The sequence below is a fragment of the Gossypium hirsutum genome, chromosome A11 (genome assembly GCF_007990345.1).
Source record: "Gossypium hirsutum isolate 1008001.06 chromosome A11, Gossypium_hirsutum_v2.1, whole genome shotgun sequence".
Classification (NCBI taxonomy): domain Eukaryota; kingdom Viridiplantae; phylum Streptophyta; class Magnoliopsida; order Malvales; family Malvaceae; genus Gossypium; species Gossypium hirsutum.
In genome coordinates, this window is record NC_053434.1 from 26103880 (window position 1) to 26175968 (window position 72089).

General features: G+C 34.8%; 5 protein-coding genes across 6 annotated transcripts; 3 read left to right on the forward strand and 2 right to left on the reverse strand.

The window, feature by feature from the left end:
* Positions 1 to 28289: 28289 nt before the first annotated feature.
* Positions 28290 to 29970, forward strand: LOC107896808 (protein RTE1-HOMOLOG). 2 transcript variants are annotated; one of them, XM_016822088.2, is made up of 3 exons: positions 28290 to 28452; positions 28617 to 28930; positions 29452 to 29970. In XM_016822088.2, exons 2-3 carry the CDS (start codon positions 28670 to 28672, stop codon positions 29872 to 29874), a joined length of 684 nt encoding a protein of 227 aa, XP_016677577.1. In that variant the 5' UTR covers positions 28290 to 28452; positions 28617 to 28669; the 3' UTR covers positions 29875 to 29970. The 2 variants fall into 2 exon arrangements, with proteins under 2 accessions (XP_016677577.1, XP_016677585.1); XM_016822096.2 differs by having other exon boundaries at positions 28303 to 28452; positions 28647 to 28930.
* Positions 29971 to 30724: 754 nt separating this feature from the next.
* Positions 30725 to 32195, forward strand: LOC107896797 (thioredoxin H-type). The gene is made up of 3 exons (XM_016822079.2): positions 30725 to 31025; positions 31648 to 31770; positions 31857 to 32195. Exons 1-3 carry the CDS (start codon positions 30936 to 30938, stop codon positions 32004 to 32006), a joined length of 363 nt encoding a protein of 120 aa, XP_016677568.1. The 5' UTR covers positions 30725 to 30935; the 3' UTR covers positions 32007 to 32195.
* Positions 32196 to 32653: 458 nt separating this feature from the next.
* LOC107896789 (beta-galactosidase 3) lies at positions 32654 to 37958 on the reverse strand. The gene is made up of 19 exons (XM_041081484.1): positions 37413 to 37958; positions 37228 to 37323; positions 37001 to 37113; positions 36848 to 36914; positions 36661 to 36753; positions 36416 to 36559; positions 36158 to 36246; positions 35955 to 36060; positions 35784 to 35871; positions 35548 to 35666; positions 35291 to 35455; positions 35033 to 35211; positions 34737 to 34846; positions 34545 to 34654; positions 34339 to 34449; positions 34142 to 34255; positions 33852 to 34054; positions 33407 to 33743; positions 32654 to 33321 (listed from the first exon to the last, which is right to left on the reverse strand). Exons 1-19 carry the CDS (start codon positions 37581 to 37583, stop codon positions 33172 to 33174), a joined length of 2565 nt encoding a protein of 854 aa, XP_040937418.1. The 5' UTR covers positions 37584 to 37958; the 3' UTR covers positions 32654 to 33171.
* An 8790-nt stretch (positions 37959 to 46748) lies between these two features.
* On the forward strand, positions 46749 to 49807 carry LOC107896782 (uncharacterized). Its single transcript, XM_041081486.1, has 4 exons — positions 46749 to 47074; positions 47540 to 48334; positions 48575 to 48696; positions 49344 to 49807. Exons 2-4 carry the CDS (start codon positions 48067 to 48069, stop codon positions 49506 to 49508), a joined length of 555 nt encoding a protein of 184 aa, XP_040937420.1. The 5' UTR covers positions 46749 to 47074; positions 47540 to 48066; the 3' UTR covers positions 49509 to 49807.
* A 657-nt stretch (positions 49808 to 50464) lies between these two features.
* LOC121209822 (3-epi-6-deoxocathasterone 23-monooxygenase CYP90C1) lies at positions 50465 to 54758 on the reverse strand. Its single transcript, XM_041081485.1, has 9 exons — positions 54218 to 54758; positions 52916 to 53240; positions 52684 to 52833; positions 52290 to 52589; positions 51561 to 51650; positions 51391 to 51469; positions 51194 to 51300; positions 50967 to 51094; positions 50465 to 50759 (listed from the first exon to the last, which is right to left on the reverse strand). The coding sequence occupies exons 1-9, from the start codon at positions 54481 to 54483 to the stop codon at positions 50675 to 50677; spliced, it is 1530 nt and encodes a 509-aa protein (XP_040937419.1). The 5' UTR covers positions 54484 to 54758; the 3' UTR covers positions 50465 to 50674.
* Positions 54759 to 72089: the final 17331 nt, after the last annotated feature.

Sequence of the window (72089 nt, forward strand, 5' to 3'; positions counted from 1 at the left end):
ATAAATACCTTCATAATGTCTTCTACGAGTTCATCAAAAATGGCCAACATGCATCGTTGAAAAGTGGCAGGAGCATTACATAATCCAAAAGGCATTCGTCAATAAGCAAACGTACCATATGGACATGTAAATGTCATTTTCTCTTGGTCCTCAGAAGCTATTGGAATTTGGAAGTAACCAGAGAGTCCATCTAGGAAGCAATAATACATATGCTTAGATAATCTTTCTAACATCTGATCAATGAATGGTAAAGGAAAGTGATCTTTTCTCGTGGCATCGTTCAACTTCCTATAGTCAATGAAAACTCTCCATCCCGTGACTGTGCGTGTTGCGATCAATTCATTCTTCTCATTAGCCACAACAATCATGCCTCCTTTCTTAGGGACAACCTGCACAAGACTTACCCAAGAACTGTCAGAAATAGGATAAATAACTCCAGCATCTAGAATTTTAATTACCTCAGCTTTTACGACTTCTTTCATGTTAGGATTCAGTCGTCTTTGAGCTTGCACACAAGGTTTATCTTCATCTTCTATTAAAATTTTATGTGTGCAAAAAGGACTGATCCTTCTTATGTCAGAAATCTTCTAGGCTATAGCTCTTTTATGCTCTTGTAATACTTGAAGTAACTCGTCCTTTTCGGTTGGCTGTAAATCTAAAGCAATAATCACTGGTAATATGGAATTATTTCCACGAAGTGCATATTCTAGGTGATTTGGTAGTTGCTTTAATTCCAATTTAGGAGATTCTTCAACAAAGGGTTTTAATTTCAATTCACTGTTTACCTCAATACCCTCATAATTCTTCTATCGCAGTAAAGACTCATTAGAATTTAATTCAGATTTTTGTCTTACCTAACACAAAATCATCGTCATTTACCTCATCTCCTTGTGCAGGACACAGTTCCAATGTGTCCTTATGAACGATTTCCTATAATGAATCTTGAGTAGCATGATCAATAGAATCAATAAAATAGTAAGAGTCATCTTGTTCTCTAGAAAATCTCATGGTATCATAAATTTTAAAAATAATCTCTTCGTCACCTACCCTAAGTACAAGTTTATCATTACCTACATCAATAATAGCCCTAGAAGTGGCTAAAAATGGGTGACCTAAAATTAAAGGCACCTCAACATCCTCATCCATGTCAAGCACAACAAAATCTACAGGAAATATAAATTTATCTACTTTTACTAGTATATCTTCAATACTACCTCTAGGATATTTAATAGATCTATCAGCCAGTTGAATACTTATCCTAGTAGGTTTTGGTTCCCCAAGGCCAAGTTGCTTGAACATTTTGTAAGGCATCAAATTAATGTTAGCACCTAAATCAGCTAGTGCCTTCTCAACGTTTAAACTACCAACTAAGCAGGGAATAGTGAAACTTCCTGGATCTTTTAGTTTGGTTGGCAGTTTATTTTAGAGTATGGCCAAGCACTTCTCATTGAGTTCTACTGTAGACAACTCTTCAGACTTCCTTTTATTTGTTAGAAGCTCCTTCAAAAATTTTGCATATGTAGGCATCTGCGAGACAGCTTCAACAAAAGGTAAGTTAATATGCAACTGTTTAAAAAGTTCAAGAAATTTACCGAATTGTGCATCCATGCGGTCTTTCTTCAACTTTGCTGGATATGGGATTGGTGGTTTATATTCCCTCAGCATCGGTTTTTCACTGATTTCGGGTCTTACCTTATCATCCTCTTTCCTACCAGCTTCTTGTAGCAGCTTCTTTTCAGATTCAGTTAACACTTTCTTACTCCTTAAGATAACTGCTTTCAAATGTTCTTTTAGGTTGGGTTCAGTGTTACTAGGCAGGCTCCCTTGTGGTCTCTCTAAAATCATCTTAGTCAGCTGTCCTATTTGATTCTTGAGCCCTTGAATCGATGCTTGTTGATTTTTAAGTGTAGTTTCATTATTCTGAAAATGGGTTTTCGCCACTGAAATAAACTGCGTCATCATCTCTTTAAGGTTCGGCTTTTTCTCTTACTGGTAAGGTTGTTGTTGGAAGCCTGGAGGGGGTGGTGGTCTCTGATTTCCTTGGCCTCCCCATGAGAAGTTTGGGTGGTTTCGCCAACTTGCATTGTACTTGTTGCTGTAAGGATTATTTTAAGGGCGAGGATTATTACCCATATAATTTATTTACTCGTTTTCCAAGTTGGAGCCTAAAGGAAAATATTCTGATATTCTGAAATGTCCATTCCACCTCCACTCGTGTCATACTGCATCACTAGATATACCTGCGTAGAACCACATAGACCGTCAATCTTTTTATTCAAGAGTTCTACTTGGTTTGATAACATAGTGACTGCATCTAGGTTGAAAACACTGGCTGATTTTGTTGGCTTTGTTCTCATAACTTGCCACTGATAATTATTCAGTGACATCTCTTCAATGAACTTATAAGCCTCCTCAGGTGTTTTATTATTTATGGTTCCACCGGCCGCTGCATCGATCATCTGTCTAGTTGAGGGGTTCAAACCATTGTGGAAAGTTTGAACCTATATCCATAAAGGTAACCCATGGTAAGGGCACCTTCTCAATAAATCCTTGTATCTCTCCCATGCATAATATAGTATCTCTCCCAAGTAGTGATTGACCCTCGTGGAAACAAGTTCAACCACTATTTAGCCTTATTCCTTGATGAAAAGGGAAACAACCGAAGGTGAATGGCATCGTCAGAAACGCTATTTATTTTAAACGTATTGCAGAATTCCAAAAAGTTTGCTAAATGCATATTGGGGTCCTCGTCCTACAAACCATCAAACTGAACAAACTGTTGTATCATTTGAATAGTGTTAGGTTTCAGTTCAAAATCATTTGTAGCAACAACAGGTCAAACAATACTCGATCCAGTTTCTGTTAAAGTAGGCTTAGCATAATCATACATAGTACGAGGAGCAGGATTCTGATTAACAAGATTTACGGCAACTACAGAAGGTAGTAGATTATTCTGATTATTGGTCATCTCTTCAATAAAATCTGTAACGTCCTCTTGCTCTTCCTCTATGTATTGTAGACTTCACCTTATTTCTCTTCGGTTTCTGTGAGCTGTACTCTTTATTTCACTATCGAAAAGCAAAGGTCCTGATGGGTTCCTTCTAGTCATAAACTAGAAACACCTGCCAGAAGCAATTAGAAAAGAAAAATTAAGCTAAAAACAAAAAGTAAATTGCAATAAAAGTAAAATTGGCTAAAGTAATAAAAATCAAGCGTTCCTAATATCTTAGTCCTCGGAAATAGCACCAAAAACTTGATGGTCACTAAACTGACTAAAATTTTGACTAAGGAAAGCGCACCTATCGAACCGTAGTATAGTTATGGTGAGACCGAAACTATAGTATCCACAAGGACTAAAACTACTAGTAATTACTATCTTTTTATTATCTAGCCTAAGAATTAAAGGTATGTTTTTAAACTAAAATTAACTATTTAATTAACTAAGAACACGACAGAAATAAAAGTTGGAAAATACTTTTGGAAAACCGATGGAGAAGAAAATACCCATGGAAGAATCCACCTAGACTTCACTTACTACTTCTGAACTAGACGATTTATTCACTTAACTTAATCCGTAGAAATCCTTAGTTTATGTTAATATCTCTCTCGAGACTAAAAACAACTGACTCTAGGTTAATTAATTGAAATCTCTTTCTAATTAAAACCCCTATTGTCGCATTAACTCGATCTATGGATTCCCTTATTAGATTTGACTCTAATTTGGCAGATTTACGTCATCCTACGTCTAGGATTGCATTCAAATCTGCCTAATTATGCTAGATCTACTTTTAAACATGGACTTTTTCTTCACTGAATAAGCACATCAGACTTGAATTAATATCCTGAAATATTAAAGTAAGAATTAAGAACACATAATTAAGAATAAAAGCAAGTATTTATCATATAATTCAAATAGTAATAAGATCTATCTTAGGTTTCATCTCCCTTAGGTATTTAGGGAGTTTAGTTCATAGTGATGGGGGAAAACATCTCAAAATTGGGAAAACAACGAAACATAAAGAAACCCAAAAAACTTCTAAGGAAATTGAATGGAGATCTTCAGTCTTGAAGTAGATCTTGCTTCTGAGCTGATTCCGATGGCTGTCTTCGAGTATTCTCTGTCTTCTACTTTGTGTCTCCCTTTGATCCTCTTCTAAGTTGTTTATATAGACTTTGGAATGCCCAAAATAGCCCAAAATTATCCTTTGTTTGAGTAGAATTAAAATAGTTCTCGATAGGGACACGACCGTGTGCCACGCCCGTGTGAAGGTGCTTAGTCCGTGTGCAATTCTGATGTGGTTTAATGTCGACACGGCCATGACATACGGGAGTGTGGCGTAGTCCCAGGCACAAGCTCAATACCAAACTCTACCTCCCGAACAGGTGGTAAACCCGGTAATTCTTCGGGAAAAACATCCGGGTATTCACAAACCACCGGCACAGATTCAAGTTTCTTTTCTGGCTCTTTATTATCAAGTACGTATGCAAGATACGCTTCACACCCCTTTCTCACATATTTATGAGCTAACATCGAGGATATTATAGCTGGCGACCCATTCAAGTCAGTAGACTCAACTCGAATCATCTCATTATTTGCACACCTCAAATCGATAGTTTTTCTTTTGCAATTCACAACTGCATCGTGAACGGTTAGCCAATCCATACCGAGGATAACATCAAATTCATCAAATGGTAAAAGCATCAAATTGGCCGGAAAGCAGGAACCTCTGATTTCTAAGGGACATTTCTTACACACTTTGTCGACAAGCACATAACGACCCAAGGGATTTGACACCCGAATTACAAACTCAGTAGACTCAACAGGTAGAGTCTTACTGGATGCTAAGGTTTCACATATATAGTAATGAGTAGAACCAGGGTCAATCAAAGCAATCACATTAGTATCAAAGAGAGTAAAAGTACCGGTAATAACATCTGGCGAGGAAGCATCCTCGCGTGCGCGTATAGCATAAGCTCTAGCAGGAGCACGAGCCTCAGATCTGGTTGTAGCATCTCTAGATCCTCTCTGACCGCCACTAGCATTGCCCGTATTCCTAGATGGTCTACCCCGAGCAGTAGTAGCACCAGGTTTCCCACTCTGATTTACGTTCTGTTCAGACAATCTCGGGCAATCTTTAATAAAGTGGTCGGCTGACCCGCACTTGTAACAGGAGCGGTCATGGAATCTACAACTCCCCGAATGCCATTTGCCACAATACTGACACTCCGTTCTGTCTCGACGATCATTTCCAACACTGGCGACCAAAGTGACTCGTGCACTCACAGAGGGTCGATCATGGTCTCGTCTAGAAAAACCCGAAGTGTTTCTAGATCGGCCCAAATCATCTCTAAATTTCTTCGATGACTGTTGAAAGGGCCTCCTCGAAGACCTCTTACGAAACTCCTTTGCTCCCATATTAGCTTTTCTTTTCTCCATACTGAGCTCCTCGGCTTTGCAAGCTCGCTCGACAAGTACCACAAATTCTCGGATTTCCAAAATGCCAACATACAGCTTTATATCATCATTCAGTCCATCCTCGAAACGTTTACACATTACGGCTTCTGAGGAAATGCATTCTCGAGCGTACCGGCTAAGCCTTACAAACTTTCGTTCATAGTCGGTAACCGATATGGAACCTTGTTTAAGTTCAAGAAATTCCTTCCGTTTTTTATCCATGAATCTCTGACTGATATACTTTTTTCGAAACTCAGTTTGGAAAAACTCCCAAGTTACTTGATCTTTGGGCACAACAGAAGTCAATGTATTCCACCAATAGTAGGCAGAATCACGTAGCAAGGAGATAGTACACTTTAGGCACTCATCGGGTGTGCAAGATAGCTCATCGAGTACCCGAATAGTGTTGTCCAACCAAAATTCAGCTTGCTCGGCATCATCGCTGTCAGTAGCTTTAAACTCAGTTGCCCCGTGTTTTTGAATTCTGTCAACTGGGGCCTTATTTGACCTTATTTGGTCAGTTACCGGAGGTATTGTAGGTGCGGGGGTGGTATTAGTTGGGAATGGAGGTTGTGGAATAGCCGTATTAGTTCGAATGTGTTGGTTAAACCAATCATTCATCACGCTATAAAAAGCTTGCCTAGCCTCATCGTTCAGATTGCTAGCAATAGGTTGAGAGTTCGCCGGCGTTGTCCCTTGTGCGGGAGCAGGCGCTACACTCTCAAGATCATCAGCTACCGCTCGGTCGGGATCGGGATCCATTACTATAAATAAACACATTTGCAAATGTCAGAAATCACCACACTATCAAATAATCACAAAATGGCATGTATAGCTAGACCCAGACGTATTACGGTAGTCCTAGAATAGACTAAACCGTAGCTCTGATACCAATAAAATTGTAACACCCCGTACCCGAGACCGTTTCTAGAGTCGGACACGAGGGGTTAACAGACTTAATTCACTTATTTTCACAGTCCATTTTAAAAAAAATTTCCAGACAAGCTGGCTAACTGCGTCACTGTCACCTTAAAAATCATATCTTGAGTTCCAAAACTCGAAAATAAGTTTTGTAAATTTTTCCTGAAACTAGACTCATATATCCATCTAAAAATGTTTTTCTAGAATTTTTGGTCAGGCCAATTAGTACAGTTTATTAGTTAAAGTCTCCCCTGTTACAGGGTTCGACTGCTCTGACCTTCATGTATTACAACTTATATATATCCCTGTACAGGGATTAAATACTTATGCCGTTTGTTTCTAATGAAACTAGACTCAAAAAGGAATCTATACATATATGGCATGACTTCTAATTATCTCTGGTTAATTTATAATTAATTTCCAAAGTCATATCAGGGGATCCAGAAATTGCTCTGGCCCTGTCTCACAAAAACTTAAATATCTCTTAAAATACGACTCATATGACTATTTCGTTTCTTACATATGAAAGTAGATTCATCAAGGTTCGATTACATAATTTATTCACTATTTAATTCCATTCCTACTATTTTTAGTGATTTTTCAAATTCACACCACTGCTGCTGTCAGCATCTGCCTTTAAGCTAGACTTTACCTATTACATAGTTTCCATGATTCACCCAACCCCTTTAGCATATATAGCACAAAGTATGATCGTGATTAACCATTCCAATGGCCAATCATTGCCAAGCATATCCACACCTCTTAATAACCATATACATACAAAATGATTATAACATTATGCTCAAAATATATATAAGCCATTTTCGCATGGCTATCCAAATTCGTACAATACCGAAAGGTACATGACCAACATAAAAAAGGGTAGTCCTATACATGCCATTTCAGAGTTCAACCAAAAGTGTACCAAAGGGGCTTTGATAGTGTGGGTGACTTCGACTTCGACAATCCCGAGTCTGATAGCTGACGAACCAAAATCTATAAAACAGAGATTTAAAGAACGAAGTAAGCTTTAAATGCTTAGTAAGTTTCGAACAATGAAATTAGGCGCAACTGAGGTATAGCATTCATATAACTAAACGGATAATTTCATATACACATATTCTTAAAAATCAGTCCTACTCCACATTTCCAACCCTTATATTCACACATAAGGGATCAACTTAACCAAAGGCCGGAAGCTCATTAATTGACTGAGCGAATAATATTCACAAGGAATTTACTACTCCAATGCATATACGAAACGTACCTCATCGTTGGGATTTACGAGCGTATCAATTTAAATTATTACAGCAAGATCGCTTATTCCCAAACCAAGTACCTTCGGAGTTTAGCCGGATATAGCTACTAGCTCAAATGCCTTCGGGACTTAGCCCGGTTATAATAACTCGCACAAATGCCTTCGGGACTTAGCCCGGATATAGTAACTCGCACAAATGCCTTCGGGACTTAGCCCGGATATAGTAACTCGCACAAATGCCTTCGGGCTTAGCCCGAAATTAGTCACTAGCACAAATGCCTTCGGGACTTAGCCCGGTTATCAATCCGAATATCCATGCACATATCAATAAATCATGACACATCAATATTTCATTTTCACAACTAGAATTTAAACACAAGTCACTTATCAAGCATTATCATTTTCGGCTCAATAGCTACATACAAAGGGCATGATTTTGATTTGCTTATAACATAATCTAATCGAATCATAATCTAAGTTTCATTACTCGAAAACTTACCTCGGATGTTGTCGAACGATTTCGACGGCTATTCGATCACTTTTTCCTTTCCCTTGTCCAACTTTGGTCCTCTAAGCTTTTGAGCTAATTCAAACAAATTTAACTTATTAAAGTCTCATTATGCTAGCTTATGGCCGAATATGACAAGGAGTTTGATAGGTCATATGGCCACCTTTAGCTCAAATACAAAATGGTCATACGCTTTTTTAATCACATTGAGCAATTTAATACAATTAATCTAACATTTCCTCATGTGCACGTTTATTACCGAATACACACATCATTAACCTAATATCAATTATCTGAGCACTTTAACAAAATTCTCCTTGAGCCGAGTATCTAAGTCAAGATAGATTCATCATTATGCTCGCCTCTAACCGAATACATGCAACACCAATCTACCTCATGTGGCCGAATATGCATGTCTATGTTGAGGCCGATTATATGCTTAATACTTCCTACAAGTATGGTTACTTGTATTAACTATATATCATTTTGTTTCAAGTTCAAAACTCGGCTAATACACATATATGCACTAGTAATCAAATACTAACATTTTGCACTTCACCTTACTACCATTTCTCATCTACTTCCTACCATGGCCGAATGCATCAAGACACCATACCATTTCAATTTTGGTCATGGGTTACACAAAGAACTTAATGTCTAACTCAAAAATGCCAAAAAGAAAATCCAAGAGTCATCAAACACCATCACATGTATCATTACAAAGCTTCACACTTAGCATACAAATGACATCAACACAAATCCACCTTAGCCGAAACTTAACTCATCTTCATGCCTCATCACCACAACATCAAACACTAACCAAGAAGACAACACCCATGGCCGAATATCATTTCCATCTCATAGCAAAGATTTAAACCATGGGCTAGGTAGAACTCAAACTAACAACTAAAAACATGCATGAATCTCATGAAACAACATCAAACATACCTTAGTCTAGCAAACCACCATAGCCGATTTCCTCAAAGCTCTTTTTCCTTCTTTTTCTTTCTTCTATTCGGCCAAGAACAACATGAGAGCTTTTTTTTCTTTCTTTCTTTTTTCCATCATCATTTACCTTCCCATTATTATTTTATTGCCCATACTCCTTATTTTATTTTTCCTAACATAAATCACTAACATAACATGTTTATGACATGTTTTACCCATAACATTTTGTCCACCCTCCATGTCATGGCCGGCCACTATTAATTTAGTGGGGAAATTGACATGCAAGTCCACCCTTTTGAGTACATGCACTAATAGATCCTTATAGATTAACCTATCACATTTCAAAAGTCTCACACATAAGTCCTATTAGCTAAATTCACATGCAATCGACTAAATCGAAGCTTAAAACTTTCACACATTCATATTCACATTTTTAGACAATAAATACCATATTCAAATAATTTGGTGGCTCGGTTTTGCGGTCCCGAAACCGCTTTCCGACTAGGGTCACTTTAGGGCTGTCACACACATGGCTGTGTAACATGACCATGTGTCACACGCGGCTGAGACACACGCTCGTGTCTCTGCCCGTGTGGACAAAAATAGGTCATTTACCAAGCTATTTTGCCACCCATTTTGCACATGCCTATAGAAGATAAATTGGTACCATTTTAAAACACAAACATGCAGCGAAAACTCATCAACCAATACACAATCATACTATATCCATTTCAACCAATTCAATACTCAATTCAATGCCATTTACCTATTCAAATACCTTTTAATTCAACTTACCTTAATATACATAATTCACATATATATTTCATTTAGTTAAACTATTCCAAACATGCATTATTAATTCAACATCATTTACTCAATATAAGTCAATTACCAAACTCAAAACAAAGCCATTTACACATCTTTATACATTAACATATTCATCATCACAAGCCAACTAAAATGGCCTAATTACATGTTCATCAACCATACCAAAATGAAACAAGCCTATACATGCCATATACCATATATACACACTTTAAAAGCACCAAAATAGATGTCCGATAGTGCGATGAAGTCTCTAACAATTCCCGGTTCTGAGCTAGCTTCGATATATTATAAAATATAGAAGAAAATAACAAAGTAAGCTATAAAGCTTAGTAAGTTCGTATAATTGAACTTAAATGTGTATCTATTTATTTGATGGATGAAATTGAGATAGCAGTTATTCTAATAGATAGATATGAAGATGTTAAATTTAATGTACGGTTTAACTAAACGAGATGCTGAATAAGACCATAGCTGGGCTATGGAAAATCAGATAATAAGACCATAACCGGGTTATGGTGTGAATATAAGACCACGGCGGGGCCTTGTCTAAGACCATAGTTGGATTATGGCATCAGAAAATCAAAGTATTTGTATCGTAAGCATTTATAAGTCGGAGGCACACGGCCTATTCACACGGGCGTGTGACCCCTGTATGACTGAAATTTTCTAAGTTTCTAAAAATTTTCATATGTTATCGGTTTAGCCCTAAACCACTTCTAAAGCATGTTTCAAGCCTCGTAGGCCCTTATAAGGGACAATGTGATTGTGTTGAATGATTTATGAGAGTGATTTTCAGTGATGCGTCATTGAACAGTTTGGGTTGTATTTTCATGCAAGAAGGCAAAGTGATAGCTTATGCTTCCAGATAATTGAAGCCGCATGAAAAGAATTATCCAACACATGATTTGAAGTTGGCCGCTATTGTTTTCGCATAGAAAATTTGGTGACATCATTTATTAGGTGAGAAATGTCATATTTTTACCGACCATAAGAGCTTAAAGTATCTAATGTTTCAGAAAGATTTGAATTTGCCACAATTAAGATGGCTCGAGTTGTTGAAAGACTATGAATTAGTGATTAATTATCATCTGGGGAAAGTTGATGTAGTCGCAGATGCTTTGAGTAGAAAATATTTATTCGCTTTACGGGCAATGAACACACAGTTAACCTTATATGATGATGGTTAGATTTTAGCTGAGTTAAAAGTAAAATCGATATTTCTTCAGCAAATTTGCGAGGTTTAGAAATGTGACAATAAATTGCAAGCTCAAAGAGTACAGTGTGAGACGACTACTAATTCAGAGTATCAGATCGGATCTAATGATTGTTTGTTGTTCCGAGGTAGAATTTGTATACTGAGAAATTCCGAGCTTATTCAGAAAATTCTACACAAAGCACATAGTGGTAGCTTGTTTATTCATCCCGGGAGTACTAAGATGTACAATGATTTGAAACAGTTGTATTGGTGGTTGGTATGAAACGAGACATTCCCGAATTTGTGTTGAGATGCTTGGTTTGTCAACAAGTCAAAGCCGAACATCAAGTACCTTCAGAACTACTACAGCGAATGATAATACCAGAGTGGAAATGGGATAGAGTTACGATAGATTTCGTATCGGGATTACACCTATCTCCGAAAAAGAAAGATGTTATTTGGGTTGTAATTGATCGATTGAAGAAATCTGCACATTTCATTCCGATATGTACAGACTTTTCACTCGATAGATTAGCTGAATTGTACATCTCTGAGATTGTCAGATTGCACGGGGTACCAGTTTCTATTATTTCGGATAGAGATCAGAGGTTTATGCCGTGATTTTGGAAGAAATTGCAAGAAGCTTTGGGTCCAAGAGAGTTATTCAGGTTCTCGAGGTTATGCTTCGTTGCTGTGTTTTAGAGTTTGAAGGCAACTGGGAAAAATATTTACCATTGGTTGAATTCGTGTATAACAATAGTTTTCAATTGAGTATAAAGATGGCACCGTATGAAGCTTTATATGGTCATACATGTCGAACTCCGTTGTACTGGATCGAGCTTAGTGAGAACAAGATTCACGGGGTTGATTTGGTTAGAGAGACCGAAGATAAAGTGAAAGTAATTCGCGATAGTTTGAAAGTAGCTTTAGATCGACAGAAATTGTATGTGGATTTGAAATGTAAAGACATTAAATTTCAAATCGGTGACAGAGTATTTTTAAAAGTATCACCATGGAAGAAGATTCTTCAATTTGATCGCAAAGGAAAATTAAGTCTGCGATTTATTGAGCCGTATGAGATTATCGAGAGAATAGGGCCACTGACATATCGGCTAGCTTTACCATCAGAATTAGAAAAGATTCATAATATATTTCATGTGTCGATGTTATGCCAATATAGATCAGATCTGTCACACGTTACTTCTCTAACAGAAGTTAAAATTTAACCTGATATGTCGTATAGCGAAGAATCAATTAGAATTCTGGCTTGAGAGATAAAAGAGTTGAGAAATAAAATCATAGCTTTAGTGATGGTTCTATGGCAACGTCATGGTGTTGAAGAGGCTATGTGGGAACCTGAAGAAGCTATGAGAAAACAGTACCTTAACTTATTTTCTGGTAAGATTTTCGGGGACGAAAATTCCTAAGAGGGGAGAGTTGTAAAAGCCCATTTTTAGTCAAATCAGAATAGTGGTTTTGGGACCACAAATATAAGGTCAAAATGTTTTATTTTATTATTTTAATTTCTACAGCATGATAGTATGATTGTGTAAAAATTTCATTAAGAAATTTTATCATTTGAATGCTTAATTCGATAAAAAGGACTAAATCGCGTAAAGTGTAAAAGTTGAGTTCTATTAGCTAAAGGTGTCTAATAGCTATAGAACTTTAAAGTGGAGGTCCTTAAGTGGTAATTAGACTATTACTATGTTAGTGGATGATAATGGTTTGGCATTTTATGTAATTATCAAAGATTATAAAGGTTATATTAGTAAAAAGATAATTAAAGGTAAATTAAATAAAAAAATGAATAAAAAAATTTATCATCATCTTCCATTATCAAATTTCAACTGAAATTAACAAGATAAGAATCTATTTTGGAGACCTAGGTTCGGCAAACCAATTTCCTTCAATTAGGTATGATTTTTGTCTCGTTTTTAATGATTTCTATGTTTTTGGAGTCGTTGTAACTTAGTCTAGCTATCTCAGGGACTAATTTGAAAAATGTTAAAGGTTTAGAGTTTTTCCATTGATGAATATGTGTGTATTTTGATGTTTAATGATAGAAAATGAATGGTTATTGTTAGACAAACAATATTTGTTAAGTGATATTTTATAAAATTGTCAATTAGGGATTAAATTGATAAATGTGATAAATTGTGTGGTAATTTGTGAAATAATGAAAAATATGAGCTGCTATTAGTATAGGTGAAATTCTTCTAGCATGGTGTTGACTCAATTGCATGAATTTGCATTTTTATAAGCTAGGGACTAAATTGTAAAGAATTCAAAATTTAAGGGTAAAAGTGTGATTTTTTCATAATATAATTTTTGGGTTAAATTAAATAGAATGATATTTAAATAAGTTAAATTTGATTATATATAGATCAAGAAAAGCGAAGTTTGGAATTAGATTGAGGGAAAAACAAAATAGTTGATTGATAGCTCAATTCTCTCTGTATAAATCCGAGGTAAGTTCGTATGTTAATAAGCCTTAATGTAATTGTATTTTAAATACTTTATAATTGTATTGTTGATAAATATGACCTTACGAAAATGTTCGACGAAGATTCGGCAATGTGAAATCCCGGTTGAACCTTAGGAATAGATAGGATACAAATGACATGTCATTAGGGGTTATTGTGTTTGGGTGCTAGTCTATACGTTCTACCTGTGGCTGAGTTTTCTGGCATGTGTTGCGAATTCTCGTCAACTTGTGTGAGTAGCACCGTGTAGTTACATCTTGACCATCAGCCTGTTTGAGCAGACCCTATGATAACTCGAGAGTGAGCATTATAGGAGATATGAGATTGAGATGGTTTTGACCATGTATTGGCACTTAAGGTGCGAGATTCTCGAGTATTCGATATTATTCCAAATGGTTCAACGGGTATATTGAAGATATGAAAAGGTAAGAGATTGATACATATCAGTGCAGGTATGTATGTAAACCGCATAAGCATTCAATTTATGAAGTTTGTGAGTTACATGATCTACTATGTTGATGAACATATATTAGCCTTGTGATTAAGTTAAATTATAGTGTTTTATGATAGATAACTCAATTTTTGAATGAATGGTAAGTTATATTTATTAATCATACAAGCTTACTAAGCTTTATAGCTTACTTTGTTTACTTTTCTGTGTTTTATAGTGATTTTCGAAGCTTGCTCGGATTGGGAGTTGTTGGAGACCTCATCACACTATCAAGCTGTCATTTTGGGTACTTTTGAACTTGAATATTTGGTTATATGGCATGTATAAGAGTTGTGGTTTTAATGGCCTATAAGTTGGTAATGTATATAGCCAATTGATTTGGTTTGTAAATGATGTATGTTTTGGTTATGTGTATAGCCATGTGATTTGGCTTATTTCGGTATACTTAATTATGTGTATAAATGTGTAAATGGCCTTTTGTTATGTGGTTTATAATAGCTATGTGAATGCTTGTTGTGAATTTGCATTTTGAGTATCAAATAGTTGAAATTTGAGTTATGGTATGCATGTGGTTTAGGCAAAATAATGCATAATTGAAGTTAACCATTTAGGTGATTTTTGAATTTGAAATTGGTATGTTTTGAAATGGCAAAACATGATGTTATGAGCATTATAGTTGTTGGTATTGAAATAGCATGATTTAGGCTTGGTTGAGATTGGTTTGAATGCCTATTGAAGATATGGTCATATGTAATTTGGTTTGTTTAGGTGAATGCAAGATTGAGTGAGAAAGATGGCTTGGAAAATAGTCTATTTTTGTCCACACGGGCAGAGACACGGGCGTGTGTCTCAGTTGTGTGTGACAATAGTTAGGTGGCACGGCCGTGTGTCCCTTGATGTTTATTTAGAAACCAAGTCAGTAGCTCCACATGGCTCAGCACACGGGTGTGTGACTTGACTTGAGGCATAAGTCAGTATACCCTCCAGTTTTTACACTGTCTAGCACACGGCCTGGCACACGAGTGTGTGAGGTCATTTCGAAAGGTACACGGGCTAGTCACACGGGCGTGTGGTTGACTGTGTGACCCAAGTCAGGGAGTTACACGGGGTAAGACACGGGCTGGGACACTGCCATGTGATCCTATTTCAAATGTCCACATGACCTGTGTCACGGGTGTGTCTTTGGCCATGTGAGATACACTGCCGGGCCACACGGGCGTGTGTCCCCTGTACTTTGAAAATTTTCTATGTTTTCCAAAATGTTTCCTAAGTTCTCGGTTTACTCCCGAACCACTTCTAATGTTTGATTTGAGCCTCAAGGGCTCGTGTTAGGGACAATATGATTGATTGTGAATGATTTTTATTTGGATATGAAAAATGTATGAGAAATGTATGTTTGTTTTAGTAATAAGTCCAGTAATGCTCTGTAACCCTATTCTGGCGATGAGTACGGGTTAGGGGTGTTACAGTTGGCGTTGCGATTCACAAACATTTTTTTTTCTTTTCTCAATTCCTGACTCAACCACAACTCTCAAATAGCTTGAAACTTTAAACCTTTCTCATAATTCTTTGTCCGAAAAATTGCCGAAATCAATTAACTTGCTTACGAGTTTAAAGAGACTCAACCTGAGTTACAACAAACTCATTAGATTTCTTCCAAAACTGCTGGTTAACTTATTGGAACTTGCTTTAAATGCAAATTCTTTATTTGGGTATGTCTCAAAATCAAATTTCGATGGGTTAACTTGATTAGAAGTCATTGAACACAGTGACAACTCATTTTCTGGTACCTTAGGAGCATGGTTCTTCCATAACCTCATCTTGTTGTTGAACCATTCTAGAATTTTTCTCTTCTCCTCTTCCTCTTCTTATTTTTTTTCTCTTTCTTCTTCTTCTTCTCTTGTTCTTCTTTTTCTTTTTCTTCTTTGCTTCTTCTTTTTCTTTTATTGCCCAGCCCAACTAGGGTTTTAAATTGGATCCATTTACACAGTAAGATTCCATTTCACTTTTCTGATACGTATGTAACGGAAAATGGTTAAAATGATTGTTTTGTTATTTTTTGAAAATTGAGTTACTAAATTGAAATTAGAGTAACTATTTTGTCAGTTGCATCAAAATTGAGTGATTGTTGGTGAAATTTACCCAAATAAAAAATTTATAATTTAAGCATCCATATTATATAGTTTGATCATTTTGATCACTCTCGCTAAAATCACAAATGACAAGTTGACATGACAATTAAAAAATTCTATATAGTAACAAATTTAACCCTTGACTTTTACATATTGTATTCATTTAGTTATAATTTTAAAAAATTAACTCTCAAAAATTACAAATGTCTCAATTTGATCCTAATTCTAAAAAAAATTAAAAAATATATAAAAATACAAATATTTTCAAATATATATAATAATAAATTTAAAAATATAAAAAAAATATTTTTTACAAAAAATAATAATTTTTAAAATTTTTAAAAAAATATTAGTACACTGCCAATAGAGCTTTTAGAGTTAATAAGTGTCTATAAGGATATAGTAAAATATTTAAAAAATAGAGACACATGGTAATTTTTGAAGGCCACTTGTAGAATAAAAAATAATATTGTCAGTGTACTAAATATTAACCCATATAAAAATACATAAATATTTTTTTAAAAATAAAATAACAATTTTAAATTTTAAATTTTATATTAATATTAAATAAAATAATTATATTAATATTAAAAAAACTCTCCCCTTTCCCTCATTCATTGGACCTCCACCCATCTTCGTCCCTCTCCCCCTCTCTTGTCTTACCTCCTCTCACCCCGCCCCCTCCCTCACACCCTATATACTCATTAGATTTTCATTGTGATGGTGAATGAAGTATGGTTGATGGTTTTGCAGGGGAAGTTCTGTTAATAGGTATTTACAATGGAAAAGTGGTAAGATTTGGAGCAGGTTATTTTCAGCCGGGGATGACTCTTGTAACTCTTATTCTGAGTTGGAGGTAATTTGCAAAAGCTAATTTTATGTTCCTTAATTTGCAGTTGGAATAGCAAAGAGGGAGAGAGAATGGTGGGGGTGAGATATTTTTATTTTATTTAATATTAATATTTTTTATGAATATCTTATTAAGTGGATGTCCATCATGATCAAGATAAAGTTTTAATATATTTTAAATTCTAATAGTTATTAGAATTAGATCTCTACTTCAATTATACTTCTTATGCCTATAAATAGAAACTCTGATGAAACATTGTAATCGCCTCTTTTGATCAATAAAATACATTCTCTATTGCTTTCATATTTTCTTTGTTCTTTATTTTCCCCATCTCTTTTTATTTTATAACAATATTAATATAAAATTTAAATTTATTATTATACTTTTTGAAAATATTTATTTATTTTTATATATTTTTTAAATTTTATATATTATTATTTGTTGTGAACAACATTTTTATTTTTATATGATTTTTAAATTTATTATTATATATTTTTTAGAAAATATTTATGTATTTTTTTGAATTTTTTAGAATTGGGATCAAATTGAGATCATTTGTAAATTTTGAGAGTTAATTTTTTTTAAAATTATGACTAAATTGATATAATAAGTAAAAGTAGATAACTAAATTTATTATATTGATTTTTAACTGTCACGTACTCACGTTAGCTTGTCGTTTTTAATTTTAACAAGAGTGAGCAAAATGATTTAACTATATAACATAAGTTATTAAATTGTAAACTTTTTATTTTGACTACCTAAAATAAAAAAAAAATTTGATAGTTGGATGACTATCTATATAATTTACCCAAATTTTTATTAAGTATAAACTAAACTTAATAAAACCTACATTTTTTATAAAAATGACCTAAAAGTTTGATTAGTTATGAAAATGATTTACTTTTCTAATTATACAAGTAAATGACCTGAAATCTATAGTAAAAAATGGTGGAGCCAAAGAGTTTGGCACCACCACTTTTTAACATGTAAATTTTTTTAAAATTTTAAAAACTACAAAAATGTTTCCTTGTTGGCTCTCTACCTTTTTTTAAATTCTTTTAAATATTTTTTAATTTAAATATAAAAAATAATATTTTATTTGGTGGAGTCATTCTTTTTGGCGTGACCAAATTGGTATATATAACTCCCAATGGCAGATTAATCTAAGTTGAAGAAAAAAACTTGTTTACTTATATTTTGTTAGAGGATAAATGAGAAAGAGATGATGAGTGTTTTTTTTATGTATCTGTCTTTTTGTTTATTTAGTATATTTTTTAATTTAAAGGCATGTTTTGTTTAACAATAATCTAGTGGAGCTTCGACACCAGTAAATTTAATGGTTATTTTCAGTTGCCAGTAATTTATTCAGTAATCAGTTCAAATTGGTTATGTAAGTCTTTTCGTTGACTGTGGTAGGACGATAACGAGTTCAAATTGGTTATGCAGCCAATGAGTGGATTATTTGGGATTCCCTGTGTCAACAAGATGTTTAAAGGTTTCAAGGAATCCTAAATCGAACCGCATGAGTGAGATCATCAATATGGGCAGCATCTGAGCTACAAGATAATAGCATTGAGAAAGTCGCTCCTATTACGGTCAAACGATTTATTTTTCAATTGGTAAGACACAATGTTTCCGGTATTGAACAAAAGTGTTTAATTATTTTTTGTTTGTAATACACAATGTTCTCGGTCTTGAACAAAATTGTTTAATTTTTTTTTTCAGTATTGAGAAATTTGCTCGTGTTGTAAAATTATATATTGTAAATTAAGTGAAACTATTTTAGAATGTTTTAAATGTAAAGTTATATTTTGTAAAATATAATTTTTGAATTATGTAAATTGATAGTTATTTTGTAAAATATAATTTTCATGTAAATAATTTATGTAATGTGAAATTAAGAAAATCAAAGGGACATTTTTAAAGAAAGATTGATAAGGGACATTTTTAACAGAAATCAAAAAACAAAGGATTAAAAAATAAAGAAAATTTGGGAAAAAAGAGAAAGAAAAAGAAAGTAAGGATTGAATTGACTAAAAAAATGAAAAAGAGTTTATTTGTAAAAAAATATTACTTTTTAAAAATTTTAAATTAAAAAACACACATTTAAAAAAAACTGTAATAAAGTTGTGATGCCATTTAGAATAGCTCCACTAATAATTTTTTTTATAGTTCTAAAATAAAAAAATTTACATTGACACATTGAAAAGTGGTTGGCCAAACTCTTCGGCTCCACCAAAAAAAATTTGTTTTTTAAAGCCCTTTTTTTTAGAATTAGTAGTATTTTTTTTATATTTATATAGATGATGCAATTTTACATAATGGCACCACCAAAACAATAATTTTTTTATTGGGTTTGTTGATGTGATATGTTGGCAGTGTCAAACTCTTTGACTCCATCAATTTTTATTGTAAGTTTCAGATCATTTACATGTATAATCAGAAAAATGGATCACTTTCGTAATTAATCAAACTTTAGGGTCATTTTTATAAAAAAAAAGTCAAGAAACCAAATATCAATAGCTCCAACATTGTTTTATGGTAGGTTAGTGGTTAGTCATTTTCGGAAATAAGCTAAAGTTGGGTAACTTCCCTAGAAATTAGCCAACTAAAGCATTAACCCATTGAGATCAACCTTCTTCAATCACATCAATAGTGGATTCCATAATTATCTTCTCATCTTTCTCCATGTGAGAGAAAAGAATCGAGCAATTGAAGTTAGGGGCGTAAATTTTGGATAAAATAGAATTAATTCGGTTAATTGATTGAATTTGATTAATTGATCGGTTAATCAAATTAATTTGATCGGGGTCAGTTAACAATTTTTTAGAAGTTTGATTAACAGTTAACTCGGTTTGAAATCGGTCGGTTAATCGAATTAATAGAACTTAATAAATAATATTATAATATATAAGTATTCAATCAGAGGTCGGCCGGTTTGGTTAATTTTTTGGAAGTATAAATTAACCGGTCGGTTAATTCAGTTAATTGTTTATATGTTTTATAATTATTTTAACTAAAAATAAAAATATATATATATTTCGATTAATTCAGTTAACCAAGTGAATTAACTGAAAAAGTTCGATTCGGTTAATTGTTTTTGAAAAATTTTAGTTCGATTAACGGTTAAAAATTTAAAAGGATCGATTAATTCAATTAATAGTAATTTGAGTCAATTAACGGTAATTCGAGTCAATTAACCGATCAATTAACCGATTATACACGTCTAATAGGAGCTTTCCTATTCACATAACTCCATCGTCAATCTCTTTAGGGCCAAATTTAATGGCAGGCAGGCGATTTCGAGCCCAAAATTAAAATATTGTTTGTTTAATCTTCTTTAAAATAATAAATTAATGTAATAAAAAAATAATCTTTTAAAATTTATAAAATAAATGAGAAAAATTATATTTTAATTTTTAAAAAATTATAATTAAATTTCGCAACAACCATCAGCACTCAGCAGCTGGCATTGGGGCTTCCCTCATTCCATGTACAGCACCATTTGATTTGAAAGTAGGAAAAGTAAATTCATTCATGATTTAACCCTCTCATATGCTCAAATTCACCGGCAATTTACTAAAAAAAGCCCTTTTATATCATTATTTACTGAAATGGGCCTATTTTTTATTATTTACCGGAAATGGCCATTTTCCCCGAAAACGCGTCCACGTCAGCGCGAAGTCAGGGGACGTGTTAGCAAAACGCTTCTCTGGGGAGCGTTTTGTCCACGTCAGCACAAAGCGCTTCCTTGAGAGTTTGCTTTGTGCTGACGTGGACAAATGTTTTCCTAGGGACGCATTTTGTCCTGATTTTTTAGGGTTAAGGTTTTTAGGGTTTAGGGTTTTAGTGTGTTTTAAGAGAAAAATTAATTAAATTAGGGTTAAGGGTTAATTAATTAAATTAACTATTAAATTAAAAAATTTAATTAAATTAGGGTTTAGGGCTTGTAGGGTTTATTAATTAAATTAACTAATAATTACGGAAAAAAGCTCCTATGTGGACGCTCTTTTGCTACAGTAGTATCTGAAAAAATAATTTTGAGAAGATGTTTCTAAACAAATAGTGTCAAAAACGCTTCAAGAAGGATGGACTGTCTACAAAATTACGGAAAAAAACTCTCACATGGACGCTTTTTTGCTACAGTAGTATTTGAAAAAATAATTTTGAGAAGATGTTTCTGAAAAAAATAGTGTCAAAACGCTTCAAGCAGGATGCACTATCAGCAAAATTACGGAAAAAAACTCCCACGTGGACGATTTATTGCTATAGTAGTATCTGAAAAAGCCTTAGACTATAAACAAGTCAAATTTCATTCTCAGGTTGCATAAGTTACAGCAAGAGAAATTGAGGCTAAAGTAAAATAGAAACTGAAGATGAGTGAATGTATTAGTGTTATTATTTACTATGATGGTGAGGCCTGTGGCACTGAGAACAACGTTTTTTTTATCAGAGAACACAGTGCGACTGGTTTTTTAACTAGAACATAGATTTGACAGAACTTTGTAAAAGAATTAGGCGTAAAATCTTCGGAATGACGCCAATGAAAGTTTTGTAAGTATCAATTTTGTACTTCGATTGATCCCGTGAGATATGACTCATTCGACATCAAAGGTCCTCGTAGCTTGGAGGCAATGGTGCAGACTCATCTTGCTAGTGGATCACCCTATCTTGAGTTATATGTATAATTTTCATCGCCAAATGATGCATTTGCGACTTCAACATCTAATGTTGTTTAAGAGGAATACACAACCCCTGCCCAATACTCCGTTAGTGGGTGGCAAAACATGAAAGCGCCTATGTTTGGTAGCAGTATAGAATACACAACCCTTGCACGACGCTTCATTGGTGGATGGGACATGTGCCTCGGTGGGTCGATGTTTGATATTGGAAATAGGTACTGGGGAATGACATCAACTTCTAGTGGTTGGCAATCCACATCAGATTGGGGACTTTATGAAATGTCCAGAAGAAGGGATAATGTACTCCCTACGACATCCACCTGTAAGGGGACCTCGATCGTTGCAGATGATGGTGGGTCAGATGATGAGTCCGATGTGGATCCACCTCGATATCCCAGCCCTAATGGTGCAGAAGTTGGATTATTTTTTGAATCGGAGCCTGTTCCAACCATACCTGAATATGTTGAAGGGAGTTCAGATGAAGAAGAAGAAGATCCGCGATTCAGGGCGTACTCACCTCCAACCCACATGCATAATGTCGATCTATCTCAAGATGATGCGTTGGAGTTTTCAGATCTACCACACAGAAGGCATGACCATACAAGTTCGTTATTAGATTCGGGTGAAATAGAAGTTGGTAGGGAGTTTTCCAATAAAGATAGTTTTTTTGGTGCATTAAAACAACATAGTATCATTAATGGGGTTAACTACAACGTAGTTAAATCCAAATCCGATAAGTTTGAGGCCAAGTGTACTGTGACAGATGGTACATGTTCATGGAAAATCATGGTCTCATTGAGGAAAATGATAGGCTTGTGGGAGATAAAAAAGTACAAAGGTCCATATACATGTGTTGGCGGTAAAGTATCACTAAGTGTTTAGGTTCTTGAATAATATTGTTATTATGTAATATTGTATTATTTAACATACTTCGTTGACAGGTGTTTCACAATATCATCCCAAGATGGATTCAGATATGTTAGCTAGCTTAATACTACCGACGGTGAAGGCGGATCCGAAGACTTCAATACCAGTCTTAATTGCTAATATTCGTAGCCAATTGAAGTACACGCCCTCTTTCTGCAAGGTTTGGATAGTTAAGCAGAAGGCATTGGAAAAAATGCATGGTAGGTGGGACGCTTCATATAATGAAGTGTGGCAGTGGTGTTAGGTGCTAGAGAGATATGTCTCAAGTTGCATAATAGACCTTGAAACGGCACCTGCATACTACAATGACTGATTGCTCCGTGGATGCCAAATGTTCAAGCGTCTATTCTGGAACTTTAAGCAATGTCGGGACGCATTTATATACTGCAAGCCATTGGTACAAATTAACTTGTACCTTTATGTATGGTAGATATACCCATCGACTATTACTAGTTGTGGCACTGGATAGCAGTGGGAGAATCATTCCAATTGCATTTGCAATAACACCGAGGGAGTTTGCTGATGATTGAGATTTCTTTTTTTCTAGGTTAAGGAGGCATGTCTGCCCCCAACCTGATATATGCATTATATCGGATCGGGGCACTGGAATAGTAGCCGCAATTGAGCGACAAGGAAGCTAATGACATCGATGACACCATCGGTATTGCCTAAGGCACATTGCATCCAACTACTATGGGAAATATCGATCAACAAGTGAAAAACAACAAGTGACCAACATGAATATTTAATCTCTATTAATATAATTTCGTTTGTAATATTCAATTTATTCTAAATGGAAGAGTGGTATGTAATTTTCGCTATCAACTTATATTAGCAGGGTATGAGATAAGTAAGGATCATTTTTATGAGATGTTAACGGTTTTGCGTTCAGTTAACGAAGAAGGCGCAAACTACCTTTATAACATACCTTTCGAACAGTGGACACAAGCATACGACGGCGGCCTACGATATGGTCATATGACCTCAAACCTGGCTAAATGCATAAATTCTATTCTAAAAGGAACGCGTCATTTGCCGATAATAGTCGTTGTGCGAGAGACATATTTTTGTTTAGTGGTACTATTTCCAAAGCGAGCAGTGAGTTATAAAGGCCAAATGCAGGGAGGTCATGTATGGTGCGCGAAGGTATTTCGAGAGATTAACAAGGCGAAGACACGAGGCAACACCATGCACATAGTGTGTCAAGATCGCAACAACTTATGGTTTCGTGTGACGGAGTTTGACAGACCGAATCAAGGTATTATTGGCGGGCAATATCGTGTACATTTGAGAAATAGGACTTGCGACTGTGGGAGGTTTGACGCACTATGTTATCCATGCGCTCATGTAATTGCAGCTTGTCAGAATCTCCATCTAGATCCCATGACGTATGTCGACCAAGTGTACAAAATAGAATACATGTATAATGTGTGGAGACACGTATTCCCACTGATCCCAGATGAACGTAAGTGGTCGTCTGTATAGCTTGCTCCGTTTAAGCTGTTACCGGATAAAGAATTGCGTCGCAAACCAAAGGGTCGACCTTGCTCAACTAGAATACCTAACAATATGGATATCCGAGAAACAACAAACCAACAGAGGTTGTGCAAATTGTGTAGGAACCCAGGCCATATAACTCGATCATGTCCAAATCGGAATAACTGATAGTTGTTGTAATAAAATTATGTTGCATTATTTATGTTTTATTAAAAATATCAAAAATATTAAAAATTTACCGTATTCAAAATAATATTTATTCTAATGAAAATTATTGACTAATTTAAAAGAATATTTATTGTATTAAAATTTTAAAAAAAGTAAAATACAATTAAAATATTAAAAACAACTTTTATTTTATTAATTAAAACTATATAAAAATAGATATAAAAATAATAAAAATATTGGCTAATTTAAAAGAATATTTATTTTAATAAAATTAAAAAAAAGTAAAGTACGATTAAAGTATTAAAAATAACTTTTATTTTATTAATTGAAACTATATAAAAAATATATATATAAAAATAATAAAAATATTGGCTAATTTAAAAGAACATTTATTTTAATAAAATTAAAAAAAGTGAAGTACAATTAAAATATTAAAAACAACTTTTATTTTATTAATTGAAACTATATAAAAATTAATATAAAAATAATAAAAAATATTGGCTAATTTAAAAGAACATTTATTTTAATAAAACTAAAAAAGTAAAGTACAATTAAAATATTGAAAACAACTTTTATTTTATTAATTGAAACTATATAAAAATTAAATATAAAAATAATAAAAAAAATATTGGTTAATTTAAAAGAACATTTATTTTTAATAAAATTAAAAAAAAGTAAAGTACAATTAAAATATTAAAAACAACTTTTATTTTATTAATTGAAACTATATAAAAATTAAATATAAAAATAATAAAAAATATTGTCTAATTTAAAAGAATATTTATTTTAATAAAATTTAAAAAAAGTAAAGTACAATTAAAATATTAAAAACAACTTTTATTTTATTAATTGAAACTATATAAAAAATTAAATATAAAAATAATAAAAAATATTGTCTAATTTAAAAGAACATTAATTTTAATAAAATTAAAAAAAGTCAATGTTGGTGCCGGTCGAAATCAGTGTGACATAGGGGTCGTCGACGGTTACGCGCTAAATTCCACCTTGGTTCAGCTTCCGGCGGGGATTGTTGTTGCTGTGGTGGGGATTGTGGTTCCTCCGGCAGGGGATCTGATTGTAGGGGATTGGAGGTGTTTGCATCACCCATAGTGGAGGTGTTTGAATCTCGTAAGTCAATGGGGAATGGTAAAAAGAAGAGCTCACTGATGGCACCTCGTGTGATCCCTCATGCGATGGCGGCCTATTGATCAGCGGTTGACTTGGAGTAATTGGGAACGGAGATGAACCGGGCCATGCATTCCAACCTGCCATAGGACTGGAAAAAGGAAACATAAAAGGGTTACGATACATATAAGGGCTAGGATACGTACCTGGCATAATTTGAAAAGATTGTGATATGGGTGTCGTCGGTTGAAGTGTTGGGCCAGGTGGCAGTGTGGGCGCTGCTGATGGGCCCGGTGATTATGTGGGCGCTGCTGATGGGCCCGGTGATTATGTGGGCGCTGCTGATGGGTCCGCGTCGTCATCCATTCTTCTTGAATTTAAAGGGCCCCGTTGTTCCCTTTGCACAAGAATTTGCCGTCGCCTCTCCTCTTCCGACAATAAATATGTCTTGTCATGGATCCTAAACCATGGCATGTATTCCGGCATGCATGCTAACTCAAGAACGATGATCGGTTCCCAAGTAGGTATATAGTCATACCAATTTTTCCATATTTTGATATATTCTAACCACTGTCTCAGTCAATCCGTATTCAATAGCCGTAAGTCAACTTTGTGCTCATCATCGAGCACCTCAAGTGCCACGGGAATCGATTGTCGGAATTCAAATTGTCGTAATACTTAATCTAACTGGTGCAATCTCCACGATAGCATAGTTGACCAATTGGACCTTCACATGCCAAATGTTCGGATTTTGAAAAAATTCATCCGGAATTACTGCCCGAATTGCTGGATCCTCGTATGGTATCCATTGAAACTATATGAACATGATAAAAATATTAGTTATATACGTAATACTAAATACTAAATAATAAATACTAAATACTAAGTACTAAATACGAAACGACTATTTTATTATGTATATATATTTTATTTAATACTTACTTGTGCTTCCGACCGTTGGTCTAATAGAAGACGTATATCTTCAAGAGATGTGGGTATTCTAACATAACTCGCCGAATGATACCACCTAATTAAATAATTTTTTAGCATACAATTATATTTTAAATTTACGTAATAATTGTAAAATCTAATATAAAATTTATCTCGTTATTAATGGGAATGTATATGGGTGGTTCACTCGAGGACGTAAAAATGGAAAGCGAAACCGTGCCATACAATGTTACTAACATGGTAGACCCCTAACTTAATTCACCTACTGCTATAAAATCAACGAGTTTCAGTAGCCATCTCAGATGTACGTGGTTTCGTGACAAGTCCGATATCAGATAACCTCTAATCATCTCAAGAATGTATGCCCGAGCATATCGTATTCTTTCTAATTTAGTCGAATCATTATCCGGCTCTGAAAATGTGTCCCGTAACCAGCCCATCTTGATCTGACCTCCGTTAATATTATCCAGAATAACACCCAAAAGCTCGTAGCATACGGCTCCCCAATTAGCAGATTAAGCGGACCTGGTGACTGCGTACCCATCGATCGGCAATCCCAATTGCAATTTCACGTCTTCCAGAGTGATAGTACACTCTCCGCATGGAAGATGGAAAGTGTGCGTCTCGGGTATCTACCTCTCTTTCAACGCACTAATTAGTTTCGGGTCCAACTTGCACCCCCGGCCTATCGTGACCATGTGCTAAAAACCCACGTCCCACAGGTAATTCTCTATCAACGGCGATGGAGGACCAGACATATTACGGATATAGTATTGCAACACCCGATCTACAGACTGTTATAAAAAAATTATAAAATAAATATTAATTAAAATTGCATAAATGAAAAAAAAATTAAATACTATTCAAAAATTAATTAAACTTATCACTTACCATTGTCATTTGATCGACGAAGATGTGTTTCCTATCGAGACGAATTAATTCTCGAGTCATTGTGAACACGATCAAATATTTTTGTAATTTAAAAAATAAAACTAATTCAAAAAATTAAAACAAAGCTTTTTTGCAAAAATTAAAGAGAGTTTTGACAAAAATTGAAAGAAATTTGAGAGAATTTGGAGAAATTTAGAGAGAATTGTGAAAGGACTATTGTGTGAAAAAATGAAAGGGGGGAGGGGCCTTTTATAGTTTTTTTTTTACCGTTGGAGTTCAAACGGTCAAGTGACTGTTGGGGGCGGGACAAAACGCGTCCCTGGGGGAGCATTTTGTCCACATCAGCACAAAGCGCGCCATCAAGGAAGCGTTTTGTGCTGACGTAGACAAAACGCTCCCCTAGAGACGCGTTTTGCTGACACATCGCGTTGATGTGGACGCGCTTTTGGGGGAAATGACTCATTTCGATAAATATTCAAAAAATAGGCCTATTTCGATAAATAATGATATAAAAGGACTTTTTTTTTTAGTAAATAACCCCAAATTCACCATCCTCAAAATCTAGGCACAACCCCGTCTATAAAAAAGAACTCACAAATTAATCAGAAAACAAAATTACATTGGATGAAAGATTTCAAATAAAAAAAAGATGAGAAAAATGGTGTCTGTAATACGTATGTTAAACTATCATGCGCATTGAGGAAATAATATTATTTTAGAGTGAAATAAAATATTAGTCCTAAAACCTAACTTTATTTAAAAGTTTAATATATTATTTCATCTTTTTTATGCTATGATGTATAATATGTTTTACGAATATCAAATCTCAATCACTGATTATTATTATTTTCTTTTTAATACATTAAATTAAATTATTCATATCAGAAATAAAAAAATATATTTACAATATAATCATTTTATTGATACAATATTAATAATTTTTAATTTTTAATTAAAATATTTTAAAATTTATTAAGATTTAGTTCAACATTTTAAAATATGGCAACCAATTTATATATATATATTTTAGGTATGTTTTGGCGGAATTAATCTTTACTTGATAACATATGAAATCGTACTGCAGGAATTCCCGAGAAACCAAATCCCTCTTTGACCCATTGCTGGGGCAGCCGATTCCTCGACTCTCCGGTGTATCTGCGTTTCTCTCTGCCGACTAAGGTTCGTTTTAATCTCTCTTTTACATCTGTTTCCGCTTATTTAATTCTCAATTTTCGAATCAATCATGATTTACCAGTTCCTCATTTTTCGCGCGTTTCCTTTCTTTCGTTCGATTCAGTAGATGATTTATGTAGATTTTTATCACTAAATTTAAATCCTTGTAGGAATAATTGATGTGGATTTTCTGAAAAAAGACTGCAGTTAGGAAAATTTGGCAATGGAAGAACAAGTAGATTATGATCACCGGTCGATTATGGTGGAAGGTGGTATGCAAATTGATCCAAGAAGGGAGCGTTTCCCATACTGCATTGTTTGGACGCCTCTTCCTATTACTTCATGGCTGATTCCTTTCATTGGCCACATTGGCATTTGCAGAGAAGATGGAGTTATTCTAGACTTTGCAGGTCCGAGTTGTGTCTCTATTGACGATTTCGCTTTCGGGGCAGTAGCTCGCTATATCCAAATTAACAAAGATAAGGTATTTATATACGTTCATCTTCCACCTTCTCTTTTTTTTTGGCTCCATCAATTTCCGCTTGTTCTCAAATTTCACTTCCAAGTAAGTTGTAACTGGGGAAAGGATGAGATGACATTTTTCAACTTGATTAAGAATTCAAAGGGAGGATTTATTAGTCCAATTGTTGCTAATTTGGATTTGATTGGGTTATTGTGCTTTACTTTTCACGGGTCTTTTATAGGAAAGAACTGTAAAGCCTGCAAAATGCAATATCCTGTGCTTTTTAATAATTTGTGAATGCACTTGGTAGATTTTTTGGCAAAACATTTTTGAGTATTGGTAGCTAAGCCTTGTGTAAATGACGGGAAATAGTTTGTGTCACCGAATCTAATTCATGGATGCACATTGGTTTGGTAGATTTTAGAGTACAAATTTTGAGTATTGATAAGTAAGAATAGCGCCCACGACGGGAATTAGTGCATATCTACTAAAGAAAAATAATTCTTCCTCATTTATGTGTAAACTTTGGAGCTTTTTGCTAGGAATGCAGCATTTCATATCATTCATCAGCACTGAAAGGAGATCAAGAATACCAACATGACGATCTGAGAGAGGCATTAACATGGGATGATGCACTAGAAAAGGGCATTCAAGAGTTCCAACATCGGCCATACAACCTTTTCACTTGCAACTGCCATTCATTTGTAGTAAACAACCTGAACAGGTTAGGCTTTCATTCGGGTGGGTGGAATGTAGTTAACCTTGCTGTTCTCATCTTCATCAATGGTCGGTGGGTGAACAAAACAGCAGTTTTGCGATCTTACTTGCCATTTGTTGTCGTATCCAGTATTGGACTAGTGTTTGGTGGCACAACATACCTGTCTCTGTTGGCCCTCCTTGTATTCCTTCTTGTTGGTTGGTTCCTTCTCGGTACTTACTGTTTCAAGAACTTGATCTATTTGTAGCTTTTACCAGAAACCAATGCAAAGAATGAAGGGATATGTCAATTTTTGTATGTGACATTGATGGAGTCGATAAAGATGGAATATTTCATTTACAAAGTATAGTTTTAATTTTCAATACTGACAATCTCTTTTAGCGGACCATTTGCAAATCCTAAGTCAAATTGGCTTGTAACATTGATATATTGTTGTAATATTTTTTATGTATTCAAAATATCTTAATATTTCTAAAATTTAAGATTTTGATCCATTTATATATGGATTTAATATTATTTGTGATGATGTTTTTTTGTTTTAATTAGTATCAAACATTTACCTCATCTTATGTTCATGCTTCTTTTCCATATATTTTAGTGTCATGGATTCATGTTATTTCTGGTGTTATGTTCATGTTTGTGTTATTTTCGTGCTTTAAGGGTATTGCAAACTTGTATATAATTTTTCACACCTTAAAAATTCGTTTTGTGTATATTTTAATAACGGGGCTGTGTTTATGTTACTCTTTGTGTTGTATTATATTTTTATGTAGTTTTTCATAGTGATTTAATCTAGAAATTCTATCGTAGGCAATTAGGCATATACGTATGTATCTAAAAATTATATATTTAAAACATAAGTAAGCATTTGAAAATAATATACAATAAATAGAAAATGCATTGTGCTGAAGTTAGAAGTTTTATACATATTGATCTCATCATTTAAATTTTAAATAATAATATAAATATAGATTTTTAATGGGCTTGCAAACTTTATATCAATATTATTGACTAGCTCAACAATTCTGTCTAATCTAATGGTTGAACTTGAAACACTAAAGCGTATAAAGACGTAACCGTAAAAATCTCGAAGATAAAACCAAACGTGTTGAATGGGAATATATATCCGTATGGGTACAACCCTCCTCGTACAATAATGGCAAGATCATAATTAGAACCAAATCTAGGTCTATTGCCCATTGCCAAAATCAAAACCTCAGTTTGCTTATTTATTTGTAAATAGAGCCGCAGAGAATACATTTTTTTTAAGCAAAAAGAAAAAGCAGAGCTTTGAATATCTAACCAAAAATGGCAGCAGAGGAAGGTCAAGTAATCAGTTGCCACACCCTTGATTCATGGAAGGAGCAACTTCAAAAGGGAGGCCAATCCAAAAAGCTGGTAATTTTATTTTAATGAATCCCTTCCCCCCCCCCCCAATATATTTAGTGTTAGATTTATGATTATTTTTAATGTTTCAGATAATGTGTCAGATCTGTTGTCGTTTGCTTCATATAATATTATATTTATGATTTGGTTGTTTTATATGTATAAATCTAGATTTTTCTATTCAAAAAATTCCACGATCCGTAAAGTTGAAGCCTCTTAAACACTAAAGCCATTTTCTGTTGATGCTGAAGCTTCTTCTTCTATTTTTATTTTATTTTAAAAATTCTCGGTTAATACAATATTAGTTAGTCAATTTCACATGTTAAAACTAGGAAATTTTGATGTGTTTGTTTCTAGGGAAATTTTGTTATAGATTTTGTAACACTTTTCCAATTAAAAGTTCTGAAGGACAGTATGCTGTAGTAACAGAGCAATATGATACATGTGAGTGACATTAATGAAATTTAAGGTTAGTAGCTGGTGATGGTGATGACAAATCAATGTCGTATTTTAATGGTGACGTTGATGTTTGTTCTTTGATTTTTACTCTTCTCCATTAACTTTTTCATCTTTTTTTATAACTTTAGCTTCTTCACAAACGTTATGTGAATTTGTACTTACATGGTAAATGCAGGTGGTGGTTGATTTCACTGCTTCATGGTGTGGACCCTGCCGTTTTATTTCACCCTTTCTGGCTGAACTGGCCAAGAAGTTTCCTAATGTTATGTTTCTTAAGGTGGATGTGGATGAACTGAAGGTAATGCAGATGCAGAGTTAGAATCCGCAACTAAGAAGCGAAAATGTCTGTCGAATTGATTGTTTTTTTTTTCATTTTGTTTTCAGGAGGTTGCTGCTGAATGGGATGTGGATGCTATGCCAACTTTCTTGTTCCTGAAGGAAGGAAAGGCTGTTGAAAAAGTGGTTGGTGCAAAGAAAGAAGAGCTTCAGCAGGCTGTGACAAAACATATGGCTACTAGTAGTACTTCTGCTTGATGGTGATAATTATTAGTGCTACCTTATCATGTTTTTGAGGAACTTTTTATCATGTACCTCATATTTGATTTCCTGGTACCTAGCTAAACATCTCTATGTTAAACCCTCAGTTTATTCCTTTATATTGAGGTACTTTTATTTCCTCAACTACTATATGATACATAATCATATAAAGCTTGCTTGTTTTCATGGTTGATGTGATTTTGAGCATTTTCATTGCCCTTGAATTGTATGTTACTTCAAGGGTACCTATTCAGAAACTCATTTGATCTGTTTTTGTTGCTGATAACTATTTTCAATCTTCATGGGGCTGACCATGGTTTATTTGATACTTGGGGGGATTTATCAGTAGATAATTTGTCTATATGTTGTCAATCTCCTCAAGCCATCTGATAAAAAAGTAAATGATCACACAGTTAGCTTTGATTAATTAGAAGCTTAGGTTTAGATGAAAGTTTGATCATATGTGAAACTTCATTTGGACTTTATTGGGTTGTACAGCTTTGCCAATTTATTTACCTCCTTGGCGACAAGAAGATTGAGATCGGGATACTGGGTTCTACAGCGGTCAAATGTCACCATTGCTGCCTGTTTGGTGGTGTGGGAACTGGGAAACATGGTTTAAGGATAACATTAGAAATTACAACTGAAAAAGAAGACTTTTGGATTCAGGAACTGCACATAAAACAATGGCCATACTAGGAACCGCTCCCAACATGAACCTGATAGGGGTTCGATTTCCCCCCACTGATACAAACTGAAATCACACCAAATACAAATCTCTGTTTCTCTGTTGCCCGTATATCCGGTTAAAAGTCCGGGGACACATGGAAGACATTTCACCCTTAGGGCCTAAATTGAAGGACCCTAAGAATTTAGAAACTCACTTATCTTTCGATCACTAATTTACAGTAGTCTATTAACCTCACTTAACCTTTTTTCTTTTTTATAAAATTAAAATAACTCATTGCCTATAGCATTGAACAGCGAACACCTTTTGCCAAAGCACTCCATTTTTTAAATGCTATGGCACTCAACCTAACCCTAACTAAACGCCTATTCTTTGCACTCTTCTTTTTTATTTTCTTCTTTGGTGCTTGCTTCTGCATGGTTAAATTACTAGATGCAAGCGCTATGGATTTCCTTTGTGAGTGTTTCAATCTTATTAGCCTCCCCAGTTTGGCTGTGCTGTTGTTGAAGATATCGGAGCACAAACAGCTTCGACAGACAACCGCTTCAACACGTTCGGGCATGGGTCTTGCCCGAAGTTACTGTTGGCTATGGTGACCACACATCTTTGCTTCCCTACACATTTCTGTGAAACATAGAACAGCGGAAGATGGTGAGAAATGCATTCATGCAAGTTTTAGTTTATGTGTCAGACATGAAAGTTAGAATACCTCCTCCACGATGGCATAAGAAGCAGGAGCATGGCAAGGGCCTTGCTGGTAACTTCCACAAGTTCCCAAAGGAGTTCCAAAACTGGCGAATTTAATGAAAGAGATGGATTGTCCAGGACTACAGCGCAAGTGAACTTTTGGTCTGCGGAACTGTTGTGCCTTTCCATAGCTTTCAATCTGCCAGTTCTTAATATTCGGGTGATACTCAGTGACATCGGCACAAACGCTGGACACAGATCTTTTTACAAGTGAGATTCTTGTGGGGTCTCCTCCCAGCTCCTCAAAAAGAACCAACAGATTCTGTGTAGGTTTCAACCAAGACCGAGGAACATGGTACCTGAGAAAGAAAAACAAATCATCTATTACATGATGAAAATATGCTTTCTTTTTAATAACACAGACTGGAAAGGTTTTTTTGTATATCTTCGGTCCTAAGAGTGGTTACCATCTTTGGGTTGGTTGGCCGCAACCAAGCTGACACTTCGGTGGTCGAAACGTCCCAGCATAATTACAACCATTGCAGTCACCATGAGCATATGCTGTCCAATATCTGCCTATGCTCTGCCCATTAATCCAGATTTGACCTTTTCCCATGCTCTCCATGTCCAAAGCTAACGGCTCATCACCCTCAGGTGCATTAAAATAAGCCTGCAGCATCGATAGAGAACAACTTTTAACTTTTAGGAATCCACATTTCATCCTGTAACTACTTGGTACTTTTCTTTTTTTGCTCACCTTATGCCATCTTAATGGCTCTGGTTTTTGTGCAACCAATGATGCCGTCATCCACTCAACTGAGGAAAATCCATTTGGTGAGACCAGATCCATGGCCTCTCCTTTAAGACCAACCTGTTCATAGAGGCATTCATGAGGGACACTTATTTTGGATCAACAATAAAGACATAAAAGATGAAAAAGGTTAACTTTACTACCTGGTAAGTCCATTTTTGCCTGGACAGGTCCCATTTGCCTTGGTCAAGTCCATGCAGTGCAACTGGACCTAGGATCCCTGTATTCCATGTCTCATAGTGTCCACCTACATTCTTCAATCGCCAAAAAGAATAAAAAAAAAGCCATTCCCATCAGAAAACACAACCATGCCATGGTTTTTAAACTTTCCATGCTTTGAAGAACTAACCGGTAATCCAACAGCAACACTCAGCAGTGCAATTTTGTTTGTTCCAGCACGCAGATTGACCTTCCCTGTGTACGTGAATCTCCGATTTTGCCTCGTTCCAAACGCGGAACCTGTTATCACCATTTCTTATTTCTGAAAATAAATAGGGAGCTAAAAAGTATTATCCAGTGAAAAGGCAATATAACTATGTACCTGAAAGTTGTCCATTGATAAAGACGTGTACAGCATGGCCCGTTGATTGGACAATGAGAGTGGGGAGTTCCCCTCCATGAAGGAAGGATTCAGATGAACCAATGTCAACACTGTATTATCAAACATATATTTGTGAGACATTCCCAAATTTTAAGAATCAGTAAGCCATAAAGTCTTAATTTGGATTCAGCAATGCTGAGCAGAAAAATCTGAAACGATGAATCTGACATGTAAATTATGAGCAAGGAAAAAGCAGAAGTATTCTTCAAATCTAACGATGGGCGCATCAGTCTCACCTGGTAATGTACCACAAGTAATCACTTGCATCCTTTGTGACATTTATTTGCTCTAATAGCCCGTCAGCAGTAATTGCTGAGCTGTAATCTAATGAAGAAGGATCTTCGTCATGACTTTCCCATGAGAATGTCTCAGAATTTGTCGGTAACATCTGCATTTGTGATGTCTGAACTCCAACCTGAAGAGGACGAGCAATGCTTCAGTTCCCATAGTCCTAAAACTGATCATTCAAATTTAGTTATTTGACAACATCATACCTTAGCAGTATTGAATACTGCATTCCTGCAATCAGGAAGGATGCTGATAGACCAAGGAGGCAAGTTATAATGCATGTTGTTAAATAGCACTCTTGCAGCGAATTTGGTATCATAATTCGATAGGAAAGCTGCACAATCTCCAGATTCCGATGTATACATATAAGCCTGGCAAATGCCAAACAATGACTAGAATTAGTGAAGAATTAATGATCACTTATCCACTGGGAGTAAGGGACTTTGAGAATAGAAGCAGAAACCTGTTGGAGGTCTCCAAGTGAAGTAACAATGGGATCTGCTGAAACTAAAGCTCGCTCACACATCTTAATAGCCCTATGGAGCTCCTTTAGATGACCATACTTTGGTTGTCTAATCAAACCTGTCATTTTTAGCTTGAATCAGAGGTAAGGCAATGGAGAGGACTGTGCAAATGTTCTTTCAATATTTTAGCAGAAAAAAGAAATGGAAATAAGCAAATAGCTTTTTTTTTTCTCACCATATTCATCTATTGGAGCATCATAATCATAACTGGTAGTGATGAAAGGACCTCCAGCTGTACGTCCGAAATTGGTCCCTCCATGGTACTGTTTGAATCAGGTTATCATTGTAAAAATTGCATACCCTTTGAAAAAGTCTAAGATAATGAGAAAGAAAGGGGGGAACTAACCATGTAATAGTTAACAAAGGACCCTCCTTTTTGAATGAATCGAGCAACAGCAAATGCCAAATCTTCGGCTGGCCGATGGTGAAGTGGACCGCCAAACTCTGAGAACCTTTTGCATAAATGAAAGCATAAAATATTTGGGAGTCCCATTCCATATAAGATCCTTCAAATTAAGGTCACCAAAAAAAAAAAAAAAGGAACCTTACCATCCACTCCAAGCTTCAGTCCACATTGTTGGTTTGTAGGGTTTGTTGGGTTGGAATGAATCACAGTAGAAACCATTGCATGTATTTATCTATCACAAGTAGCCATAAAAACTCCCTTAGCCATCCACATATTTACAAGTCCAAAACATGAAACTGGGTTTTGCATACATATGTTCACATTAACTAAGTCCTCCACAAAGTTTACTAACATCATATAGCAAGAGACATGACATGCTAAATGTCTATCGAATTACTTACCATCGGGTCTGGGGCATCTTGTTCCTTGCACATCACCCAGGGCACCCCAGTTTCCGTCTCTATCGCCATTTTTGCAGCCCAAGAGACGTAATTGTAGCCGACAGCCCCTAGTAATTTACTCTGTGCCCCGTACTCATTCTCAATCTGAGCTCATGCAAATAAGAAAAAGAGTAAAAAAGAAAGGTTCATATTACCATTGTAAGTTGACCTAAGATAAAAAATTATACAACCGCCAAAACATTTACCTGCGAGAGAATAATGGGACCACCTTGGGACTCATACAGGTTATGACTCTTCATCAGTCCCACAATTTTCTCAGTGAACCCTTGCATAGCTCTCTGCAATAAAGCATCAACAATCCTTAAATATTTTACTTTTAGGAAACAATGGTTTATCTTCCAGTAAAAAAAAAACAAAAGGAAGGAGGGATACCTTGAAAGGTTCATTGTCTGTTCTGAAGCTGATGCCTGGCACATATTTTAACCATACAGGAAACCCTCTGGACATTGTAAAAAAGTTTTAGACTATCGAGAAAATATAAGTTACAACAAAGAAAACATAGTTAAACAGAGATTTAGATCTAACCCAAAATTCCACTCTGCACAAACATAAGGCCCAATGCGAACATGAGCATAGAGACCTGCTCTCTGAATTGTTTTTACGAATCTCACAAGGTCATATCTTCCTTCAAAATTATACTGTAAAATGGTGAAAAGAATAAGTATTTAAAAAGTTCAGTTCCAAGTTTGAAAAAGGAAAGGTAAACAGGCTCAAAAATAATAATAAAAACAAACGGAGGGAAAATAGATTACATTTCCCGGAGATGGCTCATGAACGTTCCAAAAAACATAAGTTTCAATCACATCGACTCCTCCATCTTTAGCCTTCTGTATAAGATCTTCCCACATCTATAACAACAAGAAAGGACTTCAAAAAAGAATCCATATGCCTCAAAAGCTCTGAAATTTACAATAAAAAAGAGAAACTTCTAAAGTACCTCAGGAGTGCTTCTGGGATAATGAATTGAACCAGAAAAGAGGATCCTCCTCTGTCCATTAATCACAATGGCTTTCCTATCATAGGTAACACTGCACTGAACCAATTGACACTCCAAACACACAGCAAAGCAGAATACAATTAAAAATCTTGAAAATGAGCTTCTTTCCATGTTTTAACAGCACAAGATTCAGCCTTTTCAACTTCAAAACTCAGAAGAAGAAGAAAAACCCAAAGCTTGCTACTAGAAAAGGGTGAGAACGAGAAATGAAAAAAAAAAGTTGGTTTGAGCTGGCTGGCCTTGGAGCTATGGTTTAATGAGAGTGAAATGGAGAAGGAAGAGAATCCATTCACACAGGGTCTCTGAGAGAGAACTGAGGCCCTGAGCAGACCTTAAATTTATAAGTGACAGTGGAAAAAATGGGGTGTACAGATTTCAACTCACAGCTCACAAGTGTCCATTGCCATTATAACAATACAATAAAGGAAAAGGGCGAAAAAGAGGTAGAAGAAACAAAATAACTGACATAAAATAGGAAAAAGGGTATCCCAACAGTAAATGATAGACGGTTTATACTGTTCTTAGGTGAAGATTAAAAGCTTAATGTTAATAAGTGTTCCCCACGCGTTATCAGAATCTGCCATTTTTCAATTTAATCAACCATTTGCCTAAAATCTCATAGATTTGCATGAATAATAAAAGACATAAAAGTTAAATTTAATCCTTAATATTTATATTTCTTATCAATTCAGTCCTTATTCATTTTTAGTTTAATTTAGCTCCTGACTTTTTAAAAAATATCAACATTTCAAAACATGTATAATTGTTGTTTTTTTACTACGACTTATTTGGCTCTCTAACTTTATAAAAAAAAAGTCATTAGTCTTCCATTAATTTTTCACCTTTTTTTAGCCCTTAAACTTATATATTTTTGTCTAATTATCTCAAAATGGATGGAAAATTCAACTTTGCAAATGTGGCATATATGTGGATTTTTAAATTTAAAAATTTTAAAAATTATTTTAAAAATTAAAATTAATTAAATTTATTAAAAAGTATAAAATATAAAAAAATATTTTTAAAATTTTAAAATATTAATTAAATATTTACATATCATCTACATGACAATCCACGTGTATGCTACGTTAGCAAAGTTTCCATCTATTTTGAGGTGATTTGACAAAAAATTACAAGTTCAATAACTAAAAAAGACAAAAAAATAGATGAAGGGCTAAAATAATTGTTCTCGTAAAGTTAGAAGGTCAAATAAGTCATTATGCATTGTTTTTCTAATGAAAACACTAGCTAAAATGTTAAGTTTATAAACATGACCGCGTGTATTGCAATCTAGATGTCACATAAAATAAATAATATCATGTTAACATGAAATATATGTGGATTGCCACATAGGTTATGTCATCATTAAAAAATAATATTTTCATCAACATTTTCATTTTAAAAAAAGTAATTGGAATATTTTTAAAATATTAATCATCAAATTTACGTAAAAATAAGAAGTAAAATAATAAAAACATAGACATTAAAAGTTAAAATAAAATAAAAAGTTATATGCTTAAATGATGTTCATAAAATACAAACTTAAAATATTTCTGGAAATTGCGGTTAACTCAAAACTCTACTAATTAAATACACTTAAACAAATAGGTGTAGAGTGGATGGAACGTGTCAATTCATGGGATTAGATGAGCTCTATGTTCTACATCTCCATAATACTCCCAAAGGGACTTGTATCAACAACCTTGTCTCATACATCAATTTCCAAATTTAACCTAGAAAACTTACACACCCAACCGACACCACTCTTTTTATACCACTCCTGTTTATGGTTTGACCTGTTAATATATCCTTTGACCTAGGACATTATGGTCATAACCAAATGAATCAATGAAGGTTTTGCATTTGAGATCCTTTTACAAAATCTGTCCTTTCCATGTGAACCCAGCAGTTTCATGCAGTACCTATCACTCTCTCTGTAATATATATATGATTTATTGTGACAATTATTTGGCTTGTAATCGACAATATACCTCATATCTCACCTTTCTGGTCGTCCCAAAACAACCCTTTTAACTTTGCCCTTTTCCTGTCTCTCTTCCTTATTAATGTGTTATTTCTAAATTATATATTTTAATTCTTGACCAATACAATCTTTTAGTATCGGTTTTTTTCCATTAGAAAAAATATGCTCATGTGGTCTGCCACAATCACAAAGAAGGTTCCTTATGGAGGAAAAAACAAATAAATATATTGTAGTCAATAAATGCAGCTAAATCAACAGAGATTTAGTTTTATAAAAAAAAATGTTATTGCCAGCAATATTTTATAATAATTTGAAAAACAACCAAATCCCGAAAAATACTAGTCTTATACAACTCTGTGGGGCAAAAAAATGTGACAATAAATGTGGGTTAATAAAAACAGTGATTCCCCTTTGTTGTGCAAAATTATTTTAAATGCATCGTATCCAACATCCAAATTCCATACTACAAGGTCTATTCAATGCTTAGTTTCTGTCAAATTGGTCCCTCCTCTTCCTCCTCCTTCTTCCCTGGATTTAATATCAACTTTTAGTCGATTTAATGGAAAAAAAAATCAAATTGAAAATGGATGTAAAAAAGAAACGTATTTCCAAGTTTATAAAGTTTTGAGAACATATAAGCTAATTGAATCATGTGAATGAAATCATGAAGTCAAACTTCTTGAATGAATGAAGTTGACAGGAAGGAACATGATTGTTAAAAGAGTGTCCATAAACCAAAAAAAACTTAACGTAATTACATATTTATAAAGTAATTAGAATTGCTTAATTAAATCTTAAAACAGATAGATAAAAGTCAAAACCAAGGGTTGATTATATGGATAAGTCCCCACATGGCATGCACGTCATTTAGTAAGTAAACTAAGAAATAATTTTAATTAGCCACCAAAGCCCTCAATGCCTCTTCTGGTTTTTTTTCTTCTTCAAACTTACTTTACCTTTTCAACACCGAGATGAGCGGAAAATGAAAGTGCCATTAGTCCCCATTTCTCACTTCCAATCCCAAGCGCAGATTTAGGACCATTTGGTCACCAACTGCCACACTGTTGCTCATTTTATATTACTCATCAATGCATATGCCTTTTGAAAAAATGATTTATAATTTAATTGATACCTTATTTAGGGCAGCAATGAAATGGGTTTTCTTTTTTCCAACTCATTATGTCAAGTTTTCATGCTCCTTGTCCTGGTGAATGCTGTCTCACAGACTGTTAGCAAAATTATAATGGGTTTTTTTTTTAAATATGTTGTTAATTGATCACACCATTGATTGTTTAATTGTTGCATCATGGTTTATGCTTAGCCTGCTTAAATGCTGATGATGCATTGGTCCAAGCATTAAAATTGATTAAGTATAAGTGGATTAAACTGACTTGGATTTGCCTGATTTGCTGCCATGAACTTGATTAACCATTTTTTTTCCTTAAAACGTCATTTTCAATTTTAGTGACTGAAAAGTACTATCCCCAAACTCTTAAGCTGGACAGCATAAACGAGTCGCTAACCCCCTTCTAATGCAGTACCAGATTATGTAAGGAAAAAAAAGAAAAGAAAAACTTCTAAGATTGAGGGCTTGAGTCTTCATCCATTCTATTTTGTATTAATATATAGTATACTTTTGTGATTGTGAAATTTTTCCTTATTTGCAAGGATATCAATATCCTGACAGGTGCATGTTTCATAACATATGAAACTCCCACATATATGAAAATATGATTTGGCTCTTGAAAAAACAAGTTACATCAAATGTTACTTCATCAATCAAAATGCCTTCCCTGCCACGTCCTATATACAACCTATGTCAATTATTGGAGAATCTACTAGGGAAAACCTTATGGGTTGTGGCCTAATCTACTCTGTATATACACACCTCATTGATGGGCATAACTATCTCTGGTAACAAGATTGTGAATTTGAATCCAGTGTCCTTTTATTTCTTTCATCTAATAGGTGACACATATAACTAACTACCACTATCTCAGCAACTAAATTAAAGCCTTTAATTAAGTAGCAATAATGGAATGATCACCACCAATATTTTTTCCTTTCTTTTTACTAAACAAAGTGAAAGTTTGGTTGGGAGAGGTGGCCTACGCACAAACCTAATATTCAATTACGTCTCCTAACTCTGCATTGAGCTCATCACTGCTGCAACTCATATTGTACATAATTCGGCACTCACTTTTTATTAAAGACAAGAGACACCAGGACCAGCTTTGCATAATTTTGGTCGACTAAAGATTTTTGCTTACCCAACTCTCAGTTCATCCATGCAATGCTTCACTTATTATTAACCTTCTATATTAAAATTTATGAATTCTATAAATCTTCATTGTATGCTTCAACTGAGCCCACTTCCTGGAGTTTGTCTTTGGCCCCTTCTATCAAATATTTAATGTCATCAATTGCATAATTCAAGGTCTGGGTACTTATGGATATAATCTTAGCATACCCCCGGGCCCCCCTCCATATTTTTCTTTTCTTTTCCTTTGTAATTTGTAAAAGGAAAAAAGAATCCGACTCTTTATAAACAGACAAGTTTATGATTGAGGTAAATTTCAAAACTTTTATATTATTAACCTATATTAGATATATTCACTTACAAATATACATATAGTAGGGTTATACGAGGGGTGAAATAATTTTTTTAAAGGGTGGAAATTAAATTGTAATTTTTACGATAATAAAAATATAATTTTAGTATTTTAATAGCCTATTTCTTTATAATCTTTAAAGAATTAAATCAAATTTTTATTATTTTAGGGAGGCAAAGTGCAATTTTACATTTACTATTTTAAAATTTTAAAAGGCCTAAATAGTTAATTTTCCATTTTAAGGGGGGTTAGGCCCTACCAGCCCCCTAGCTACGCCCCTGGTTATACGATAGATATAATTAAAAATTTAGCCCTTAACATTTACGTCTTTTATAGATCTGATCATTATTCTTTGTTTGAGCTAAATTTGATTTTCATCTTTTCAAAATTAGTCAAATTACCCTTTTTTTTAATAAAAATGATGACTAAATTTTTTTGACGATATTGGCATGCAGCCAACATGGTAGTCCATATATATTTTATACTAACATGGTACTATATATTTTATATGTTACGTTAATAGATAATTTTAAAAAAATATATAAAAGTATTTTAAAAAATCTAAAGAAACTAAAATAAATCTATAAAAATTCAAAAAAAATAGTTTAACGTACATGTGAATCATCATGCTGGTTACGATGTTTAAAAATTTAACATTTTAATTAATATTTTTGTTAAAAATATAATTCTAACTCTATTTGAAATATTAATAATTTAATTTAATTTTTTTAGAAATTGAAGGTGAAATTTAATTAAAAAAGCCTAAAGTTAAATATTAAATTTAGCATTGACAATATTAAATAACATGTAGGATGGTATTTTTGAGGAAATATGTAATGTAAAAATAAAATGATAAAATTGAAAGGAAAGGAATGTAGCATGAATCTAGGAATCCACAAGATTCCAGTCGGTTGAAGCGGTAAACACAAAAAAGAAGATAGTGAGGCACAAACTTTTAGGAGCGTTAATTATGATTAGTGTTAGAATTTATGAACCGTTAAAAACAAAGACACGTTAGAATAGTTGATGGACGGCAAGGGCGCCAAAGATAACCATTCCCTCCTTGATTTTGATTGGTTGGCGACACGTGAAATCATCACCATCACGTACATCAAATCGAAGATCGTTTTGGTGCGTGCTTGTCGTGGGCCCCCTTTTTTTCTTCCTCATAGCGTCGGTCACGTGCCGCGCGTGACCCTTCCTTTTTTAGGATCAAAATGATGAATTTATATTAAGAAAAAGAACATGCGGAACGGCGTGAAGGGTCGTTAGTTGTTCCCTCTACTTTCTGAGAGCAACCTTTTTCCGTTAACGTCGGTGGCAAGGATTCCGTCATTATGCAAGTTGTCGAATTTGCCCCTACCGATTCCCGGCTTGGAATATTCTTGCGAGGTACAGAAATGGGATTGTCTGCTTTGAAATTAGGTGTACTTGGTACGAAATTTCTGAGCAAATCTTTTTACATATAATGGATGATGGGGCATGTGTCCCTTAAATTAAGGGTAAGGGGACCAAAATGGCTGAGGATCTATGCCGGGTGGCGTCGCATATATTTCCGCCACGTCTTTAGATTTGGTACGTTCGGTGAGCTTTGTAATGGACTTGTCGCTTTCTACGTTGGGAAACGAAGGGGAAATATATGAGAAACCTCGAAACTTCGTTGGATGTTTTCGTTGGGTTGTACAAATGATAAATCCAAAACTCAAAATTCTAAACATAATATCAAAATCAACACCAATGATTAATGGTTACATTTTGTGATTAGTGTGATATTATTAATTTTTATCCTTTTTTAATTTTATTACTAAATGATAATTGTTAAAATTTGTTATTTCTAAAATATAATATAATAAACATATTATCATATACGTAATATCATGTTTGTTTATTATTTTCACGTATTACACTTAAAAGGAGTTACTTAATAGATTTAATGATGGTCATTTATTTCAAAATTTAAAAAATATAAATATTAATAATGATCTAATTGAAGAATATAAACTAAATATAAAACTTTATGTAAAGTACAAGACTAATAGAAAATTTTAATCAAACGAATTTAACCACTTGTGCTTTGTTTTGGGACTAAAAATTCAAAATTCGATAAGTATGAAAATTAAATTTGTCAAATTTGAAAAGTATAAGGGCTAAATCTGTCCAAATTAAATAAAGAAACTAAATACATAACTTTACGCAAAGTATTGGGACTAATAGTAGAATTTCACCGATGATTAATTATTTTTATAACTTTTTAGGGTAAATATACATTTTGGTAACTACATTTGGTTTTAATGTTCATTTTTATACCTACATTTTTTTGCGTGTTCAAATTTAGGGGGTGAACGAATATCGAATAGTATAGAATAAAAAAAATTCAAGTTAATTGAGTTGACAAATCCTATTTTATCATCCTAACTCAATTTGAAATTTTCTCGAATTGAGTCAAGTGAGATGATATTTGAATCGAATATATTTGTTCGAGTTAAATTAAAAAAATGACTTTGGGTTCTTGTAGCCACTGCCACCTACCGTAATCAATTTTGTTATTAAATTTCATCTCCTCATAATTTATTTATTAATCTTTTATATACGGGTTAACTTCTTTTCTTGCTTAGTTGCTTCAATTATCTTATGATTCTTGTCACTATGTATTTTGAAATTAAAAAATATATATTAAAAGTAAAAAATATGATTTTTTTTAATAAAAGTTATTTTAAAGATAAAATGTGAAATTGGTATCAATAAAAAATTTTAACACGAATATTTTATGACATCATCAATAATTTAATTTTAACATAAATTGATAAAGACTCAACATGATTAAACAGTTCAATAATATAAATAGTATAATATGTGAAATTTAATTTAAAAATATAAATAGTAGACATAATTAAAAAAAAAGTTTTGGGGTTTGGGAGAAGTAAACATTTTGGAGGAAAGCAAAAGGAAAGAAAATTAGGCTTTGAGGGATGTAAAAATTTTGTGAGGAAATAAAAGAAAAGAAGTTTTGGGGTGGTAAAATTTCTTTGGGAAAAATGAAAGGGTTTGAAGGGGGTAGAGGGAAGGAAAGTAAAAAATTTAATATTTGATTTATTCGAATTATTAAAGTTGTTTAAATTAAAAAATTAATTCAATTTGAAATTGAAATTCGAAAAAGAAATTCAAGTTGATTCAATTAACTCAAATAATTAAAACTTTTTTTCAATTTTTTCGAGTCGAATCGAATTTTGCTCACTCTTATTTAAATTGATACCTATGTTTAGTTTCTATCATACAAAATAGTACTTGAAACTAAAGGTGTTACCTTTATCTATGTAATCCAACGAATATTTAACGTGTAATCCAACGAATATTTAAGATGTGATGTCATCATCAAAAATAAAAAAATTAGTAAAATTTTTTTATATTATAAAGATAATATTTATATTTATAAAAATTATCATATTATCTAAAAAATTACAAATTTTAAAAATTAATAAAAAATAGATTTCATTAACTTATTTCTGAAAAATTAATTTACTCTTTTAAAAAAGTATACAACATTTTTTTCAAAAGGATGCGTGTTTAGATACCAAATACTAATTTCAGATTGGGATGCCACATTCGCATGCGTGTCCGATTTCATGTTTTGTAAAGAAAATATTCTATGTTTTTAATTTTGGACAATAATTTTTAAAAAATATATACTCAGAAGAGGTTATAATTTCAATTTAAATCTTGAGTTGAAGATAAATACATATGAGTTTTTTTTTTTGTTTGAACTATGTAATTAAAGGTAAATATGTAATTTTAAACAAAAACCTTTTAAATTTAATTGATTTTGATTTTTCAATAAAAAATATATTTGATTTTTATAATTTATATTTTTTATATATATTTTAATTTATTTTAGATTTTTAATAAATTTTAGATAATGATATCTTTGTGACATTATCATTTGCCAAGTGTCAAATATAGAATTTTTGGGTGCCAATTAGTTATTAGAAACAACATGAAAAGTTAAATAGCCTTAGTCTTAAGTATTATTTTGTATAACAGAAATGAAACAAATATCAATTTTAAGAAAAAAATATATACGTATCAAAATAAATATTTGTGCAAAACTTATATATATATATAAAAGGATGTAATTCACTAAGATGTTGTGTTGAGTATATAATTTATAACGGAATATTTTTTTTGGGGGGTGATTTTAGTACTTTCCAAGTGTTTTTTTTTATATACACAAACCCATATCTCAAAGTTAGGACACAGAAAAAGCATTCACCAAGGAAATTAATTAGTCGAAAAGCCTAAAACAAAGGAAAATTTGGCATTACCCCACTCATCTTTCTCACAATGTTGATGTTAGATTGAAGCCAAAAATCATATATCCGGCATAGTTGGACGGATTTTACTAACAACGGTCTTTAAAATATTGTGCCTTTTAGTTCTTTTTAATCTTTTACCACATGGCTGACACATTAAATGGGAAAAAATTGTCAACAAGTTCATCATTGGTTTTTCACATGAGCCCTAATTAAGAATCATGTGATCCCAAATTTGATTCAATAGGGCCGATGTTACAGTTAGTAGTTACATGTCTTTTACCTTTTGCCTTTGCAAACCCATATACCTTCACAGCCAAGACTTCCTCGTCATCATATATATATTAAGGGTCACTTTTTGAGCACGTCATGATCCAAGCATGACAGTCTTTGTGTTCTTTTTTTCTCTCCAATATATATGTTATGCTTTGAAGGCGGGGACCTCGATGTTGCCAGCTTTACTTATATATTTTGGGTTTTCGTGGCCCATAAATCTCACTTTCTTAAGGCCTTAATTCTTCTCTTCATCAACACTAATTTTCTTTTGTGTTCCCTCAACTTTTGTTTTTGTTATTGTCAAAGTTTATATATATTGGATTCCTTTTCCTTTTTGCACTTTTATCGGTTATGGCGGGCCATTGCTCTTCATTTTCTTTAACGGTAAAAAAGATGGCGCCAGCGCCAATTTCTCTTAACCTGAGGGTATGGGTGCTTTTCTTCACTTTTAATATAAATTAAGGTTAATATGCTATTTGGTACATGTGTTCAGTTTTTATATTCAATTTAGTATTTAAGTGTTTTTTTTTATCTCAAGTTGGTATCTAAGTTTGGTTACAATGCGTCCTTTGGTACTTTAGTTATTTATTTATTTATTATTATCCTACATTAATTTGGCTTAAATATTTAATCCCCCAATTATGTACCTATACTTTTTTAAGTAGAGGATACAGATCAAACATTTACTGAGTTACGTAATGTTATTTGGTCTAGATACTAAATTCAAGTATGAAATAATAATGATAAGCTTTAGTGGAGTCGTTATCAAAATCGATACCTACATACATAAATTCATTGGTTTGGATGTTAGTGTTTTTGATTTTGAATTTCTCCAAACATAAACTTTTTCGACCATCTTTTCTTGATTCTTAATCTCGAATATGTTTGAAGGTTTTGATAGGTTAGGTTGTAGTTGCATTTACAATTAAACCGGTGAAGGGGTAAAGTGGGTTGAAGATGAAGGAGCTAAAATTCTGCAAACTCAGCAACAAAGAGAAACTTTAAGGAACCAACCAACAGACAACTGTATTCAACATCCTTGTCTCTCACATCATTGCATTCAACTTTCATTTTATCCTGTTTAATTTCACACGTCACTCTCTTTCAAAGAAAATAAAAAACTTGAAATGGTCTGGTTGGTTCAGATCAGATCAACCTAATCCCAAACCAATCTAACACAACCAAGTTCATTGTATTTACTGAAAAGGCCTCTAGTCAAAGCTGGGTCAAGTGGGCTCTTAGTTGGAAAATTAAAGAAAAACGAAAGGGCCTCAATGTCAAAGCTTCAGCCCAATTTCTTCGTCTCTTTTCTTCTTCGCCAACCCTGTTTTACAAGCTTGCTGCCTCCACTCTGCTCAAAAAAACAACCCCTTCCTCTTCTCTTGTCCTTTAAACGTAACAATTTCATGATCTAGAAAATGGGATTTGGGGCTTTAAGAAGTATCGTTCGACCACTATGTCGGACTCTCCTATCCCAGGCTTCCCCTGCTTCTGGAACTATGTCGACTCTCCCCTCTTATTTGTGCCCAAAACCCTGTTTGAATTCCCTTTTGTGTGGGTCTATTTACCGCCAATCTCCATGGATCGCGATGTCCAATCAGTTGCATAGCTTAACTGATACTCGTTTCCCAAAGAGAAGGCCTCAAGACAAGCCACGCCGAAAAAGAGCCAGCTTGAGACCACCTGGTACCTCACTTAACATCCCTTCATTTTGTCTTTCAATTTTTAATTAATTTACCTTTTCAGGATTCATATTTGCGATTTTTTTGTTCCTAACTAGTAGGGTTTATGTGCAATTAGGGTTTTTAGAAATCATTTTTTTCTCCCCTTAGAATATGCCTAATTTAACAAAAGAAAATACCCAAAGTTATTGGTGAAACAAATGGGGAAAAGAACCGGGAAATGCTAATGAATTTTAGAATGCAGGGCCATATGCATGGGTGAAGTATACACCAGGGGAGCCTATTCTTCCAAATAATCCTAATGAAGGGAGTGTCAAAAGAAGGAATGAGAAAAAGAGAATGAGGCTGCGCCGTGCGTTTAAATTGGTTTGTTTTCCATAAATCACATTGAAAATAGTTCTACTGATATGAGATTCGCATGGCAATCATCAAATTTGTAGTGTGTTTGGTTTTTGTGGAATTAAATAGGAACACAATGAGGAAGGAAGTGGCTTATGTTGCATGCATTATCAACCATTTTTCCTTTTAAGTAGAAGTTGCATCCAAAACTCCTATATCCATCTGAGTATAGTAATGCTGACTTGAAATTAATGGTTGGATTTTGAAACTACAATCTGCTTAACTGGTTACCTTGTCCGATATATTTAGAAGAAATCATGAAGTTATATCTTTGATAAATGTTGCCTGTAAGTAACCTTTTAGTTAGTCAATAGAGAGTTTGGGGCTTGAAATGAGGAATAGGTTCATCAGTGTGTAAGTTATTGAGAGAAAGTTTGTCCTAATACTTGCAACTAGTTTATTTCATGTAAAAACCAGCATTTGATTGACTACTACATTGAAACCTGTCTTCGGTTGGTAATTCATATTTTCAAAATTTGCCTCTACGATTGCTTCCTGAAGGTTGCATGGTTTCACAATTTCATAGGACATGAAATATAATGCACATTTTTTTCTTAATGTCTATATACTTGATTATGGAGAAAACGCTTATCTCTTGCCATTGGGTTCTACAGGCAGAGGCAAAGAAGAGGAAAGCTCAATTGCAGGAAGCTAATAGGAAGAAGAAGATTAAGCAAGTAGAGCGTAAGATGGCTGCAGTGGCTAGGGATAGAGCATGGGCCGAAAGGCTGGTGGAACTGCAGGGGCTTGAGGAAGAGAAGAAAAAGGCCATGGCTTGAAATTTCACTTGCTTATATGCTTTGTCTTCCGATGTTATGCTGATTTTGAGACGGTTTATAAGAACTTAATTATGTTTCCGTCCTAATGTTTGGTTACGCCAGCCGGTCTACAATTTAATGGCATTTAGACATCTGATGTTGGTTTCTCTAGTTCTGCACTTTTTCATTTATAGACTGGAAATTTGTATCTTTGTGTTTAGGACTAGGAAACAGAAAGGTGTTCAAAAGTTCCATTTGGCCTTGGTTGAGGACTTATTTTTAGCACAGTGAATCAAGATCTGAAATAATTTGAGATTAAATTTTATTTTATAATGAAGCTTGTGATTTCCGATTATTGCCAATTGACCTAAGAAAAGGTTATGGAAGAGGGATACAGTTTCATTTATGGTAATACTTCATTTATCATGTTTCAGGTTTCTTGAGATTCCATTTCTCACCTTTTTTGCTTTATGGCCTAAAGTGACTAAAGATACCTGAGCCACTATATTCTTTCCGACTAAATAGAATCAATAATTACAATTATATCAATCAGATTCAAGTGCTCCAAGTGTAAAACGAGATATGGTGTTGTCAATATCAGTAGTTTTTCTTATACGAGACATCAACCATACTCCATTCGGGATCAGTCAGCTCCATTGTTGATCAATCAATGAACCCCTGTTTCCAGTTTCAACCAAACAAAGAAGAACAGATGTTTACAACTTACTTTCATGGTTGCAATTGCAGTCTGCTTCATCTTTTGCCCTTTCACTGATGTAATCTAGAAGACAATATCCTCTGTTAGATAATTTTAGCCATGGAAGATGATTGATCTATAGCAGGGCCAAAATTATTGGAGGAGGCAATGGAACAAGGATTTGGACAATGCATTCAATATAGAAGGAACAAAGAAAAAGGGGCCCCAGTTGGGACCTCTCCAATGCTATGAAAGAAAAAAAGGATGGTGACATGAGAACTAACACCATAATGCACAGTCCTATCATATCTTTTAAAAGATCAATGTATCTGTACAAATGGCCATTCCCCAGTGGCTCCCTTTTGAGTGGGCAATAATCCTTCCAAAGTTTCTGTCTTGTTATGTATTATCCAATTAAGGAAGGAAAATATTTTGCTTTAGATATTATTGTACTACAGACTGTCCTTGATGGGCCAAACTAATGGTAGTTTCATAAGCGGGTGACTCTGATTGGCAGCTTCCTCTTGATCCTAACTGTTGGAAAGTAGATAATGTGATCCTCTTCAGCAACCCATCTGCATGTATGAGAAGAATAATGAGTGCTTTGAATTTAACAGATTATCTAACCATGGCATGATAGCTAAAACGTCGATTCTTTAGTTTCTCAAATCATGTAGGGTTTAAAGTAAGACCTCGTTGAGGTGTCCCATGGTCCACTAAATTGAATCATAGCAGTTGAACTAGAATTCTGTGATTAAAGAATACAAGAATCATTAAACTACCTGTAACTGGTGATGAGATGGTGAAGGAAGATTGAAATTTCAAGCCTTGATAGTTCTATACCAGGGCAAAGCCTCTGCCCACCTCCAAATGGTGTAAAGCTATTGTTGTTAACAGCAGTTCCTAGTCTCTGTAAGCAAATAAATTTCTTTTATTTGCTCAAAATAGTTCATGAATAACAAACAGTTGACAACATTTTAGTATTTTAAGCTTTAGTATTTTAAGCTACCTCCCATCTCCATGGATGGAAACGATAAGGGTGTTCATAATTTTCTTCATCCATATGAACAGAAATGAAAGAAGCTAGAACACACCATCCCTGTGGTATCAGATAGCCTGCCAAAAGAAAAAAAAAACCAAATTGATGTGTGCTTTTCCCTGTTTTCTGCAAATTCGAGCTTAAAGCAAATACAATGGAAAAACTACCTTTGATATCAATGTCCTTTACTGCTTTCCTCCAAACTCCATTGATGATATTTGCCAGTCTAAGAGTTTCACTTATTATCTACCAACGAAACAAAAAAAAAAGTGCATGTCAGTGTCATTGTTCCCTTTCACTTATCCAATGGCACCTACCATGAAATTTTGAGGCTCACATTTTGAGTGAATGGCAAAGACAAGTAGTCAGACCAACTATAATCTTCACCACAATTCATCTTTTGCTTTTTCAGTTCCATATTCTCTTCCTGCAAAAAAATCAACATCAAAATTACTTAAAAAATCCCTTTTTCGAGGCAAAGCTAATGCCATTGAAAATTTAGATAATTACGATTTGGCTCAACTACAAAATTTAGTTTCTAAACTTACACCATTTTCCCCATGTAAGTACCTAAAGTTTTTTTTGGGGGTTAAAATTGATACTTAAACTATCAATTCCTCTCATTCTACTAAAAAAAAGTGTACAACATCCAATTAAAAACATAACACACGTCTCGTTCTTATTCGTCTCATCTTAAAAGTAATATAGTTAAGGGGTAATTTTGCATTTAAGCCTTCCTATTTTTCAATTAAATTAAACTGGTCGCCACGAAGAAAAGGAAGTGACAGGACATACTCCTGTAACTCTCAAACCTAAAGTATGGTCTATATTTTGACACAATTACAATCTGTTTTATACGTGCATTTACTCGTGTGCCTAAATGAAACCATGAAAGAGACTTATCTGTGGAAAAAAAATTGGGGGGAAAAATGGTGAAATAGTGGCCTACTTGGACCCGGTTTTGAAGTGGAAACCAAAATAATCCTAGCCGTGGATATAAAGGTGAGAATTCCTTATCCCATATATTTTTTTAAAGTTTTATGTTTGGGATTTGTATGTTACGTACCATCAACCGGTGGAGAGCAACAGGGCTGTCACCGAGGAATTTGACAGCGAGGGTCATTGCCATGGGAACCGTCTCTTCTCCTGGGATCATCATCTCTATTATGTTCCCACTGATGTAATCCAACGGCAAAGATTGCTTCTCTTTTGTTTCTCCTTGTTCATCATCATCACCTTCTTCACTAATGTCACGTAACAGGACGTCCACTGCATCATTGACCACACTGTTTTCGCCTGTTTTCGCCATGCCCATTTTTCTCTCCTTCACAATCTTTTCCACCATTTTTACTAACCTTTCTTTGGCCTACAACAAATAATAAACAAAACAAAACAACTTCTAGAAAACCCCATGGAAAATGGTAACCAGGGAGGAGATGAATGCTGCTAAAGCTAATTACCTTGAGAGATTTATATAGTCTTGTTCCTGGAAACTTGATAGGCAAGCAAATCAAACCTTTGATGAATTCCTCAAATTCTCTCTTCATAAACTCCAAATCTTCACCGGGATCAACACTCATTAAAACTTTAACCAAGACTTGGAACGTAATCTGAGATGTTTAATGAAGCAGATTCAGTGAAATAAATAATCTCAGTCTTTGGAATTAACAATACTAGTACTTTCGAGTAGACCTTTTTGGTTTCTTGTTGAACATGTACGGGCTGCATGTGTTGCCAAGAACCCAAAGTTTGTCTCACAGAGTTCTCAATGTTCGTAGTAATACGGGTTTTAAGCTGCGGGGACCTGAGGAAGCCTGCAATGAGTGCATGTACTCTCTTCTGAAGGTTACCATTCATTTGAAGTATGGAAGACGGGCCAAGCAACAATCGGATGGATTTGGGGTAAGCAGGAACAAAGGTGTTGCCATGGTTCTGTAAAACCACCTTGTTCACGTCGGGATCAGTTGAAACTATAATAGGTGTTCCCAAGATGTGTGTTTTGAACACATTCCCATGCCTGGTAAGACCGAGACACAACCATTTCTATAAGCAAAAGCTTTCGGATTCGTTTTAATTGCTTATTGTTAATTCTGTCACGCCTGTTTTTTTGGATAATGGAAGCTTGTGTTTTCAAGCTAGGAACTCATCGATGAAGAATTTTCCTTTGGGACATATCATTTAGCGAAGACACGATGTCTAGGTTAATTTATCTATTTGTCTGAACCATAAGGAGAATTTGGGGCCTAGCTACCAAGTTAGTCATCGTGGCTTTCAGCCAAAAGAAAAAGTTAGTCATTGTGGCTATGTTCCCAATGTCTAACAAATAATTTTAAATAATGTGTTCATTATTATATAAACTTTTCAAAATATTATTTCATGAAATGACAAGTTACAATTACAATGTTTTATATAAAAAGTTAACAATATAGACAACTTTAGAATAATTCAGGGAAAAAAATTATTACTCGTCTAGGATAGAATTTCTTTATTATTAAGATTCCAATAATTTTTAATTTATATAATAAGCTACTTCCTCCAACATGTTAATTGAAAAACTCATAATGTCAACAAAAAGAAAAATAAATAAATCAATTAAAGAGAAGTTTAGTTTGGTCTTTGCATGCTACATGATTTGAATAGATAAACCCCTCCAATATTAAAACTTTTTATACTAATGAGTCAAGAATACAAGAACTTGGAAATATTTAGAATTTTATAGAGGTTGCATAGTTAGCAATATTCTTACATAAAATGATTATGGTGAAGAAGCAATGATATATGAATCTAGCTAGGGTTCCTATATATCATCCAAGACAAAAGCAAGTTTAAGAGATAAAAGATCAATGCATGCATATACACATGAAAATATTGAAATGAAGCCATGGAGAAAGTAGGAAGAGCAAACAAACAAAACAAGTGGCCAAGAAAAGAAGATAATCCCAAAAGCAAAGAAACATCAACAGTGGAGTAAAATAGAGAAAAAAAAAAGCTTACAGGAGCTTGCGTTTGTCCATGAAACTGACAGGTCGAGAGGTGTAACCACAAGCAATGAAGTCAAGAGTTTCACCTAAGAAAGGCCAACCCAAGCTCCCTTTCGGTATCCCACTCTTCATCTTTTTCTCCTCCTTGTTTTTATACCAAAACCACCCTGCAACAACAGTACCCATCAACAAGCTCATCATTAATACAAATCCCCATCCCATCTTCTCTGGATTGAAGCAGACGAGGGTTGCTTTTTCTTCTTTGTACGGCTTATTCATGCAGCTCTTTGAGACTACTTAGTCATTCATGCAGCTCTTTGTACCGTTCTGAAACTAAAGTAAGAGAAAAATACGGTCCTAGTGAGGCGAATCAAATAAGAAAAGAGGATTGAAGGTGATATGGGTATGTATAGAGTGAGAGAGAGGTTGAAGCTATATCATTAAATGAGTTGACCCATATATGCTCCACGCTTGTTCATTTTTGTCTTCTCTCCATGTACATAGACGGAGATCCATCCCTCCTAAGTGGGGTAGGGTTTAAAAAGCATTAAAAGCAATTAAGTAACTATCAGATGGTATTTTTTTTATATTGGTCTCCATAAATGAGGAGGGTAGAAACGTGGTGTGAAGGTCTCAAATCTGTAGTCTTGTATTTTTGAAATTGGTTCTCCCCTAGCTTTAGAATTAGAGGTAGGGTGCAAAGCCCAGTGGGCCTACCGTGAAGGCGCCGAAATTGTCAGCCTTCTTTTATTTTTATTTTTTTTGTCGCCGTTTAGTCTTCTATCATCCGTCAGACGCTCACCACCAGCTGAGAAAAGATAATGAGATCAAATGGCCAATTCTTTTTAAAATATAAGTTAAAAGATTTTATTCTAATTCAATTTTAATTTTTTTAATATGTAAAATTAAATATTTTTTATTTAAAATATTAAAATAATTAAATTTATTTTTTAAAATTATTATATAAGAGTTACTTATTATTATTATTTATTTATTAAAAATATTTTCTTTTGAAATTAAATTAAATCAAATTTTTATGAATGACTCCAAACAGGATAAAATTGATGTACCACATTAAATAAGTTTGAAGAATACACACAAAAGCAAAGCCTTTCTTTCCACAGAGACTAAAGAAACTATCTGACAACATAAATATGGAAAAATATTAAATATAATGTGTTATAAAAGACGAAAATCCCTGCCTCCTCTCAATGCCCGCATTTGTCTCCTTCAACTTTTTATAATTTTTATTTTTAATCACTTAATTATAAAAAAATTATAAAATAATGATTAGCTATTAATAAAAATATTTTTTAATCACTCAATTATGAAAAGTTATAAAATATCACTAAACCTATTTAATTTTATCTTTTTCAATCACAAGCTAACAGTAGCAATTTTTAAAATTAGTATAATAATAACTTTAATCCTCAATACTTATATTATATTAGGTTAATTTAGTCTTGATTTTAAAAAAACTATTTAGTCTTGATTTTAAAAAAATCTAACCTCAACATTTACACGTCGTGTAATTTAATATTTTTTACAATTTTTTTTATCATTTCACCTAAAAAACTAAAAAAGAAATTGTTAAAATAGAATGTTAATAATGGCAACATATCACAAAGAAAAGAAAGAAAAATAGAACACACAGATTTTACGTGGAAATCCTTTCGGGAAAAAACTACGGGTAGAGGAGAAGAAAATTTACTATGTCGAATTCGAATTATTACAATGAGTATAGTCTGCGTCTATTTATAAACTTAAAAAACCTTATCAACATTTAATAGAAGTAATGCAGTAAGATTGAACGTGCAGCCTGTACTATACCCTATCTTGCCACTTGAAATTTATTTTAATAAGAATTTGGATTACAACTCTAATAGAAATTAGCAACTAAATTTGATTGAAAATATACAAAAAATGGAAACACCCAAAAGTCCAAGATAATAATTTTCATCTGTCTTTATTCTTTTAAAATTAACCATCAATGTCAGAGAAACTCAAAATTGCAAAAAAAAAAAATCAAATTACATAATGTGTAAATGTTAAGAGTTAATTTTTTTATAATCAATACTAAATTGACATTTATAAATTATATCAATTTAGTATTGATTTTAAAAGAAAAATCATACCAATTTTTTTATTTTTTATTTATTAGAAAAAAAAAGTAAAATTGAAGTTAAAAGTGAGAGTAACCCTTTTTAAATGTCTGTCAATATATATGCAGTGGGGAGTGACTAGCTTCTTGTTCGTTTTATTTTTTAAGGTTTGGTTTATACCCAAATCGCAAATATGTTGCAAATCGCATCTTTATTGTGTCTTAAGTGCATAATAAAATTATTGTTGGAGCCTTTGTATGAATTTAATTTGTAATGTAATGTTAGTTGCTTTGGATTACTAGCTGTTTCCTCTCATGTTATTGATGTAATCCATGTTTATGTAGATCTCTGGTGTTGTAATTTTTTTCTTTGAAGTCTTTAAATAAATATGAGTCTTCTTTTCATAATGCTATTATTATTTTCTCACTTTTACATTTAAACAAAGTATTTTGATATTTACTTCTCTACTTTAAAGTTTGCTAAACCAAAACATATTGTGTTTTTGTACATGGTTTTTAAGTTTTATTGATGGTATCAGTATTGTCGAAACCATTTTCAAATCGAGTTTTAGAAAATGAGAATCGATTTTAAAAACGAAAACGGGAGTCGCCACCAATCTTTTTAGGTGTGATTGGATCACCTTTAAAACATTTTGTTTTAAAATCATTAGTTTTGGTCCATGAAATAAAAGAACGGGTTCGGGAGTCGGTTACGTACGAGGAAGGATTAGCACCCTCGTAACGCCCAAAAATTGGTACCTAATTGATTATCAAATGTCTTTAATGTCAAAAGAAAAAAATTTAAGATGTAGTCCTCTTTAAAATATTTTAAGTTTGAAAATTGGGATTCACTAGCGTCAAAGTATTGACATTAAGTTATCCCTTTTTTGAAATTCTTATCTCGAAACAGCAAAACGCTATATCCAATAAGTTAAGACATATTGCTTTGAAATTCCAAGATAATGGCTTGCATTTAGAAAACCTCTAAAAAAAACTTAGAAGGGTACTTAATTATTCGAATTCAACGAGAAAAGTGGCAACCCAATAAGTTAGAGCACTGCTTTCTCGAAATTTCCAAACACCAAGCATTGCCTTATTTGCAAAAAATCTTATTTCGAGGTAACAAATAAATGAATAAAACGAATAAAAAGACAATAACGAATAAGCTAGGAAATATTCGAGATTAAAAAAAACTAGTAATAAATAAACAACCATTATGTAAGACTAAAGAGTGATAGTATAGTGAAGATAATAATAATATTAATAGTAATATTACAAGTAAAAATTTTGGAATGATGTGTGAAATTATATATATGTATGTGAATATATAGATAAGTAAACAATATATATAGTGAGTGAAGAGTAAAAGGTAAAATAAGTGTATTTTAAGAGTAATGGGTAAAAATATAATAATAATATAATAGTAGTAATAACGTAATAGTATTAGAAATATACGATATATAATATTGAAGGTAAATACATAATATATACATATTAGAAATAATCATAATATTAGAACAACTATTAATAATACTACATAAATAGATATATAGTAGTAGCATATACATGATATAGTTAAAAAATATATAAAGTAAGATAATATGGGAAATAAAAAATATATATAAACGATATAATATTAGGAAATATACAAAACAATAAAAATACAATATTAATATATATATATATAATGTATACATAATATAATATTAAAATATTTACATGGTATATACATAATAATGTAAAAAATAAACTATTAGTAATATTATAAATATATACATATAGTAGTAATAATAATATAAAGGTATTTCATATAAACAGGTTATGCACGTAAAAAAAAGAAAAGAGAAAAATAATAATTACAAAAGTATAGTATGAAATCAAAATAATATGTAGAAACATGTTTATTCTAAAAAGAATAAGTGAAACTTAATTGAGAGAAGAAACAAAATCTAAGAGATAACTTACAAGTAAAACAAATTATTGAAACAAAATTTTAGGCTAAAATTAATTGCGTATAAATGTCCGAGATCTAAAATTAAAAATGCCCCAAATCTTAAAATACCGCGCAAAGGGGGCAAATCGAAATAACACACAGACTGCAGGGCCAATTTAAAATAATATAAAAAACTTAAATATGGCCCGATTGAAGGCTAGCACAAAGGAGACCAATTGCGTAAATTATCCAATTAAAGGTAACATGCATGGTCCCAAGCAAAAAGCTGATTCCACTCCCCCATGCTACTTTGTTTTATTATTAATCAAAAACACTCCCATGCTATTTTGTTTTATTGTTAATTAAAACTATTTCCCCATACTATTTTGTTTTATTGTTAATTAAAATTACTTCCTCATACTATTTTGTTTTATTATTAATTAAAACTATACTTTATTTTCTTTTCTTTTTTTATCATAAAAAAACTTTTTTTTAAAAAAACAAAAAAAAAGAGTTAAAACATCACCCTACCACCCTACATTCATTTTTCAAAATAGAGAGAAGGCTCTCAACTCTCTCAACCCTTCCCCTCCTCCGGTCATCGGACCGGCCATCAACCGTCACGCCGGTCACCGACCACTGACGGCGGCGCCTCCATCCACGGTGGCCGGAAAATCTTCCGAGGCCTTTTTTCGCCTCTCTTCTCGAGTAGAGCTCGGATTTGGGGTTAAAACGACCCAAAAACCTTCAAAAATTAATGAGAAGCACCCTAGAACTCAAGAATCCATTCGGTTTCCGGCCACCGATCTTCGGCGGTGGCTTCCTCGGTCGTCCACGATGTTGGAAAACTGAACACCGGTAAGTTCCTTCCCTCTTTCCCTTTTTTATATTTTTTTGCAAGTTTTTTTTTGTTAAAAATATTTGTAAAATAGATAAAACGAACGAATAGAAAGAAGATCAAAAAAAAAAATAAGGACAAACACCTTTTGAACTTGTTTTCTCCTTTTGATTTCTCCCAAAAATCTCTGTAATACAACCCCCTCTAATACAATCTCTTCTCTCCAAAATACAATCGATTCTCCCCTGGCACAAGGAGCATAGGGCTTTTATATAGCCCAAAATCCAAAGAAAAAATATAAAGAATTTTATTTTTTGGTGTTTTTCTTTGCTGTCCTTTTTTTTGACTTCTTTTGCAGGTATAGAGTGGTGGAGGCAAGTGGGTGTACTGGTGGCAAACAACTAGTAGTGGCGTAGGTGGCCAAGGTGGGGTGACGGCTAGGGTTCATCACCACTTTTCTTTGCTGAAAATTGCTTAGGTTTGGGTAGTTCTAATTTGGGCTGGTTTTGGGTATTGGGTTTGGGTAGGTTTAGTTATTGTAATTGGGTAGTTTTGATTTTTGGGCTGTTTAACATTGTAAATGGACTTGGAATTTGGTTATGTGGATTTTATTTTTTGCTTGTTTGCTTGGGCCAAAAATTGGCCATTACAGTTGCCCCTCTTTGCTCATTGTCGTGTAATGAGAATGGAGCAAAGACTCTAAAATGGCCAATTTTTCTTAGTCTCGCCGAATTTTAATTTCTTGGTACTTGATCTTCTTTAAATGGCCTCTTGACGGCTTCAATTTGCTTCACTGCAACTTAGGAAGGCGATATCTGCTATCTTTGATCTGCCCCCCGTCTACTACAGAGACGCCAAATCTATTATCTTCGATCTGCTCCCCGTCTAATACAGAGACGCCAAATTTGCTTCTTCAATCTGCTCATTGCAAACTCATGATTGTTATGATATCTTCGATCTGCTCTCCATCGAACACAGAAACGCCAAATCTGCTTCTTCGATTTGTTCCCTGATAATACAGAGATGCCAAATCATCTTAGATTTACTTTGACGTAAGCACGTGAAAGCCAAATCAACTATGATTCAATTTGCTCCTTGTAAGCATAAGGATGCCAAACCATCTTGGATCCGCTTCAGCATAAACATCCGAAGGCGAGATCAGCTATGTGTCTGCTCTCCATCAAAGTGAAGATGCCAAACTTTGATTCGTTCTCTGACAATACAGAGACGATAAATCATCTTAGATTTGCTTCATCGAAAACACGTGAAAGCCAAATCAGCTATATCTTCGATTTGTTCCCTACCGAATACAGAGAGATAAGATCTGTCATCTTGGATCTGCTTCAGTGTAAACATCTAAAGGTAAGATCTGCTATGTGTCTGCCTTGCATCAAAGTGGAAATGCCAAACTTCGATTTGTTCTCTGACAATACAGAGACGACAAATCGTCTTAGATTTGCTTCATCGTAAACACGTGAAAGCCAAATCAGCTATATCTTCGATCTGCTCCCTGCCGAATACATAGAGATAAGATCTGTCATCTTGGATTTGCTTCAGCGTAAACATCTGAAGGTAAGATCTGCTATGTGTCTGCCTTCCATCAAAGTGGAAATGCCAGACTTTGATTTGTTCTCTGACAATACAGAGACGACAAATCATCTTAGATTTGTTTCAACGTAAACACGTGAAAGCCAAATCAGCTATGTCTTTGATTTGTTCCTTGTAAACACAAGGATGCCAAACCATCTTGTATCCGCTTCAGCATAAACATCTGAAGGTCAGATCTGCTATGTGTCTACTCTCTATCAAAGTGAAGATGCCAAACTTCGATTCGTTCTCTGACAATACAGAGACGACAAATCATCTTAGATTTTCTTCATCGTAAACACGTGAAAGCCAAATCAACTATATCTTCGATATGCTCCCCACCGAATACAGAGAGATAAGATCTGTCATCTTAGATCTGCCCCGATGAAGGTCAGATCTGCTATGCCGTAGCCTATTACCCTACTGTTTTGGGTTTTAAAGCGCACCGTCTCCGATAACCTGTAAAAATGATTATGCTTGATAATTTAGGATGCTATGCTCGAAGTGAGTCAAATGTTCCTAATCAAACATGTTATGATGCAAAATGTCATGAATATGACCCCTATCCTAGACGTCATCATTCATTCTTTCATTTGCCTTTCTTTTCTCAAAGCTTCATTCACGCTCAGCCTGTAGGCCTATACCCTTCCTCCAATGCTACGATCCACTGAGGATGTTTGTAAAACAATCTTTTCTTAAAATTGAATCATTGATTTTGTTCATTTTCCCTTTAGACTGGACGAAAGAAATTCCTCGAGTTCCTTCATCCTTTACTTACGTGAATTTCTCGAACAATTGTCCTATTTTAGTTTCTTGTATTGTCTAGAAATTTCAGAGTAATACGCAAAACTTCGTTTGTAAACATATTTAGTTCATCTATCATTATTTCAATGCAACATGGAAGATGAATAAATCTTTAAGAATAATTGGATTTGAATGAATTAAGAAGAAAGAATACAAAGAAAATTAATCTGAAGGCCTATCTTTAGGAAGGAGTAGAATCTAAAGATGGAAAACAAGATAGAAGTTAGATCCTCTAGATATCACCGCTTGAGTGCCTATACACCAGCTCCATGAAGTCTTTCTTGAGTTCAAAATGTGTTTAAAAGATCCCAAGTACTCTGTTGATGCCCCAGTTTGTAGCATTCTCCGCTCTTTGTAACAAGATCACTGTGTACTCTTCAAAATTTGAGCTGCCCTTTCAGGTTTTCAACTCAAAACCCTTTTGGTCACAAGGTGCCCTTTGCGGATTTTCACCTTGGCCTCTCCGTTTTTTATTTTTTTTTCAAGGCGCCCTTTGTGGGTTTTCACCTTAGATTCTCTTCTTCTTTAGACAAAGTATTTTTTAACTGAGTCCGAGTTCATTGGATTAGGTAAACTTTTCCCATCCATTTTTGTTAAGATCAATGCACCACCGAAGAAAGCTTTCTTTACGACATACGGCCATTCCCAATTCGGCATCTATTTTCCTCTAAAATCCTTTTGAATAGGAAAGATCTTTTTCAGTACGAGGTCTCCCTCATGGAATTCTCTTGGTCGAACTTTCTTGTCATAAGCTCGCATCATTCGCTTCTGATACATCTGACCATGTCGAATGGCTTTTAGCCTCTTTTCTTCAATCAAGTTCAACTGGTCATACCGGGATTGAACCCACTCAGCTTCATCTAACTTTACTTCTGTCAAAATTCGAAGAGAAGGTATTTCTACTTCAATAGGTAATACTGCTTCCATCCCATAGACTAACGAGAATGGAGTTGCCCCAGTAGAGGTTCTGACAGATGTTCGGTTGGCTAAGAGTGCAAATGGCAACTTCTCATGCCAATCTCTATACGTCTCAGTCATCTTCCCTACTATTTTCTTAATATTCTTGTTGGCGGCCTCCACTGCCCCATTCATTTTTGGACGATAAGGGGAAGAATTGTGATACTTGATCTTGAACTGGTCGCAGACCTCTGCTATCATTTTGTTGTTTAGGTTCAATGCATTGTCGAATATGATCTTCTCAGGCATTCCATACCGACAAATGATCTCCTTCTTCAAGAATCGACTCACAGCTGCCTTAGTAACATTCGCATAAGAAGCAGCCTCTATCCATTTTGTGAAGTAGTCAATTACTACAAAGATAAACCGATGTCCATTCGAAGATCTTGGTGATATTGGTCCAATAACATCCATGCCCCACATGGAAAAGGGCCATGGAGAAGTCATAGTATGTAAAGGTGAAGGTGGTACATGAATTTTATCCCCATAAATCTGGCACTTATGGCATTTCTTGGTGTAACTGATGCAATCCCCTTCCATAGTTGCCCAATAATAGCCAAACCTCATGATTTTCCTTGCCATCGTGAACCCATTTGCATGCATCCCGCATACACCTTCGTGAATTTCTTCTAGAATTAACTTAGCTTCCACAGCATCGACACATCTCAAAAGTACTTGGTTTTTCGTCTTTTGTACAGGATATCTCCGTCTAAAACATAGTCGCAAGCTAACCTCCTCAAGGTTCGTTTTTCATTTTCACTGGCCTGTTCAGGGTATTTACGATCTCTCACGTATTAAAATATATCTTGATACCAGGGGTTATTGTCATTTCCCTCCCTCTCAATGTTACAAAAATGAGCTGGAGCCTCGTAAACACTCATTTGAATTGGCTTTATTTCTTCTTCTTTATTTGCCTTGATCATTGAGGCCAAGGTTGCTAAAGCATCTGTCATCTGATTTTTGTCTCATGGGAGATAATTGAAGGTGATGCTATCAAATTCCTCAAGTAACTCCAAAACTACCTTTCGATAACTAATCAATTTAGGGTCCCTTGTGTCCTATTCACCTCTAAGCTGATAAACAACCAACGCTGAATCCCCATATACTTCTAGAGTTTTTATACCTCGCTCTATAGTTGCTTGAAGTCCCATGATGCATGCTTCATATTCAGCCATATTGTTTGTGCAATCAAAGTCCAACTTGCACATAAAAGGATAATGATCGCCATTCGGAGATACCAAGACTGCCCCAATTCCATTTCCGACTGCATTAGAAGCCCCATCAAAATTGAGCCTCCAAGAAGAATTTTCAGTCATTGCTATACACATCAACTCCTCATTTGGAAAATCGAAGTTTAGTGGCTCATAATCCTCTAGAGCCCTACTAGCCAAGAAGTCTGCTACCGCACTTCCTTTTATAGCCTTCTGACTTATGTAGACTATATCAAACTCTGAAATAAAATTTTCCATCTCGCCATTCTCCCATTTAGAGCTGTTGACTCCATCATGTATTTCAACGAATCCAGTTTTGAGATGAGCCAAGTGGTATGGTATAGCATGTACTGTCTTAATCTCCGAGTTGTCCAAATCAGTACACAACACAACTTTTTGATTGGTGAATATCTCATCTCACAGTCAGTGAACTTCTTACTGAAATAATAAATTGCCTTCTCCTTTTTTCCTGACTCATCATGCTGGCCAAGCACACATCCTATAGAATTACTGAACACTAATAAGTACAGTATTAATGGTTTATCTGGGCTGGGTGGAGACAATACCGGAGCATTCAACAAATACTGCTTGACCTTTTCAAAAGCACTCTGGCATTCCCCATCCCAAATACCTTGATTGTGCTTTCTGAGGAGGTGAAAGATAGGATCACATTTCTCGGTTAGTTGTGAAATAAACCGAGTAATGTAATTCAACCTTCCTAGGAATCCTCGAACTTCTTTCTAAGTACGTGGTAGAGGTAATTCTCGTATGGCTTTGACCTTGTCTGAGTCGACTTCAATTCCTTTTTCACTGACTACGAAGGCTAACAACTTTTTGGATCTGGCTCCAAAGGTGCACTTTGCTGGATTAAGCTTCAGCTGAAATTTTCTCAACCTTACAAACAATCTCCTCAAGACCTAAATATGCTCTTTTTCCGTACGTGACTTGGCAATCATATCATCAACGTATACCTTGATATCCTTATGCATCATGTCGTGGAACAAGTTCATCATGGCCCTTTGGTACGTTGCCCCTGCGTTTTTTAGTCCAAATGGCATTACTTTGTAGCAAAAGGTGCCCCACAAGGTTATAAAGGTGGTTTTATTCATGTCCTCTGGATGCATCTTTATCTGGTTGTATCCTGAGAAACCATCCATAAAGGAGAATAATGAATATCCCACTGTGTTATCTACTAAAGTGTCAATGTGGGGTAAAGGAAAATTATCTTTTGGGCTTGCTTTGTTCAAGTCTCTGTAATCAACACACATTCGTACTTTTCCATCCTTCTTGGGGACTGGCACAATGTTAGCTACCCGTTCGGAGTACTTAACTTCTTGCAAGAATCCTACATCAAACTGCTTCTTGACTTCATCCTTTATCTTCAAAACGATATCTGGCCTCATTCTTCGCAACTTCTGTTTGACTGGCTTACAATCTTATCTTATCGGAAGATGATGTACCACAATGTCAGTACTCAATCCAGGCATATCCTGATATGACTAGGCGAAGATATCATTGAACTCTCGAAGTAACTCAATCAAACCATGCCTTGTGTCCACGCCAATTAGGGTTCCGATTTTCAACTCCTTCCCTTCCTCTAGGGCTATATTCTCTATTGCCTCTTTCTCATGTGGCATGATTTGTTTCTCCTCCTGCTTAACCATTCTTAACAGATCGAGAGACACGTCACAATCCTGAACATCTTCAAAATCCTGAGGTTCCTCTAAACACATGTATTACTCGCCAGAGAAATTAGGAGCTGTAGTATCAGCGCTCATATCATTGATATCTAGGGACCTGTGGGGGTATGAAAGAATATAAAAGAATGAATGAATCAAAGAATGATTGTTTATGTGCTATGAATAAAAGAATAAGAATTGCTAGAATTTGAAGGAATATTGGTCGATAAAAATAGAACGATACTCGTTTAAATTGATAAAAAGTTATGTTTTATTTAAATAATTATAGATGAACATAAGCCTATTTCACGAATATAATCTTACTACTCCTAGGCCCTAGAGTAACAGACATGTTTTGAGAATTACTCTAAAAAATTCCTAAAGACTATAGGAAGGTCTTCCGCAGTCTAATTATTCAAAGAGCTCCCCAGTTCGTAAGGGCGAATGCCCTCGAGGTTTCCTTGCTCTAATCCTTCATTGTGTACAGCATTAACTTGATGACTTTCCTTTATCAACAGTCCTCCAGATTTGAAGGATTTAGATATAGGTGGGAATGTCATCGGTTCCTACTCCACTTCTCTTCCATTCAAAGGCGTCTTTCTTCTCGCTTGGCGCTTCTCTTTTTCCTGCCTCTTGTGCTTGTGGTCTAGCGTGAAGCCCAAGCCAAAGTGGTCCTTCTTCTCAATTAGTTTTGGGGTTTGAACCTCTCCTTGCAACTATCTTCCTAGCCCTTTTCCCGGCAATGCTCTTTTCCCCATCATCATTTGTAGGGCCATCCTCATGGCTCTTGACATTTTGGGTACCGGCACTTTGCTTCCCTCCAAAATAAAGGTGGCATTAATGACCTCTAAAGAGCGGAAAAAACATTCAATAGCCTCTTTATTTGCCTCAACATAAAGGGCCTTGCTGGTAACTGTCGCTATGATGTCCTCTTCCGCATTGATGGTTATTAAGCGACCATCCATCACTAACTTTAATTTTTGGTGCAATGAAGAGGGCACTGCTCCTGCCGAGTGTATCCATGGTCTCCCCAATAAACAATTGTAGGAGGGCTTGATATCCATCACTAGGAAATCAACTTCATACATATTCGGCCCAATCTCTAAAGGGATGTCGATTCGCCCCATTACTTTTCTTTCAATTCCATCAAAGGCTCTTACCACACTATGACACGTTTTCATATGCGAACTGTCAATGGACAATCTGTTCAAGGTGGATAGCGGCAGGACGATCAAAGCAGACCCATTATCCACGAGTACACTTGGAAGTGTGTATCCTTTGCACCGAGTAGTAATGTGTAGGGCTTTGGTTGACCTTATACCCTCAGGTGGAATTTCATCATCATTAAAATAAATGAAATTGTCAGCACTGATGTTGTTTACTAACCGGTCTAGCTTGTTAATGGATATGTCATGGGTAACATATGTTTCGTTAAGCACCTTTAACAACGCATCTCGATGCACCTCAGAGTTCAAGAGTAGGGCTAACACTGATATACGCGCCGGCTACTTGCGCAACTGCTCGACCACACTATACTCGCTATGTTTCAGGAATTTTAAAAACTCCTTAGCCTCTTCCTCCTTTACCGGCTCATTGATGAGTACTTCAGTTTCCTTTTCCTTTTCAGCCTTGACATCTTTCGTCTTTGCGGGCTCTACTCTAATATTCCCCCCGTCATAACGTTTCCCACTTCGTGTATGAGAACCTTCATTTTGCGTGCCCCTGGGCGCGCTAGCTATACTCTCCCCCTCAGGTATTGTTATATTGCAGTCATAGCTCCATGGCACCCTCCTGTCATCCTTATAAGGGAAAGGATTGGGTTTACGGATGACTATTTTGGGCCTAGTTTGCGACCCCTCCTCATTATTCCCTGGCAAGGAAATAATAATTCTCGGTTGGTTGGTTCTTTGTCGTTCATTCTCCAGCACACATATTTTTCCTTCATAAGAACTACCCTCAGAAACCTGCAACTCTTTGTTAACTATAAGGCCTTGTACCATGACCTTGAACTCTTCACAATTTTGGATCATATGACCCACCTCCCCATGGAACTCACAATGGTTCTCTATTCCTTCTCCTCCTTTTCTAGAGGTCAGTATACCTCTCTTCACCATCTCCTCCTATATTACTTTTATAGGTGTCTTCACCTCAGTAATGTCTTCCTTGATTTTTCTTTTCTTTGTTTCATCAATGGCATTCACTCCTTGATTGCCATGATTCGGTAACGGGCTTTCAGTATCAAGGGTACTATTAAATTTTACAACCCCAATTTTGATGAGCTTCTCCACAACCTTCTTGAACCCAGTGCAGTTTTCAATTGAATGCCTCGATATTCCCGCGTGATATTCACATTTAACATTTGCATTATACCATTTGGGGTAAGGTGGCTGCAGCGGTTTCAAGTGAAATGGAGCAACGACATGTGTATCGTATAAGCTTTGATAAAGCTCACGATATGTCACAGGGATATGAGTGAATTGCATCCTCTCCGAATTCTGTCTCGTACCCAATTCCTGTCTTTGAGTATTTTGTTGCTCACCCGTAGCTGTTTTAGGTTGTCCAACTGTGATTACCCTGGAATTGAAACTATTCATGTTGTTTGCCTCATTGTCTTTTCTCCTTGGGGTTGATCTTTTAGCCACTTCCCCCTCGATTTTACCGCCTCTCACGGCATTCTCAATCATCTCACCCGCCATAACTATATTCGCGAAACTTTTTGTGGTACTTCCAATCATATGTGTGATGAATGGTGCTTTCAAAGTATTAATAAATAACATGGTGGTTTACTTTTCCAACAATGGTGGTTGTAATTGCATTGCCACCTCCCTCCATCGTTGTGCATATTGCCTAAAACTCTCATTAGGTTTTTTCTCCATGTTTTGAAGTGTGATCCTATCTGGCGTCATATCAGTCACATGGTTATACTGTTGCATGAAAGCCTGTGCAAGATCTCTCCATGAACTGATTCTTGCACGGCTCAACTGATTGTACCACCTAGCCGCCGCTCCCATTAGGCTGTCCTGAAAACAATGGACCAATAGTTAATCGTTGTTCACATAACCAGTCATTCTTCTACAAAACATTGTTATGTGTGCCTCTGGGCAAGTAGTCCCGTTGTACTTTTCAAACTCTGGCATCTTAAATTTATGAGGAAGCACCAAATCTGGAACCAAACTTAAGTCTTTGGCATCAATCCCATGATGATTGCCAGCGCCTTCTAAAACCCTAAACCTCTTTTCTAACCACCTGCAATGATCTTCCAATTGTTTTGAGGATTCAGTGGCCATTCTTTCCTTCATTAAATCCAGATCAAGAGTAATAGGGTTAATCGAGCTATCGCCCAAATTATTTCCCAACCCAGATGGGAAATTTATGGGGATTCCAGCATCCATTGGCCCATATTGAGGCCTTACTGTGACAGATGGCCTTCTAGGAGGTACCTCGGTTTGTGGGGGCACATGAGGCGGAGTAAAACTTGGAGGAGGACCTTCATTCTCCTCTTCAGTGATCGTCATGAGAGTTTTTCCTTTATCAGTGGCTCTTAGCAGCTGAGTCATTTCAGCCATCATGTTTCTCTGAGCCTCTAGCATCTGCTCCCTCATTTCATTCTGTATTTTGGCCAACTGCTATTGCATATCTTTTTGTAATTGCTCGAACCTTTGATCCATGTTCTTAGTTTTAGTACGAGTGCCGTAGGGTTGTGTGATTTTCAGATTTTCTTTTCTACCTCTCTCTTTTCTACCTCTTTGGAAAGTAAACTTTAACTAATCAGGGTCTTTCTATAACCTTGAATGCAGATGATGTGATGAAATGTTATGAGATGCAAATGTATGAATGCAAAAAGAATATCGATTCTGGTTTAACTTCATTTAGAAAATTTTATTTAGAAAAAGAATATCTTTACATATAAGAGGATTACAAATACGATTCCAAATCTTTAACTCTATCTAATAAAAGGGCTAACTTTCGTCCTACATCTGACGATGATGAATACATCAGATTCAATACGTCAGCTCGAATTGCCAAATCTTGTACATACTCAGCAACCTCTCGAATCTGAGCTATGGCTTCATCAATGACATGATCCCTTTTTCTGACCTGTTCTTTAGCCTGATGTAGCTCTCCCCTCAGATAATCCTCTTGCGCCTTGACCTGCTCAACCCGGAGTTCACCGTCATGCAATGCCATCTCTAAATCTTCAACCTTGATTCTTAGCTCCTTTAACTCGACCGTAGAATTATGGTTTTGGTGCCAACGCAGGGATTTTCCAAGTTCCATTACCTTGGTCTTCAATCCTTTATCCTTTTCCTCTAATGCCAAATTCTGCACCTGCATTTCTTGGAATTTCCTCTCCCAGTACTCGGCTCTAGCCTTTTCTTCTTAGACCTCCTTCTGCCACTGATTCGAAGATCCTCCTACTTTCGCCCTCCTCAAGGCTACTTGTGCCCTTTTGTAATGTTCCCTTAGATCATCTCGATCTTCCTCAATCTTCCTTTTTTCTTTCCTCTCTTTCTCGACTTTCATCTTTTGAACATCAACGTCCAAAATCAAGTACATCTTTTCTTCTTCGAGCTTTGCTATCCTCCTCTCGAACTCCAAACTTTTTCTCTCGAACTCCTGTTTCATAATTTCTAACTCTGAGGGTCTTACTTGCAAATATTCCTCTATTGGTCGAGCTCCTTCCATACTTGGCTTAGGGATATTATCATTAACTCTTCTACCTTTCCATTCTATGTATTCCGGTGTCGTAGTGGGGCTAATAGCTTTTCCCCTCAATCGACAAGTCTTCTTCCAAGAACTAGAAACTTCACTAACTCTCCTCTTGTAATCGGCTCCTCTATATACAAACTCACTTTGAGCCAACCCTTGAGTCGCTGGTATGAACTGTCTCAATCCATGCTGCCTCAGTACGAGCAAAGGAGCATAGCCAATGGCACCCCAAATCCCCAATAGGGGTATACAATCAAAACTACCGCATCGGTAAAGAACCTCACCACGCATCATCCACGGAGCCCTCCACTCGACATCTTTCGACTGAAGGTTCTGAAGTAACGCTATCCAATTCTCTTCTGGAACATCAACTCTCTTGATTGAAGCTACTATATCTTTCAACGGTGAATAATCCTCAAAGTAAACCCGACAAACCACCTTATCTATCAACCGAAAATGACTGTAGAACCAAGCCAAAAGCAACTAAGCACACCCTATAAACATGCCAGCACCAGCCCTCCTACATGTACCTAAAGACCTAAATGTTTCCGCCAAAATTGCAGGGACAGAAGTGACCTTTTTATTGAGTCGATGAAAAAGATCCGTGGTTGCCTCATCCACATATCCCAAATCCCTAAAGAAGACCATCAATCCATATAAACTTAGGGCAAAAACATCTATCTTCTTTGTCTCATCAGGGTGTGTCAAAATCAAAATTTTCAAAGTGCCCCACGAGATGCACTTGTACTCACCTTTCTCTTTAATTCTGGCCGTGACCCACTGCTCGCTCATCCCCGTAATAATCATCAATTTCTTCCAAAAGGTAGGGACACAAGGAGCTCGGGAATAGATCCTATCATTCTGAAACCGGGGACAACGAAGTAAAGCAATGTACTCTTCCACAATAGGTACCATGTCTACCTCCCCAAAAGTAAAGCAACTGTACGCCGGGTTCCAAAGTCTGAGCAAGGGCTCTAAATAAGTGCTCGTCTGTCTGAACATCAAGCAAGTAAGGTAAGTCTCCATAGTTACCGTAGAATAATTGCTTAGTCTCTTTGCCCCACTGATCCTAAATTGCCTTAAGCTCTTGGAGATTATTCTGCGTGACGCTAATACGAGTGTAATCTGACAACTCCGATAGGTATCCCTCAGCTATACTATCTCCCTTTTCTAGTTGAGTTTGCTCGGACCATCTGTGGACGTTAACGTTGCCTTCCACTTTATCAAGAAGTCCGTTCTCTATAATAAAACTTCCTAACTTAGGAACTGACCGTGAACCGATATCTTTGTAAATGCAAAATGACATGCAAGCAAAAGAAAAGAGATAGTCAATATCACATGATATCAATAAATTTCAACGATAACTTGTAAGGGTAATGTCTAAGTTGGGCTTATATGGTCCTTCGACATGGGGTTGGTTCTAAAGTTTGAGGTACCCGAACCAGCAGATTCCTCGATCCTCACCCATTATAGGCTCATTTGAATCGAGTTCAGTTCAGGGGAATACATTTCCCTATGGCTACACGGAGATGAAAATCTCACGAAACCATAGGTACGGATGTATCCCGAAAGTGATCCACTATCCTGCACGGAGGCGAAAACCTCACGAAGGCGTAGCTTCTCACTCCCACTTAAGGGTGTGACCACAACGGTCATGCAAATGCAATGCGATCAAAATATAGCATGCAATAATACAAACACATGTAATGCAAAGAGGATTAAATTTTAAATTTTTTAATTTCCAACATTAAGACAAGAGATAATCAATTACATGGCCTGACTCTCTTATTTTTCCCTAGTGGAGTCGCCAAGTTGTCGAAACCATTTTCAAATCGAGTTTTGGAAAATGAGAATCGATTTTAAAAATGAAAACGGGAGTCGCCACCAATCTTTTCAAGTGTGATTGGATCACCTTTAAAACATTTTGTTTTAAAATCATTAGTTTTGGTCCACGAAATAAAAGAACGGGTTCGGGAGTCGGTTACGTACGAGGAAGGATTAGCACCCTCGTAATGCCCAAAAATTGGTACCTAATTGATTATCAAATGTCTTTAATGTCGAAAGA

Excerpts from the sequence above, each read along its gene's own strand:
- LOC107896789 (XM_041081484.1), bottom strand. The coding sequence starts at position 37,583 with ATGGAAAGAAGCTCATTTTCAAGATTTTTAATTGTATTCTGCTTTGCT. Across the intron at positions 36,247-36,415 it reads AAGATGCCCCAGACCCGATG|ATAAATACATGCAATGGTTT; the intron begins GTAAGTAATTCG and ends TACTTGTGATAG. Across the intron at positions 33,744-33,851 it reads GGCCAACCAACCCAAAGATG|GTACCATGTTCCTCGGTCTT; the intron begins GTAACCACTCTT and ends TTTCTTTCTCAG.
- LOC107896797 (XM_016822079.2), top strand. The coding sequence starts at position 30,936 with ATGGCAGCAGAGGAAGGTCAAGTAATCAGTTGCCACACCCTTGATTCA. Across the intron at positions 31,026-31,647 it reads GAGGCCAATCCAAAAAGCTG|GTGGTGGTTGATTTCACTGC; the intron begins GTAATTTTATTT and ends TGGTAAATGCAG. Across the intron at positions 31,771-31,856 it reads TGGATGTGGATGAACTGAAG|GAGGTTGCTGCTGAATGGGA; the intron begins GTAATGCAGATG and ends TTTTGTTTTCAG.
- LOC107896782 (XM_041081486.1), top strand. The coding sequence starts at position 48,067 with ATGGGATTTGGGGCTTTAAGAAGTATCGTTCGACCACTATGTCGGACT. Across the intron at positions 48,335-48,574 it reads AGCCAGCTTGAGACCACCTG|GGCCATATGCATGGGTGAAG; the intron begins GTACCTCACTTA and ends TTTAGAATGCAG. Across the intron at positions 48,697-49,343 it reads TGCGCCGTGCGTTTAAATTG|GCAGAGGCAAAGAAGAGGAA; the intron begins GTTTGTTTTCCA and ends TGGGTTCTACAG.
- LOC107896808 (XM_016822088.2), top strand. The coding sequence starts at position 28,670 with ATGGAAGAACAAGTAGATTATGATCACCGGTCGATTATGGTGGAAGGT. Across the intron at positions 28,931-29,451 it reads TCCAAATTAACAAAGATAAG|GAATGCAGCATTTCATATCA; the intron begins GTATTTATATAC and ends GCTTTTTGCTAG.
- LOC121209822 (XM_041081485.1), bottom strand. The coding sequence starts at position 54,483 with ATGAATAAGCCGTACAAAGAAGAAAAAGCAACCCTCGTCTGCTTCAAT. Across the intron at positions 52,590-52,683 it reads GACTATATAAATCTCTCAAG|GCCAAAGAAAGGTTAGTAAA; the intron begins GTAATTAGCTTT and ends TATTTGTTGTAG. Across the intron at positions 51,651-52,289 it reads TTGCTCTCCACCGGTTGATG|GAAGAGAATATGGAACTGAA; the intron begins GTACGTAACATA and ends ATTTTTTTGCAG.